At 46.9% G+C, this 72,089-nt stretch overlaps 1 protein-coding gene and 1 long non-coding RNA gene across 2 annotated transcripts; both read left to right on the forward strand.

Annotated features, from left to right (window-relative positions):
• The first annotated feature begins 2,027 nt into the window (after nt 1-2,027).
• LOC144102318 (uncharacterized) lies at nt 2,028-13,364 on the forward strand. The gene is made up of 5 exons (XM_077635620.1): nt 2,028-2,180; nt 3,135-3,886; nt 10,786-10,921; nt 12,110-12,858; nt 13,035-13,364. Coding segments are annotated over exons 1-5 (1,710 nt in total). The 5' UTR covers nt 2,028-2,108; the 3' UTR covers nt 13,036-13,364.
• Nucleotides 13,365-45,174: 31,810 nt separating this feature from the next.
• LOC144100217 (uncharacterized) lies at nt 45,175-47,262 on the forward strand. The gene is made up of 2 exons (XR_013307561.1): nt 45,175-45,731; nt 46,646-47,262. It is a non-coding gene; the product is annotated as an uncharacterized LOC144100217 (long non-coding RNA).
• Nucleotides 47,263-72,089: the final 24,827 nt, after the last annotated feature.

A 72,089-nucleotide genomic window follows, 5' to 3' on the forward strand; every position in this document is an offset into this window, starting at 1 on the left:
TTGCATTCCGCTGTAGAAATATTTAAAGGGGAAGAAATACAGCAGGAGGCCTCGACAGACGTCCAGGATGCCCGCGGCATGAGGAACTGAATGCAACCTTTCTGACCCAAGAAATAACTCGTCGCTTATCCAACCACACTGGAACCGGAAACTAGTCTGTCTCTTGATACTTAGTCAAGAATAAGAACCGTGCGTAACATATTGGCATTGCCTGTTATCGCTGCAGACGCTCATTCATAAAGGTACAAAAAGAAAACACACACCGTGAATAAAAAAAAACAATGTAAAAAGCTGACGCTAGGCTTTGCGGACGTGAGCATTTCATCTGATGTTTGTGTGAGCTTTCAGTGCATGCCTATGTGAAGTGCCTGGGACGGGAAAGTGACCGCTTGTGAATGCTCAGTATATATTAATGCATTTGAATTCCAACCCGTTGCCTTAGAGTTGAATTGAAGGCAACTGGTTTCGATTAAGGATGACGTTCGTATATATGGCATTTTGTAAGCGTGAAGACTAGGAACAAAATTTGAAACAAGCTTAAATTATATATACAAAACTTTGAAACAGCTTACACAGCATAAGTTGAGCACGGCCGTTCTTAGCATTGCCGTTCATATAAAGGTTGTAACCTTGCAATGCATCTTCAAAGGCATGCCGATACAGACGACGAGAGGATATCCTAGACAAATAATTTAATACGACCTTCCTCCTTAGAACCAGTTCGGGGTTGCACTACCCGTCTATATTCTGATTGAAATGAAGTGAAGGTTTGGCTAAGTCATCATCATCATCATCATCATCAGCCTGACTACGCACACTGCAGGACAAAGGCCTCTCCCATGTCTCTCCAGTTAACCCTCACCTGTGTCAGCTGCGGCCACCCTATCCTCGCAAACTTCTTAATCTCACCCGCCCACCTAACTTTCTGCCACCCCCTGCTACGCTTGCCTTCTCTTTGAAACCACTCCGTTACCCTTAAGGACCAGCGGTTAACTTGCCTTCGCACTACATGCCCTTCTCAAGCCCATTTCTTCCGCCCTATTAGTGAATGGGTGCAGACAAAGTGCGCAAAGATATCCAATTAAGAAATTTAAGTGGTGTCCATTAAAGAATATCAGGTATTTAAACTTGTTTAAACTTATCTGGAGCGCGTCGCCATGCTCTGACCTTCGGCTGCGTGTATATATGGCATGCAAAAATCCACTTGTCATCACAGGTAACACAACGAATGTTAAGAAAACCGAAGTGACAGCACGCGATCAGCGTATCAATCAAGCAAAAACCGCATCTGAACTGAAAGAGCCACTGAAGAAAAAATCCCCCGCACCCTTTAAGTCCAGGGTATGCACCAGGCGTATACTTAAAACGGAGAGCAATTAAAGTCAAGTAGACAAGTTTACGTACCACTGTCTTGAATCGTTTTCCGGCTTTACAAGCGCGCTGGTGGGCGTAAGCCATTCACGCCGAGATAACACAGGGCGCGCCAAGATAAAGAGCCACGACGGAGTTCCACTGTATACTAATCGCGGGCCCACAAAAGCGAGCACGCTTGCGCGCACATCCAGCGTCGTGCAGCAGCGGCTTGGCAGCGATTCACTGCCGCAACCTTGGAATGAACTGGTGAGCATGAGATTCAGGACGGACCCTGCTCCTCTCTCGGACGATCTCCTCCGAGGGTGAGGGTGATTGGGAGTTAGCTAGAGGGCGGCGCCAGTTTGTAGCAGTGGTTACATCAGCTTAAGAGCGATGGGCGAGGGCGAAGCAGTGGCTTCATCCCAGCGTGTGTCGTTTGAAGCCCGCTTGCGCGGACGCCTCGGCCCGCCCTTCTGGTCGGGGAGGAGAGGCACCGCGGAAGACGCGAGGAGGCACATCGGCCGGGGATTCCCCGGCAGGAGACGCTCTTCCGAGCATTCTCTGCCGGGCCGTTGCATAGTTTGCCATTCGCTTCACCCTCCTCCTTTCTCCGTTGAAAGTTTTCCTTGGAGGTATCCGCCGCGACCATTGGCTACCGGAGGCGCATTTGTTTCTTTAGTTTACTTTCTCGCGAGCTGTCGCTACTGTGGCAGTGTCAGGCTTTCGACTATAAAAGAGGCGGGCATCGGTAGAGCATGGTCACACACCGCCTTGGATCTTTCTTGGTCGCAGCAGAGATACCGAATGGTCTTGCCATGAATCCAGTCGTGAGTATATGGACTGCGCGCCATTTCGTTCGCTCGGATACGACGACTTGAGGCTGGTTTTAACTAGCCTAAGAGGGATCGTGTCTGACAGTGCCCCAGCTCACTTCCCGTAGTGTACCTCAGCCTATAACATGTGATTAGGTGCAAGTAGTGAAATGAGCTAATGTTTATTTGAATTCTTAGCGAAGGCTAATGTAATGCTCTGAGGAACACCTGTGCACCTGTGAGTAAATCGTATCTCAGGAAGAAACAAGAATAAAGCAGAAAAAAGAGCTAAAAATAATCTCGCTAATCATTTAGCGACGAAAGCCACCCTCAAAGATCTGTGACATACTAATTGCAGCCGTCTTCAGATATTTTTAATTTCAGCGTGCGCACTCCACTGATATTATGCATCCGCTTGTTAGGTGACCCAAGTTTTAGCGATCGATTTGCACTTACCAATTCTAGACTGGCCCTTGTGTGGCGTGCAGTACAGGTGACTCTGGACTAATTTCGCATGGGGTACTAGATTAGTGAGCACGAAAACTTCAGTACACAAGCAGCTTGTGTTTTCGGTCTATCGCAATGGTGGCCAACTGTGCCAGGAATCGAACTCGCGACCTTGTGCACACTAGCAGAGCTGCGCCGGCACTTAGCCACAGCTGCGGGTGGGTCGCCTGGTATTATAGTGCGACCGAACATGATAGGGTGCAGTCGCTTTTTCTTGTGGTCATTAGAAGAAATCTCCAATTTCTGTGCGTGAAAAGTGTGAAACTTCCCAAATGGGAGTTCATCTGACTATACACCACGAAAACTGCTTTGCTTTGCTGCTCGCAAACTGCGGTTAGGCCCTAACTTCGATGACCACTACCTAAACAATGTTTCGCTGTTGTAATGGAGCCCTCCGTACAACGTGATTGGCTTCACCCTGGCCAAATCGACGTCCGCGCTTTCCTATCTCGTCCCGCACAGCTCGCCACTGTTCTTCTTGGGCTCGTCTCCATTGCCTCCGCCGGCTTCCTCGGCGGCCACAGCGGCTATGGCGCTGGCGGTCTCGGCTACGGCGCTGGGCTCGGTGCTGGCTACGGTGCTGGCTACGGTGCCGGCTACGGTACCGGACTCACCGTCGCCGCCGCACCCGTCGCTGTCGCGGCCCCCGCTATCGCCAGGACCGTCTCCGTCCCAGCACGTGCCAGCACCTCTTACGGCACCACCACCACTTCCGTGACCACCCTTTACGGCGGAGCCGGACACGGTGGCGCCGGTCTCGGCTACGGGGGCGCCGGTCTTGGCTATGGTGGCGCTGGCCTGGTTTATGGAGGCGGCCTCGGTAGCTTCGGTGCTGGTCTCGGTGGTCTCGGAGGTGGCGTTGGTGTGGCCGTCGCTCGTCCCGCTGTCACCGTGGCTGCGGCTCCGGCTGTGGCTGTGGCTCGTCCTGTCACCGTGGCTGTGGCTCGGCCCGTGGCTGTGGCTCGGCCCGTGGCCATTGCAGCTCCGGCTGTGGCTGTCGCGGCTCCGGCTGTCGCTACCGTAGCTGCTGGTCCGGCCATCGCTGTCGGCGGTCTTGGCGGCTTTGGCGGCTTCGGTGGTCTCGGAGGTGGTTATGGAGGAGGCCTGGGTGCTGTCGGGGGTGGCTACGGTCTCGGCTATGGTCTCGGACACGGCCTCGGATACGGTGGTCTTGGCAAGCTCGGCGTGACATACGGCTACGGAGCTAAGTGGTGGTAAGTTTGCACAATGCCGGAGGCCGGAAGATGTCGTTACTATTTAGACACAAGACTGCACACGAATGCAGTGTAAGACTGGGAAAGGAATTGGGCGCCAGATTTAGTTTTTATTGCTAGTTGCCTCCTTTTCATCTCATGTCTTCGTGTATTCTCGTCTCATCAGCGGATCTTCCATTGAAGTTTTCAGCCGAACCAAAAAGGCTTGTATAACTGTAACGGTAACTTTTTAACGAACAAAGTAATTTCTGAAAATGGGACAAAAGCATTTTTGGAAACATGTAATGAGATCAATAGAGCACAGGTGGTTAGCTAACGTTAGTCTTTCTGAAGCTCGGGTGACATCGCGAGTGACATTATAGTTCTTATGCTTGAAAAGCAATGTTACTGTACCCATACATAAGAGCGATGTGGCCCACAGCATTTCAGCGGTCATTGCTGAGTTTGTCAGCAAAGTACTCGGGTCACCTTAGCAACATACACCGCCCAAAGTTATGTATCATCTGCATAGTGCATGAAAGGTTGCATAAAATATATCTTTAAATGTATCTTTTAAGTTATTGTTTTCCTTGCTCTCTTGCGCAATGCTGGGGTGAAAAGTTTACCGTCTCAGAAATAGTAACATGTCCTCTGACTGCTGGAGATCACACTTCTCAGTGCACTTCGCCTCTTAGTTAGGGTTTGCTTGGATAATACGCAGCTGGCCGAAGATGAGGTTGCGTTGTAAAACCTTTGAGAACAAATATTTCACTCACACCCTAACAGCAAAAAGTGTTCTCTCGCTTAACGGAACGCCAAGATTTACATACGGAAGAACGCCTGATATTATAGTGGAAGGAACCTGTGAGGGAGGCATTATGTTTTTGTTTTCTACATGACAGTGATGCTGAGTAAGCTACCCATTGCTATAATTCCTAAGCAAGGTATTTTTCTTTGTTACAGAGCACGGAGGCTTCGGACTACACTTGGATACATCACATCGCCAAGTCAAAGCGCTCTATTCACACTAGCTGCCTGGGCTAAAAAGATTTATAATTTATTTTGACCTAAAACACCCTCAACAAGCTCACGATATGAATCAATGTTTTCATAGGCTTTCTTGTTGCGCTTTGACAGGGTCCAAAGATAAGGGTTTGAATGAAAACGGAAACTGTTTTTGTTAGCTGGGAGACAAGTCAAGTTGGGATGTTTGTTGCTCAATAAAAATCACTGCGTTTTTGTTATAACAGCGTGACGCGCTCCTCTATGCTGTGTCATGTGCTCCTGTGCTCCTGTTTACATCGTAACTGCTATGTCCGAAGCTCTTGCGCAAATTCACCGTCTGCTAAAATACAAACTTAGAGGTGATGGTCTCAAATTTAACGCGGACATTGATAAGTGATCAGTACCTCTGGCCACTGATGCGTGCACAAGTCTCTTCCGGCGACCGTTAGCAAAAGTTGCTGCAAGCAATGTTAATCTTTCGCGGCACACAAGCGAAAGAAACAACAGTGATTAAAATAATGGTAAAGAACAGGGAAATGTAACTTTTCTTTGGTGTCTTATTGGATGGGGTGATATAATAGTTGCGTGATCACCTAGATAGAAAATAGCTACACAGAAAGAAAAGACAGCCGCATGAAGGCGATGGGATTTGAGGACGCTACCTTCACATGTTGCCTGCTCAATTGGTGGAGCCGCAGCCCAGTTGGTAGAGTCATAGCTTAGCTGGTAGAGCTCAGTAGTAGGCAGAGCTGTAGCTCTGTTGGTATAGCACTTTATGGGGCATAGGGATGTCTCCCAAGTCTCCCACTTTCAACAGCCGTGCTGAATTGGCTCAACTGCTGAATTGCATTGTTGAAAGATTACCAACAAAGGTGGTTTCGAAAACTACGCTTAGTTTCTTCAGTCGGCCACTAGTGCAGCCAGCGATCAGTGATTATTCGGTTCCACCAGTGCAGATGCTGGCGCTGCAGTAGCTGTAAATTAGCATGCAGGACTAAGTGACAACGCTTCAGGCGAAATCGAGTGCTGCCTTATTGAGAATTTTAACAGTCTTCATATTCTACCCCAGAAGGACGTGCCTGTTGTCCTTGATAATTACTTATTCTGATAAGTGCTATTTATAACCGACCCTTAGAAAGCCTCCGTCAGTAAACTTACGGAGCCAGAGCACGAAAAGCTTTTATGCGATGGCACCTCTCCTATACATGCGGTTCTAACACTATGAACTGGCGTCAGGATAAGAAAACCTAGCTGCAAGAAATGTTAGTTTTGGCAGTGGCGGCAACACGTACAGCATTTTCAGAAATATACAGCTTAAGCCGTGTAGAGGGGCTCTGAGCTTCCTGAGCTTTAGTGATGTAATGGCGAAAGCTGGTGTCTCATGCCAGAGATATGAAACTCTGACGACGGAAAACAAGCCACGGTGTCTGTGGCCTCTGTATCTTTGAAAACACTCCACGTTCATTTTCCCGATGTGCGGCACAGTTTTCAGTTCGACTCAGTTTATTCAAGCCCTGACAATACTAAACATCATAATCATGGCGGTGAAGCCAAGTGAGAGGAGTGATGTCGTGACCTTCTTCAACAGTTGTAAACTGTTTATAGACAGTCTATAGACAATGGTCTACTAAAGGTTTTGTAGGCAAAGGTTTATAGACTGTCTATAGACAAAGGTCTACAGAATCACCAGCTAGCCACTTAACTTTGTAATGTATATAGACAATCTATACACCTATGTCTACTGGACCAGTGTACTTTTGTCTATAGAGGTCTATAGACAGAAATCTACAGGAAGTGTATGGTCATAAGTCTACAGATCATCTATAGACTGCCTATAGACCTGTGTCTATTATCAGTAGACATTTGTCTATAGACGGTCTATAGACAGAAATCTATAGGAAGTGTATGGCCATAAATTTACAAATAGTCTATATACTGTCTATGAACCTGTGTCTATAGGCATTCTATAAACCTATCTACTTTCAGTAGACATTTGTCTATGGACTATCTATAGATAAAAGTCTACTAAAAGTGTATGGCCATAAATCTATAGATTGTCTATAGACTGGTCTATAGGATTTGTCTATAGAATCTCTATAGACTTCATAGGCTAAAGTCCATAGACAGTCTATGGACTGTCTAAAGAAATTTTTGTAAGGGATGGGCCCTGGCTACACTCCTGGCGCTGCACTGCCGTTAGAACGCGAGCAAGGGTACAATAATAATCACTCCTTATAACGTGACAATAAATAAAAAAACAGCAGGGCAACAACTGTATCTTCAGACAAAACAATAAAGAACACAATAAAGAGCACCAATTGGAGTTGAGTGTGCTGAATTCAGCACACACAACTCCAATTAGGCACACGAAGGGAGCGATAACAAGACATGTGCAACAAGAATAAGTCCACCATGAATGAAATGCTTCTTTTTATTTTAGGAATGTTGAACCAGCTTCTCTCGACTCGAAAAGACAGACCTTCAGAAAAAAGTACCGAATTTTCAACATGCGCAGTGGCATTGCGTCTGCTTCTTTCGGCCGCTGCTGTGGCAGAATCGCGGCAATTTCTTTCAAAGTATTTGGCGCTGATGCATGCGAGCTAAGCACGCGGTTTGTGGGCGAAGAAAATGAGGCAACGCGGTTGGATGCGTCGGGTTGCGCTTCGCTTCGCGGCGGCTGAAAAACAACAACACCAGCAGGCGACGTACCCGTACGTCGGGTACCGCATAGCTGGACGAATATGCTCGTCAAGACGACAGGGAGGTAAATCGCAACGTATCCAGCTGTAAATACTCTCAAGGTCAGCATCGAGTTCTTGGCAGGTAACATGGAAGCGGTAGAACTATGTAATTCTTATTACTAAAGTCCAACGTTCATATATTGTTTTTGATGTTCTTTTTCTTTCAGGTGTTCATGAAAAGTTGCAAATACATGTTGGAGGAGTGGTTTCGAAACTTCAGTTAAGCATTTAGACAACACATGTGCAAGTTTCGCTGTACCTCTATAGTAATTAAAGAGGGTCAGACCAGTCCCCTGTGAGAGTTCACAGCTTCAATCCGCTCTGCGCAAGGGGGAGCAGACACGAGCAAAAGGGAAACAATATTGCACTATAATACAGTGCAACGAAAACATGCAACTCATACACTTACCTTCAAATAGACACCAGGGGCTCATGCCTTTATAGCCAGTCATGGAGGGTGTCTTACAAGTCGTCGTCTGAATGAGTGAAGCTGTGTAACAAAATTTCGGTGCTACAGACGGAAACTATGGCGTGCACAATTCTAGGATTTGCTGCGAAATTCTAATAACTGAAGAACATCATTACTGCATAAACAATGCAGAAAGTTCTAGGACTTAACGCTTGAAATACATTCGTAATGCTATTCCACAATTACGATTTTTTTAAAGCGAAATTTATTGCCCCACCACTGATCCACTGATTTATTCACCACTGATTTATTGCCCCACATGCTCCACCAGCTTCTATTACAGTTACGATTAAAATGCCTTGCTTCGAACTTTAAACTACTGTTCACAGGATACAGCATTAGAGTCATTTGTAAATTTTTAACCTTACGGCAGCATTTCAATGAAACACGCGTTGTTACCGAAACTTAAATATCCCCTAAAATTATTCTAATGCTACCTGGGGTCTTGAAGTTGTATCTGAAGCGGTCGTCACACAGGTGGTAATCCCATGAACCCTATTGGAGGGCACTTGGGATCAAAAACTGAAGCCCTATCAGGTGGCGCGTGCTGCCGGAAGGCTATATTCCTCGTGGTGTGCATTTCGCCGTCGAGGAGACAGCTGACCCAGTAACGCAAACACTACCTCTCACCGAAAAACGTTGGCGAAGCAGGTGGCATCAGACTTGGCAGTTCTGTCTGGTAAGGTGCTGCGATACCAACCGTAGTACAACACAGGCACGTCGCTATGTTCTAGTCTCAAACAGACGAGCGTTTAAGCCAGCATTAAACTGTCGTCACAAGTTTCTAGTGGCACAGTATAAGCCTGATTTCGTCGGCGAACATACCACAACCTCGTACAGAGAGAGGGAAATTTGGAGCAGTGCAACGCGTTAATCTTCCTCTCGTGTCCCTCCGTGCAGGCTAGCTGAGCGATTAAGAGGCACCGTAATGACAAATAAGACGCTTAATGTTAGCTTGCGAAGTTTTTCGTGGCTGCTTGTGCCCTTGTGCGTGAAGGTGGTGCAGCTTAGTTGCACCGGGGGCCGTCATTACACTTAATCAATCTTGGTGCGTCGCTGACTGAGCTGATCTTCGTGAGCACCTTTCAGGGTCCTTGGGCGTTCGTGTGCGTTCATTTGCATGAGCTCATTCAGGCGAGGAACGAAAGGACGCCCTGGAATCACGCGTCGCCAATCGCATTTCCTAATGACTCGTATGCAACGCTTCACTGCTGCCTGCAATAATATTTTCTTACAACATATCGGTCAGATACTCTCACTACGGTTTCGAGATGAGTTTGACATTATTTTTTGATGCTCACGAATGTGCCTATAATTTCGTATACGTTAACTCACTGGCCTCTTACTATCGACCACTGGATGGCTTTCAAATGAATGTTTGTTTTACTGTTCTCAGACATTGTTTTGTGGAAAATGAAGATCTTGTGTACAAAAATATCCTTAATTAAGACTGTGCTCAGCTTCAGAATCCATCTGAGCAACAAAACTTCCTACAGAAGTGGAGATGATCTCACCTCCATTGACACGCGGAAACTGCAGATTGGTGTAAAGAGGGATCGATTAATGGGTCCCATAATGGCGGTCTTTGTCCGTTTTTGGGCATCTCAAACGCCAAACATAGGTCTTAGTATTGCTATTTGTGTTACGTCGAGTGGTGTTACATGTATGGGAAGTCATTTTTAATCTCATAGGTGACGCCTTCACTGCTGATCTGTACCAACAGTTGCTGCAATACCAGAAAACTCAAAACTTGAAACAAATTCTTCCCGAGTCCTTCAAGGAAGAATATAAGTACAAGAGATCTGCGAACAGTATTCACAAAAGAAAAAAAAGAACATTAAGACCCCCGGGGCATGCAGCGACAGAATATTATTCGTTGCAGTATGAGTCTTATCTAAAACCCTTCGCGAAGAGCCGAAGCCTCTTCCGGTCCGCTAACCCCGTCCATCGTTAAAGGGATGTTCAGTATCTGCAATTACGATTGAAAGCGAGATAACGCGCCAAAGAGGCCTGCGAGAGGCTCCATCAACCCGACACGCAGGCGCGGCTTGCGAGATAAGACGAGACCAGCATAACGAAACCGAGCCGCCGTTTAAACCAGCGCTCGCACACAAAGTGAATTTGGGCTGCCGCCGCGGTTACGCTATACCCCCAAAGCGCTCATCACGTTCCGTGGGTTCCGTCCTGGTCTGGCAGCGATTCAACTCCTCAACCTTGGGTGCTGCTCTCGCTTGCTGTGCGATGGATTCAGGACGGTCCTGAGAGCTCCCCCCCCCCTCCCCCCCCTTTCGAACGGTCAAGTTAAGGGTGAGAGGAATGTGAGTCGGAGGGCGGCGCCTCTGGTTACATCGGGTTAAGCGATGCGGAGGACGTGGCGCCGTGTTGTTTTTTTTACTCTGTACTTAGTTGTGCCTATTTGTTTTTCATCCGGGACCCTGAACAGACTCTTCGGCCCGCCCTACTAAAAGCTGGGGGAGGAGGAACTAGGAGGCGCCCCGGACGAAACCAGGGAGAGGACTCAGGGAGGGGAATCCCCGTGAGCTTCGTTCGAAACGGTCACTCACTGAACGGTGTGTAAGTTTCGCGCGTATACACTTTTCTCCTCCCCCCTCCTCCCCTCTTCTCCTAACGCTCGCTTTCGAAGCGACGTCCTCCGCGATCATTGGCTGCTTCCCCTGCTATTTCTTTTTTAAAAGCCTTTGAAGGGCTGCCACCCATCCCTGCACAGTGCGGGTTAGAGTATATAAACTGCCCGCATTTACCGACGAGTCTCACATCGCTCTGGTTACTCGGATCTTTACAACGTCAGTGGATCTAACCAGCATCGACATGAACGCTGTTGTGAGTATGGTAGCTCTGGGGGGTATCCGTCCGAAACCTTCGTTCTGATTGCGGTCCACTGCGTATGTCTCTTAGCATTGCAGTACAACAGTGAAGGGAAATTGGTTGGTAGCTGAAGATTGCCCGACTGGCATTAAATTTGTGTTCGTACGCAGCTGTGCCAGCTATACGTATCTTAGTCGGCATCTGAGGCTTTTGTGGGGCTCAATACGCGAAGAGCGATCATGACGAGGCTATAGGGCTTTGAAAGTAATTGAATTGCCGTAATCAACGTCGCGGAGGAAGTTGGGCGAATGAAGTCAGGAAGTTTGTGGCAGAAAGGTGGCCGCAGCTGGCACAGGATTAAGTTATTTGGAAGTACATATGGGAGAGGCCTTTGTGCTGCGGAGCGCGTAGTGAGGCTGGTGATAATGAATCAACGTTGCTTGAAAAATGCGATGCAGAAAACTTGTGCCTGTAGTCTTGAAAAGGACGGTCGTTAACAAAAATTTGAAGAAGAAATTTCGGCATTATGGCCCAGCTACTTTTCGAGACGAGGCTCATTCACTGTGTTACTGACGAATTGCTGCTCTTGATGCGGTGTACCAGGGCAAGCGAAGCTATTAGGACTAGGTAGAACACTTCTGCAGCGTTTTTCAAACCCTTTTAGAGGAACGTTGTTCCTGAAACGCGTGCCTTTGCCATTTATCCCGGTTATATCAGTGTCACTGCGCACTGTTAGATAAGAGCGGTGCTTTCAGCAATCCTCTCAAAAGACGTCTTGTCTATGCATCTTGGTGTCGTTGTGGTCCTCAATGTTGCAATTGCACGCTACAAACTGAACATCCCGCCGTAACGGACTGGGGAATGAGGATGTCAGCTACATTTGACTGGGGCCATGAGAGCAGGGTGAAGCGCGATATATAGAATGTGCTGTTTGGGGCCATGCGACGCTGGCGACCCGGTGTTCAGAGGGGCTGAGGAGCAGGGGTTAGGCACAGAAAACGTTGCTACTTCTTTGGGCAGGAAAATCTAGATGAACACCTAAAATCTACCTAGGCGTCCTGTCTCGTCGTTACTCCCGAGCGACATATTTCTGAAAAGTTTACACACATAGAGCGACGCGCATTTCTGCTTACACAACACGTGTATAGAAGTCGGTCGCCCTCTGACAGTTCACCCTTCTCACGTTTCTATCACGTCCCGTAGCTTGCCGTCACTCTCCTTGGATTCGTCTCCGCCGCTTCGGCCGGTTTCATTGGTGGCTACAGCGGCTACGGAACTGGATTTGGGGCCGGTGGTGGAGCTGGATTTGGTGCTGGAGGCGGCGCTGGATTTGGTGGCGGCTACGGCCACGGCGCTGGAGCAGGCGCCGGAGGTGGCGCTGGCCTTGCCGTCGTTGCCACCCCAGTGGCTGTAGCAGCTCCCGGTGTGGCCAGAGCTGCACCGGCCGCAAGCGTCTCTACCTCGTATGGTGTCAGCACCGGAAGCGTGTCCGGCCTGTACGGTGGAGCCGGACTTGGCCTCGGTGGAGGTCTGGGCGGCGCTGGTGGTGTCGGCCTGGGAGGTGGCCTCGGTGGCGGTGCCGGATACGGTGTCTTCGCTGCACCTGCCGTGGCCGTCGCTCGTCCGGCTGTCGCCGTGGCCCGTCCCGTGGTTGTGGCCCGTCCCGTTGTTGTGGCTCGTCCCGTGGCTGTCGCTGTCCCGACTGTCGCCGTTTCCGCTGTGCCCACCGTCGCAGTCGGCGGTGGTTTCGGCGGCGCTGGTGGTCTTGGTGGGGCTGGAGGCTATGGTGGCCTTGCTGGCGCCGGTGGCTACGGCGGTCTTGGTGGGGCTGGTGGTCATGGTGGCCATGGTGGGCTCGGTGGAGCCGGTGGCTTCGGTGGAGCGGGTGGATATGGCGGCCTCGGTGGTTTCGGTGGAGGCTACGGAACCGTCGTAAAAGTTCTCAAGTGGTGGTAAGTGATTGCGAGCAGTATCAATGCTCATAGGCTGAATTATAGGTGTTTGCGATCCTAATTATAGCGCAAGTTGGTATTCATCGGTTTCTCATTTGGGGTACTTGGCTGACGCAAATGTCGGTGCAAGTGTATTGAGTATTGAATAATTACTTCTGCTGCCCTTTCTTTTTCAGAAAAATTCTTCTTTCTTATCTGCACTAATACCATCACCTTATCTGCAAGTCAGCGCACTGGATGGATGAAAGTTGACTGCTACAAGAAGCTTTAATTTATGCCTCTTCAGAGACGTCTCCAACAATCTCTTGGGATTAAACACTTAATCAAATAAACGAACAGAAGCGCGAAGACATCGGGGATGAAGGCTTCAGTTCCGCTACTGGACGTTGTTAGCGTAAGCAGTGCTCAAAAGGAGATCGAATTCTACAAAAAAGCTTCCACTACCACCTTGAAGAGCTTGGTTGAGACTTCCCTTTGAATAAAAAGAAATGCATTATATGCTATTATATATGATTCATCACTTATTCCACTTTTTTACTGAAAATTATTTGATTTTATTGGTGAGGGGAGCTTGGCCAAAAGGGTACTAAGGGCAATTTGAATTGGTATGCTCGAGGTGGGTCAAAGAGGATTTCCAGGTACTTCATTCCAGAGAAGTGCAGCTCCAGACCATGGGAAAAGGTAGTGCCCATGGTAAAACCAGAGGTGCGCGGTCGCACTTGGGATCGAAACATGCAGCTCCGTGATATTACGCCGTTGTTTTTTGTTTAGGGGCATCTCGTTCAAGACGACAACCTTTGTACGTTAATCTGGATTCTCAGTCGCAGTTCTTGGGTATACGGCCCATCGCTTTGTAGCAGCACAACTTAAGCCGGAAGTCGCCTGGAGCTCTGTTGAGCAAGGGAATCAAGACCCTTTCTCTGCATGGGTGTCCGTTTTAGATGTCTTTCTTTGGTAACCTGGTGATTTGAATTCCGCTCCGCCTGCAGAGCGTACATACAGTTTCTGTCCCAGGTACATGTGTCCTGTAAAACGGGTCATCAAATTAAGCCTACTACTACACATTCCAGGGCAATGCAGCCTCGCCCTCTGAGTCTTAGTGTAGTTTTTATTCGCATTGTGCTCGCTAAAGTTCTGCCACTTTGCCCCTTCACATGTGGAGTGCTTCTATAGCTATATAAGTGCTTTCTTTCCAAAACTTGCTGACACTGGAACGGAACATACTGCAGGGGAGGGAGTACGACCTACCGGTGCAGCAATGTCATTCTGGCCCGGATAATCTTACGTTTATCTGAAAATGGTTTTAAGCAATCGGCCACCACATTATTTGCGTCACGCCCGTCATTACACTTAATTCGGGGTCGACACCTCGGCCAGTATGAAATGCGTGGCGGTAGCGCTGTGCTGCTAACCATGTTGTTGCTGTCCCTACTGATGCCATTATTTTCTGTGTGATGCTGCAAATGTCGCAACAGTGTTCACTAAGGTCGCCATTTGTGGATCACACAGTTTCCATGAATTTGCCGCTTGAACCACGTAGTGCTGCTCCATTTCTCCGAAGCAACAGGGCGCAACGTTTGCTAGAGGGTTCCAGGGATGTCAGCACAAATAGTGCTCGGGATGGTTTCAACGTAGCCCAAAGTCAACCTTTATTATTTCACATTTTGGCTTGTTGAAACTAGCATTTTTTATCTTATTGCAAACATTGCCTGCATTTCCAATGAATGAATGAATGAATGAATGAATGAATGAATGAATGAATGAATGAATGAATGAAGCTTTTATTGCAAGGAAGGGATGGTGGCTCTGAGCCGCTGTTGGGGAATTAGAAGGCTGCTCGTAAGCAGGTGGGCTTAATAAAACACACAATACCCCACGCCTCATCTTTTTGCCGAATCCGGCAGGTCAAAATCCCTACCGGAAACTGTTTAATGGATGCTGCCCCGACAGAGCACTTATGTACTACGCTAGCAGCAAAATAAAATCAGAGAGAAGGCGTCGGTTATTGGCCGGTGCTTGACACTAAGGGACAGCTCACTCGGCCACGAGAGATCTTCAATAAAGCTATGGCCAGTGAAGGACTTCCGTCGTCCGCGCCATATCAGTAGCAATCGTTTGCTGGACAGGTTATCAGTTCATATTGATCTAACGGGAAAGACAAGCGACCAGATTAAGTGATTAAGTGATACGATAGTTTTTTTTTGTGTCGACCCTGTACGGCGGCGAGAGCCAGTAACAGGTGTTGGTCTTGAAACATACGTACCGCTTTTAACGCGATAGCATTAAGGAGCCCGTTCAGCGGTAAACCCGGCGACGTCGGCGTTGGGTCGAGAAACTCACGACACTCGTGACGTCACACGTGGATGTTTGGAATGGAAATAATTGAAAAAAGTATCGATAACTTGTATTAAATGTCGGCGCATGTATCGAACGACTTACCATTATGCAACAATTCACTTTACGTAGTGGGAAAATTCCAGAAATATGAGTCGGGATTCGAACTCACGACCCTCGGGTCACCAGCTGGCACGCTGCTGTCCAGGCAACGTAGGCACGTTGACTTGCTTGAGGTATAAGGATGGGAGAGTGAACTATAGACGTGCTAATTATTGAATACTAATTAGAGTAACAGAGCCGCCGCGGTGGCTCAGTGGTTGTGGCCCTCGGCTGCTGGCCCGAAAGACGAAGGTTCGATCCCGGCCGCGACGGTCGAATTTCGATGGAGGGCAAATGCTAGAGGCCCCTGTGCTGTGCGATGTCAGTGCACGTTAAAGAACGCCAGGTGGTCGAAACTTCTGGAGCCCTTCACTACGGCGTCCCTCATAGCCTACCTAAGTGTCCCCTAATTTTTCATTGGCAGGACTGAAGGTGCCAGTCTCAAGCTAATCTGTTTCTCTAGTCGCTGCAGAGGAAAGCCTCGCTCCGGGGGTCAGGCAGAAACGGAAGCTTCATATATATACCACCACTATTTCATTTGCAGATAAGGATGTCGCATAGTATTTTTCAAGGCAAGGTTTCCTTTGGCTACGCGCCCCTTCTGTTGGTAAAGCAAGAGGACATCCGCACATAGTCGCTGAGCAGGGAACTCTTTTGCATCTTCAGCAGTCTCCTACATTTATGTTCATACACAAGATTCATAGCCAGGACATGCTCAAGGAACGAGCGGAAATGGCGCACACGAGCTAGCTCTACTGGCTGCTGCTACAATTACTCTCACTATATAATCGCGGTGCTAGACTGGAGACCTACCTCCTCAGGACATCACTGTTGGCGCAACCTTACCCGGCTTGGCTGACTCCTCCGATTGTCTCCATCACACCAATTCCGCTCGCTGCTGGCCATGTTCGACCGCCATGCATGTGCGACCAATTTGTTACCGTGTCATATTTGGGACTTGGACAGATTCCCTCCATACCTGTATAGATGTCGCGCTCCTCACGTAGTCTAATCAATGCCAGGGCCTCCATTACAGGGCCTCTTTCCCCCTTTGTTCTTTCGCTGACTCCTTTGTACCTTCCTTCGCGGCATGGTGTCCACTGAGAGTAAGCCAGTTGCTGTACCTTGAGCATCCGCATAATTAGTTTGCGCCATAGATAGGGCTGCGGTGGCATTTGTCTGCTAAGGTGCCCTGTGTAACACTTCTATCGCTCTGAGTGGAATTTAGCCTAACTGTAAGCCGTAGTTACGTTTCTACCTAGCCCTGAGGGCGTCACCATACTGGTCACTGTCCCACAGCATCAACCGTCCATACTTACTCCGGCTGCCAACGAGCTGTCTGCTCCTGTTGTGACTCAGCCTCCAAGGGCCTCTTGTTCCAAACCGTAAGGGCGACTGTCTGGACCCTAAATCTACTTAACAGCAATGGTCGCGGTCACACCAAGATGGCGGCAATCGAGGTGGTCGATCAGAGAGCACGGATGAGTATCACACCCACCCACTGCCCCTGACTAGTCTCACTCATCCTCTCATGGCCTTGAATGACCTCAAGGTCAAGCCGTCTTACCCTGAATTGCTCAAGGTCAGACGCCTTCGCTCCATTCGTTGAATCATCCTTGCTTTGCCCCGTTCTACAAAAGTAGAGTCCTCCCCCTCCTTCGCTTTTGAGGAATTAAAAAAATATTGTGTGAGGACAATGAAATGCCCTCCTGTTTATAGAAGCCTTATTCAGAATCTCTAGGAGCCTTTAAAAGCTACTTTTGTTGTTATACACTGACGTATATTATGAATGTAAATAAAGAACATTTAATGCTAACAGGTAAAGCGAGGAAACGCAGCCATTTCTGAAGTAAGGGTTCCTGTAAACTCTGCTACATCAAACGAACACGGTCTCCGTTAATAGAATCCCTCGAGACAATTTCATTCCATCTTTCGATCGTTACTAACGCGCTTAATTTAGAAACATTTCAACAGCGAGTTTGCATTTGTTTTTAAAACAACTTGGAAATAAAGGGGAAAAGGCGGATGTGAGACTCAAAGGATGTGCCCATCTATTAGAAACACCGTTAGAACAGTGTCCAACAGCACGATCCTCTGCGCGATTGACGTCTTCCATTTATACCTTAGCAGTTTGCATTCACGTGAAAAAGTGCTGCGACGCAACAATACAAAGACAGTATTTTTCGTTCCTTCCCTTATCTCTGCTACTTCGGAGCTCCTGACACTCTCATATCGCCCATACGAGTTCTCTGAACACGAACACATGCAGAAAAGACGTTATGCTATGCAACTTTTAATTATAATCGAAAAGTGTGCCACATACTGTTCGGTAGGAGATGCGGCGCGTATGGACAAAGCAGTAAGGTTTCGGTTTTGTTTTCGCTAAAACAATAGGGTTTCCAAAGAGCGAGTGGAGAGTTTAAGCTTGTTAACAAATTGCCCTTTGTGATCTTGGGTAAGAGATCCAAATACACACGGCAATAGTGCGAGCATTAAAGATACGACCGTGAAATGGGGTTTTGTTCGACGTTTTACAAATTTTACCGCGAGACGGCGGAAAATCATTCGGGCTGCAGGCAACTGTGTGCACGGATGTGTCGGTGTCGTTGGCGTGTTCTCTCACGGATTACGTTTTGATCGAAATCCAACTTAATCGTCTACTTACGGTAAGTCTAAACTATTTTTTTTTACTCATTCGGTCTCCTAAACCATTCTAAGCACGGCTGTGTGTGCAGAATAGATTATGTGCGCAGCGAAAAACTTCCTATCCTGGTTTGTAACTGGCGTTATAAGCAGCGGAAGCCATCGGGTTCTCTACTAATGCCGCTTATGTCTGTGCCGCTATGCCTTCCCTAACGCGCGGAAAGACAGTAGTTGCGAAACTCGTGATGGCAAGCCGCCGCTCGCGAGCTGTCTACGGTCTTTTTCGTGTTGCAAGGTAGATGCGTGGCCGCAAATATAAGTTAGCCCGTGAATGTCGGCCGAAATGGAACTATGCTTTGGTTAGCACCGTGTGAGTTCGATTTACTTGTCTCTTCCGGAAACGCACACTCACGTTCTGAGGCGGGTTACATTTATTTTTTAATCTTTGCATTATCGCCTGTCCGAAACATAGAGCGCTGTTCATTGAGAGGTGTGCATTGCTTGTTACGTGTAGACGCTCGCTCGGTGCGCATCGTAGACAGTGACGTTTCACCAAAAATGCTTTGTAACGCTATACTGGAGCACGGGACGTTTGTCAGAGTTGCACTCAAGCGGCGCTGGAGGAATGCTTGTGGTGTGATGGTTGAATGAATGTCGTTGCCGGCGCGAACGATTTGCGTGTACAAACATCGCGAAGAACCTACGAGCTGCATCCCGTCTCCAATTGCGTTGCACACGTATGGATTCGTCCATCCCTGTTATCCGAGCCGCTGACCGCCGCTGCTTGCCTGCGCGCACTTCAGTTTTGAAAGCTGAGTAAAGGTCACCTCGACAGGAGATGGCTTACATTTCGTACCGAGACGCTCGCTCATGAACCCCGCTTACGTGTGCACAAATTTCTCAAATAGCATTTGTGCGAGAGGCAGAATATACGTTTCTGATCTCAGACTACAACATTACAAAAACGACAATGTAACTCGCCGCTTACTTGCGACATGTATTCAATTCAGCTCGCGATGTGTTGTCATGACTGGGCCTGTTGATGAAGACGGTAATTGTGTCATTGAAATAGTTCCTACTTTGAACGCGTTCTTTGCTTTTGTTGATTTTCCTAGCAGCGATAGTTTGGGGTACTTGCACGCAAGAACCACCTCTTGAACTTGAATGGATCATCGCGAAATTGTTCGATATATCGGTAATTTTATCTATGTGAAATGGCATTAGATGAGCTTACCTTTAACCTAGAAGCAAGAATAATACATTGCACCAACTCTACACGTGTGCTCGTAGCACATCGCTTGCTAGGTGTTCCTACGCCTGACCTGCTTCGCATCAAAGCAGCAGCGCTAGGTTCTTTGGAACTAGTCGTTTCCTGTCAAAAAATGCTTAATCTTGCCACCAGCACACTAAAAGTACAATAATTGCTCATTAAAGTGAAGGTACAGACTGTTTCCGGAACACTCTCGGCAACGAAGCACGCCAGGCATGACCCGCCGTCGGCATCATCGCATGATAGCAGTGTGGCGTGAAAAATGAGTACAGTAGATAGAAGGCTACCATCAAGCGCCCCTCACGTTCACTTCGTCATGCGGTTTTCCACCGCCTGTGCTTTGAACACGCGCCCAAGGCCCAGCAGCTGACCGAATGCGGTTGGCGGAGGGTGATAAAAGAGTGCAGATAGGATAAGCGCACTGGCAGGGGCGCAGGGCGTAGTTCGATATAACGAACGACCAACGAAATTGGAGCATTGCGTATTGTGCGACTTTCTTATATGTTTACATAAGATCTTCAAGCGATGTGTTCGATAGAGCGAGTAGTTCGAAATATCGGGATTATATATGTTTTTTTTTCTTTATAGTGCAGGTAAAAACGAAGGACAAGAGAACAGGATGGGACAAGCGATAATCCAAAGTGGGCTTATTGAGAGAGATAATTGGTGAACAGCCCTTCTGCGTAGGCGTAGTCTGCGTCGACTGTCCCAACGTAATCGCCGAAGGCTGAATAAAAGAAGCAAATAATTTGCAAAAGTGCGGTCAATGAAATTATGCTTTATGTGATAATACAATGCGCGCCAGAGCCACCCAACGTTACCTGCACATAAACAGCAACTCTTTTCGAAGCACTGACACAGAATTTTCGCTCACGCACTTGTCACCCAAACCATAACCAAACGAAGCTTCTAGTATTTCTCTTTCAAGCTTTATTTTTTTTTCACGTCCTATTATTTATGTCTTGTGCAGTTCAGGGTTGCCGCCACGGCAGATCTTAGAATGAGATTCTTTTGGGAGTAGCGCTTGGCGCATACTGTTCTCTTGCCTTTCTTCACCTGCGCTTTCAAAGTACGGTATGCTACATCAACTTGTCAAGTGAAGGACGCAGGAAACAGCGCAAAAGACAAGGACGTGACTCAACAACACAGGCGCTGAACTAACAAGCTGATAGTATCTTATCAACTGAGAGTAGCCCGACTGCCGCTCTTTTGTTTCTGTTTACTGTGACCTATAAAATCCCCTTCTTGCCTTAGATTAAACCTCAGTTGTTAGTTCAACGCCTATATTGTCTTGTCACGCCCTTGAATTTTGCGCTGTTTCCTTCACTTGACTCAAGGGCCAACTAGCCCGCCAGAAAGCCCCATTACATCAACTAGCCCAGCAAGAACCTTGCTAAGCGATATATCCGGGCTCGGCTGCTGCCGGAGTTTGATTCGGAGTCACGTAAGTGGATTATGACTACTTGGAGATGAGAAGGCTTAGTCACATTATGTGGACCGCTATCCATGCAGGGGCTGTCGGGAGTTATTTGACTCATCGGCTTCCCAAAGACATCATAGGCCCGTTTCACATGCTGCGACTGGACCGAAAATATCCAGTGTAGTCGGTGAGGCCGCATTGCGATTTTCGGTCACTGCTTTCACATGCAACACCGACACAACGAATTCGGTAGGAGAAACAGGCAAGGTTGCTTGATGTTTTCATAGGCAACCCACTATTAAACGCGACAGAAACGTCACACGGAATGGGTTGATGATTTTATGACCAGCGTATTTTTAGATGCAAGGCATTATTCCGTATGTTTTCATTAGAATAAACAGTTCTGCTTGCACCGCGGTAACAGCTCCCACGTGACCTCACGTCGCACACCGTCTCGGCGCTCCCCATTGGTAAGTCGCAGAGCGAACACACCGACACTGCGACTGAATACCAACCGGACGGAACTCGATCGCAAGCCGTCTGCGACTAGATCGACGGCTCTCCCCAGTCGCAGACCGACAGAATTCGCAGTCTCGCAGGCGAAAATCGCATGCATGTGAAACGGGCCACAGCCGTATTTCGGCACTCCAGGAGGGTGGCTCGCCTGCGAGTGTCAATTCGCGGGTCTGTAGACGCACTATGGCTGGACATTAAACGCAGCCCTGGCATGACATGACATGACATGGCATGAAGTAGCGCTGTTTTCGCCGTAAATACACGCGGATTTCAAGTAAGCACCGAGTTCTCGATACTACAAAGTTTATTTGCCCACATATCCATTGTGTCGTGTCTTATACGGTTACTTCATAGTTTCAGATGGCAGTCGGCTTCCACTGAAATGACGGTGAAGGGTTCGTTACACTCCGAGCCAGATTTTTGCCCTTGTGCCATTGCTGATTGCCCTAAGGCAAATGAAATGTGGGAGAGGGCGAGGAGGAAGAGAAGCGCACTGGCGGGGGTGACAATGCGGTCGCTGTGTGCCCCCATTCCACTGCGAAGACAGCGGGGGAGGGGGATAAGTGATACGAACACCGTATGCACCTGCACTCTGTGTACCAATGAGCGAGCGCACAAGATTATGTCATATGGATGTACTACGTTTGAATGGAAAGCGCCAAAGAGTTTTCATGGACAGGTGCACAGGCGCTGGTGTATACACTGCATGAGCACAGCGGTGTGGATATGAAAGACTAGTGACGTCACAGCAAGGATATATGGAGCGGCGTGATGCATCGGACAGGCCAGGGAGCATTGTTCGCTAGTACTCTTTGTGTCAGGATTTCGCTCAGGTTAGCGATTGCGCAAACAGAGCTCAAGTTTTTCCCGCCAATCGATTCAAACTCGTTAGGTTGGTGATGGCGTTGGCGATGTGGCTGTCGTGAACTCCATGAGCTATTGCTGTATGAGGTTCACGGTGCGATTTAGCATAAGTGACCTGCGTATAAAAAATGTACCGACATAATCAGCGCTTGCCACTCTAAACGACAAGTGCCGGCTAAGCCTGTATTTCATTTTTTGTCTTCCTAGCTGATGAAAGCTCCGTTTTCATGAAAGTAGCCTCGTTTACATTAAAAGAATAAATTCATATTGGCTAACTTGTGTTTTTCCGCTGTGTTCCTGAATTTTCGACCGAAATCAAAGTTTTCCACTTTGTCCCCTTACAAATGGACTGAATTGATTGATTGTAAAACATTTTATTCGCCGGGAAGAGCTTGGCAAGAGGTCGCGTTAAGTGGTCGAGAGTACATAGCCCTCGACGACTTTGTCAGCCCACTCCACCGCCAAAACTTGCGTTCTGGGGTCAGAGCTAGCCAGCACGGTCTCCCACCGCTCGAGAGGAGGAGCTGTAACTAGATCACCCGGAGGTGGCTCTATTTTGCAGTCCCACAGGATGTGATCGTAGGTAGCACGTTGGCCACAGTGTTTGCAGTTTGGGTTGTAAAGATCTGGATAAATGTGCGCGAGGAGTGATGGGGTGCGTATCGATCTCGTCTGTAGACGACGCCACGTAACCTCTTGTTCTTTAGTAAGTCTTTTGTCTGGAGGGGGGAAGATTTTCCTCTCTAGTTTAAAATGATTGGTGAGATCATGATATGTGATCATTGAGTCCTTCGTGAAATTCAGGGAGCCAGACTCATCCACTGCCCGGTCGACGAAACCTCGGGCTTTATTGTGGGCTGCCTCGTTCCCCGGATTCCCCGAATGGGCTGGGACCCATATCAATTCGGAATAATTTGGTAAGAATTTGGTTGCGTTAAGGATTCTAAGGGAGGTGTTTGTAATTCGCCCTTTAGCGAAATTATTGATACCCATTTTGGAATCGCTGAGGATGATGCTCCCTTGGGTATGTGCTAGGGCGAGGGCTATAGCCGCCTCTTCTGCCGTTTCAGAGGATTTCGTTTTGATTGTCGCCGAGACGATGTGGTCACCATTCTCGTTCACAACCACAACTGCAAAGGCATTGGTATTTTTGTATTCTGCCGCATCTACATAAAGTGTTGCAGCGCACTGTCTGTATTTCTTATGTAAGGCTTTGGCTCGTGCTTGTCTTCTACCCTCATGGTGTAAGGGGTGCATGTTTTTGGGGAGTGGTTTGATTAGTAGGGCCGTCCTATAGGCACGGGGTAAGTCTACTTTAGCATCGTTATTCGTAGGTTGAAAGTTAATTCCGAGCCTGGTAAGAATACTCCTGCCAGTTCTGGAATTGGCTAATCGCGCTGTTTGAGCCATTAAATGGGCTTCTTTCAGTTCATTGTAGGTGTTATGTATTCCTAACCTCTTAAGCCTTTCGGTTGAGGCATTTAGTGGGAGTCCTAACGCAGCCTCATAGGCCTGCCGTATCATGCTATCCAATTTGTCCTTTTCTGCTTTCGAAAATTTCAGATAAGGGGTGGCATAGAGTATCCTGCTCAGCGCAAAGGCCTGCACTAGGCGGCATAAATCTTTTTCCCTCACCCCTTGTCTGCGGTTAGCTATGCGGCGGAGTAATCGCGCCGTCGCTTCTACCGTGCGTTTTAGCTTAGTGAGTGTGTCAGTATTTTTTCCATTTGTTTGTAAATACAACCCCAGTATTCTCATGGTCTGTACCTCTTTGACAGATCGTCCATTAACATAGACGTTTATTTGCGGGGGGGATGTCGTGGTACGCCTACCTCTTTGTTTACGAAGGATCACGAAGAGTTCAGATTTTTGCTCAGAACAGGTGAGGCCGGAATCCCATGCGCATGCCTCGATGATGTCCACTGCTGCTTGGAGTGTGTCTTCTATGTAGCCTTCGCATCCTTTGGTTACCCAAAGTGTGATGTCATCTGCATAGAACGTGTGATGTAGGTCTGGTATTTGTGCCAGTTTGGGGGGAATTTTGATGAGGGAGAGGTTAAAAAGGAAAGGGGACAGGACGGAGCCCTGTGGCGTTCCTTTACTTCCTAGTTTGATTGGGGCAGACTCTATTGTTCCGACCGTTATCACTGCTGTTCTGTTAGTGAGGAAGGATCGGATGTAGTTGTACGTCCTTTCTCCGGGATTGATTTCTGACAAGTTTGTCAAGATGGCTTTGTGGGTGACGTTGTCGAAAGCTTTAACAAGGTCTAAACCCAATATTGCTTTCGTTCCTGTTCCCTCGTCAGCTTCAATTATGTCCTTGTTAAGCTGCAAGAGAATGTCCTGGGTAGATAGTTGGGCCCTGAATCCTAACATTGTTTCAGGTAGGAGGTTCATGTCCTCCGCATAGTTTTGGAGCCTATTGAGGATGACATGCTCCATGAGTTTGCCTAGGCATGATGTTAATGAAATTGGGCGTTGATTCTCAGTGCTGAGTTTCTTACCCGCTTTAGGAATAAAAGTGATTTTCGCGTGTTTCCACTCTGGTGGTATGTTGCCTGCATGCCAGTATTTGTTTCTAAGGTCTGTAACCGCCGCGATCGACGTTGCGTCTAAGTTCCTGAGAGTCTTATTTGTTACTTTGTCTGGTCCTGCCGCAGATGTTGTCCGCAGTTTTCCAATTGCGTACCAGACCTCTGCGTCTGGGATGTCTGCGTCTAAATTTGGATTAGGAGTCCCCCGGTAGTCTGGTTGTGTGGTACTATCATCCATGTTTAGATAACGTTCTGCTAGCTCTTTGATTAGGTCTTCAGTTGTACCCTCATATTTATGTATGAGTCTGTACAGTTGACTTTGTTGCACGGGACGTGTTTGTTCTGGATCGAGCAGGTGTCTTAGAAGATGCCATGTCTTCTTATTTCCGAGCTGTCCATTGACGCTTTCACATATTTGGTTCCATTGTTGTGTTTGGAGAGTAAGTGTATGTTCCTCGATTCGCCTCTCGATTTCAGCGATCTTTTTGCGTAGTCGCTTGTTGTGTTTTTGCTGCTTCCAGCGTTTTTGGAGGCCTTTTTGTGCCTGCCACAGGTGTAACAGTTTTGAGTCTGCAATCTGCTCCTCCTTCTCAACTGGCACCACAACGCTAGTGGAGCTGACATCCTCATTCAGGGAGATAACCCAGTCGCTAAGGTTAGAGATCTCCTTTGGAGCTGTTTTGTCGCGAAGTTGCCTGAACTTGTCCCAATCCGTGGTTCGTATTTCTTTTGCTTTGTTTTTAAGTTTTGTCGTGGGGAAGGTGATGCTAAGGATGAAGTGATCACTACCAAGGTTTTGCCCGGTGTTGACCCACTTTGCGTCCTTGACGTTTTTAGAGAGGGATAAGTCTGGAGATGTGTCTACACATACACTGTTACCCATGCGTGTGTGGTCGCTCGGGTTGTTTAGCGTTGTGAGCCCTAGTGACTGTATGATTTGCCAGAGCAGGTTCCCTTTCGGAGTTGCTTTGGTATATCCCCATGCTGGGTGTTGAGCGTTGAAGTCTCCCACAATTAATAGTTGAGCCCTAGCAGCCAGCTTTACTGTGTTTATCAACAAGTGTGGGAGTCCATTGCCTTTGTTTCTGGGAGGGTTGTATACATTAAGGATGAAGAGATTTGAGCCTCCTTTTTGCCTTGGTACTATTTCAAGTAGGGTGTAATCTTCTTCCGAATCATTTATAAAATGTTGAATTGCGGTGATATTCCTATGCACCAGAGTGGCTGTGAAGGAGCCGGCTGCGTTGCTAGTATCATAATGAGGTGGCAGATATGCTTTATAGCCTGGCAGTGTAGCCCTGCCGCTAGCTTCTTGCAATGCAATCACGTCTGGGGTGGGAACAGACGGTGCTTGTTGGATGTGGAGCTGCAAGTGGGCGCGCTTGCGGCGGAAGCCTCTGCAGTTCCATTGCCAAATTTCAAATTTTTGGCGTGGTGCCATGTTGGGTTATAGATGGTTGTGGCGTCGTGGACAGATCCAAGGTGGGGGGTAGGCGGGCCTCGATAGTTGTAAGCCTATCCATTATTTGCTGCATGCAGGTGGCTATTTGGGATACCTGTCCCTCTAGTGTTGCAAAGCGAATATCTATCTCTGCAAATTTGGTAGTAACGAGGCCTTGGAAGCTTGCTTGTTCTGTTGATATAGCGCTAGTTCTCTCTGACAGAGTATTGATGTCTGCCCTGAGTTTGGTAGGCGCTTTCGACGGCTGCGGGGTGTCGGCTTCCGAAGCCTCGGCCTTTCTTTTGGATTCCTCGCCTTCTTTTGTAGGATGCGGTCTTTTAGTTGCTATTCTGGCGTCTGTGTCCGTCGCGTTATGGGCTAAAGACTGGGACGCGTTGGAGGGAGTGTGGCAAATAGCGTCTGTTTCCATCGCATTATTGGTCGAATCCTGGGACGCGGTGGGTGGCATTCTAGCCGCAGTGGCATTCTGTACCTGATGCGCTTGTAACAGGCGTTTAATGTCAGCCAACTCTTTTTTAAGGCTGGCAATTTCTCTGTCTCGGGATTGTAGTTGGATCTGAAACTCCTTCTCTCGAGCGTCAATAGATTGGGAGGCCTCTGCTGGCCAGCTCACCTTTTTATTGGAGCGGCTATCGCTGCGTCCACGGCTTGAGCTTCTCTTGTCGTTCCCTGCAGGGTTCCCCAGGGGCGGGAAGGAGCTGGAGTTGTTCCGGCTGTGGCTTCCTCCTTTTCCGGTAGCACCGTGTTCCTTCTTCCTGGGCCTAGACTGGTGTCCGTGTAGTGATGAGTCGTTGTCCCCTTGCTTGGGTGTCTGGTTGCCATGGGGCGTTCCTTGTTTGTTCTTGTTGATCAGCCGGAATTTGCAGTTCCGGCTGCCTGTGTTGTGGCCCCCGTTGCAGACGATGCATACGGGTTGGCAGGTTGGCTGTTCTCCCTCAGGTGGAGGCGAGTGATTTTCTCCGCAGCGGCGGCAAAGGTTCGTTGTAGGTTTGTAGCAGACATCGGCCCGGTGTCCTACTCTCCTGCAGTTGTAGCATACCTCATGTTGCTCCCTGAAGGGGTGGACCCGAAAGACGCCGCACTGATAGATTACTTGGCTGGGTAGCTTCTTTCCAAAAAAGGTGATTTGTATTGTTCTGGATTTCCCGATCCTTCGGGCATCCACAACTTCTATTCCTTCGTTTCGGTTTCCGAAGCCTTGGCGAACCGCTTCGGGCGAGTCTCCCGCGTAGGCGTTGTAAATGACCCCTTTTACCGAGTCTTCGGGCGCCGCCACGTACGACGTTACGTTGTAGGTTTGACCTTGGAGGTTCAGTTTTTCAATATTGGCGTATGCAGTCGCCCGTTGACGATCGGGCGTGCATAGCGTAAAGGTGTTGTTGGCCGTATTGACTCTGATAATGTCTTCATTCTTCACCGTATCATACGGCAGCCTGGCCACCTCGCAGGCGCAGAAGAGTAGTAGTCCGGGCGCAAAGTCCCTCAGATTCCAACCTTGTGGTCGGCAGACGATTTTGTAGTCGTCGGTCGGTAAGCGCGGGAGAAGGGCTTTCTTGCTGAGTGCAAGTAGCTTCTTCCCGTTCTTTCGCGATGGAAAATTGGAATTAGACTTGCCTTGGCCGTGCCCCTGCGCAGGCTCGTCGTCGGTTGATGCGGGCCCTTTATTCTTCAGGCCTCGTTGTCGGTCGCTGTAACGAAGAATGGTTTCCCATTTTCCGGCCTCGAGCTCCGACGGTGATATTTTCTCGCCTTCCACGGCGTACTCCATCTGTGCGGGTCCCTGGGCGCTCAGTTCCCGGCGGAGAGGTGACGAGCTAGGTCGAGCTTGATGGCTAGGCCGGCAGTCAGCCGGCAATATGCCTAGGTGTCCGTAGATTGGCAAAATCCGGCTGCAGCAGGCACTGGACAATGGCCCGGATGTCGTCCAAAATATTCGAGCCCGAAGGCTGACTCTTTCTGCCGAAAAGTGGCTTCGAGGCGGGAGCCCATGCGAGACACGTCAGCACAGCACGACCGCTTCTTCTTCTGAATAAAACAACTCTGGACTGAATAAAACAACTCTGCAAAGAAGAAGACGACGACGCGTGGCACTCGCTCACGCTTTTGATTTAAAAACATTCATGAGGAATAATCATCCGGTGTTTCATTCCCGCGTGCTTTTCATTTTAATTACTAAGTACGGGTGAATAGCCACTCGATTCTTGGCCGATCCCCCAGTGTGGGTATGTGCCATCTTTTGATAGGCTAACAACAACATTCAGCCTGAGGACATCATCACCACCACCATCGTCATCGTCATCATCATTCAGGTTGTGGACTCTCGCGTCCTCTGACTTCGGCGAAGAAGTTGCGTGGTGCATCTTCTTTGCATGCACACGTCCTTCTGTCAGCCGCAAAGTCAACGGCCAAGACGGGGGTTGTGTCTTGGCTCGACGTGGATGACGTCCCTCCTGATTCTGCAGCGGCGGGCCAGCTGCAGCCGGCCATAAGAGTGAGGTTCAAAGGCTCTTGGCGTGAGTGGCCGTTGCGTCCGTTACGCGTTGTTTCATGTTGAGTGAACGTGAGTGTGGTTGACGGAGAGGTTTAGAATATGAGATCTAAAAATTACGAGACCTTCACTGAGTGTGCTACAGCCGCACATGTTCTACAAGAGGATTCAATTGCGTCTACATAACACTGTGTAGTACAAGCGCCCGGTGGTTTAGCTTAGTTTAATAGTACCTCGGTTTTAGCAAATCTTTTGTTGGAACTCAAAACATTTTCTTGAATATGCCTGCATTCGCAGATAATAGCAATGACATAATAATTTACAAGACACCCGCAGTGGCATAGCGGCTATGGCATTCTTCTGCTGAACCTAGGGTCGTGCGGTGGAATAACGGCCATATCTCGATGGAGGCAAATGCAATAGACGCCCACGTGCTGTGCGATGTCAGAGCATGGTATACTGTCAGCGCATGTTAAGTCGAGGTGGTCAAAATCAATGCGGAACCCGCTATAGCGCCATCCTTCTAATTCAATGTGTGCCTTGTGGGAATCCGGGCTTCCCGCCGTTGCTTTTGCGCTGCTGTCGCCGGCATCCCGCGTTGTTCTCCTTCCCGGTGCGCGGGCGTCCAAGCGGAGACCGGAGGGAGACTACTCCGAGACAGCGTAAGGTGCGTACGCTACTGTCTGTCAGGGCCGGCCTTTGCCGTTCGGACCAGTGCATACTCGAGCTCGCCAGCACGGGTCCTCGACCTGCAGCGGCTCGAGCCTGTCCAGGGGTCCAGCGACCTCCGACAGGCGCACCTTGCGTTGACTGCCCACTCTGTCTCGCCAACGGCCCAACGGTCGACGCGAGAGAGATCACAGCACTGCCGTGGGGACAATCTGCAGCGGCGTGCTAGTGGCGTGCATTGATTGCTCTTGTCGCTCTGAGCGCGCAGCGGAGCCTTGCTCCTCGCGCGCCACGGGACGGGGTGACTGTTGAGTCGGTGTACCGCTGGAGGACGGCGTGAATAAACGTCTCCTTCGTGAACTTGGAGGTCTCTGTCTTTGCGGCGAGTCGCTCTTCTCTCTGCAGAGGTTGAGTGCCCCGCAGCGGTTCCCCAGGGTGCGTGTGGTGACGGCTGATCGGGGCCCTTGGCTCGCGCGAAGCCCGAACCCGCGGTGGTTAGTGGCCTGTGCCCACTGAGAAACCCATAACCTTCAGGTTGTCAAGCTGTACAAACCAGGAAACTATCAATATTGTTTATAAGAAACAATCTCCAGTATACGCTAAAAGATGGCGCTCAAGTTACAGCAGTGGTGCCGCCGTTTATATATAATTATAATTGGTTTTTGGGGGGAAAGGAAATGGCGCAGTATCTGTCTCATATATCGTTGGACTCCTGAACCGCGCCGTAAGAGAAGGGATAAAGGAGGGAGTGAAAGAAGAAAGGAAGAAAAGGTGCCGTAGTGGAGGGCTCCGGAATAATTTCGACCACCTGGGGATCTTTAACGTGCACTGACATCGCACAGCACACGGGCGCCTCAGCGTTTTTCCTCCATAAAAACGAACCCGCCGCGGTCGGGTTCGAACCCGGGAACTCCGGATCAGTAGTCGAGCGCCCTAACCACTGAGCCACCGCGGCGGGGCACATTTCTGTTTTCCGTCATGTACTACGTAGCCCACTTAAAACTTAGTCACGGTTCTTTAGGCGTCATAATTGTTCAGGTTCAGGTTCTTAAGCTCTGAAACGGCATCTTCTTGAGATTTTGAGCACCGAAAACGGTGCAGTGTAAAAATAAAAAATTGGAAGGGACACATAAGCTTCGCCTTAAGACTATGACGCGATAGCGTCAATGGATAGTGCCCATATATGCGGAATTTGTACTTCTCGACTTCATATTCATAAACCACTGGGAGTCCTCATACCACTCCTGACGCGGTGGGGCAGCGGTTAAACGATGCGCTGGTTGTGTCGTCCTTCTCTTTTTTTGTGTTATTTCAACGAGTACGCTGTTTTTGTCATGGTGAAGCAACTGCCCTGCTATGGCATGTGCTGCCACCGGACGGGCTTTTGCGACCCAGGTTTCTCTTTCCGAGCTACCTCTCGTGGCGAATCGTTAACCACCTGCCACGATGACCGGTTCGCTCATAATCGTGTGGTCAGGCTGTGATGGCGCCACAAGATGACGCCACCTAAGTGGCCCATCTAGATTGCTTCTCGGGGGATTTGCAAGGGAGGAGGGTTTCCTTTCTTCCTCTCTCCCTCAAGGCGCCACATTGCATCTGCATGCTCCGGCCGCTCCGGCTGCGGGACTTCAAACGGTCGCCAAAGCCGATACCGACGCCGGACAATTTTTATTTTTTCCGACGTGGGTGTACTAAAGTTCGTGTTAAAAAAAAAATTTCACAAGCGAAAGCTGTAGTGGGGACAACACTGGTCAATGCTCAGAACCATCAGGAGTTTTTTTTTTCTTTTTGCTGCTAGAACACGGGTACGGAAACGAAAAATTGGTTTGAAAATTGGTTTCCGAGGAATTGAATTGACGCAGTATCTGTCTCACATATCTCTGTGGACAACCGAACTGCGCTGTAATTGAATGGCTAAAGGATTTATTTATTTATTGATTTAAAACATATTTATTTACCGAATATTCATGAACACGTGGGTGGGCCGCCTAGTCCGGCAGTCCACTGGTTATGGCTGCTGCGCTGGCCCTCCCCACCAGCCAGTGCTGACGGTCAGGATCATCGCTGAGCATGAAGAATATCCCCCTACTCCTCCTCTGAGGGGTTTGGAATGGGGTCAACTATGGGTTAAATTGGCAGGCCCACACCATGTGGTAGAGGTTAGCTACATCTCCACAGTGTGGGCACTGCGGGGAGTATAGTGTAGGGTACCACTGGTGTAACTTAGCTGGCGTTGGGTATGTATTGGTTTGTAGTTTCCTGAGGGTGTTCTCTTCTAAATTATTGAGGGATTTCTGTGGTGTTGGGTTCTCCCTCCTGGCAGTTCTGTATGGCGTGAGATTGCCAGCATACCCTGCTAAAGCAGTTAGGTCGCAGCACCCTTCATGGTCATCAGGGGGAGACGCCCGGTATAGAAGAGCTCGGGCATGCCTGTGATCGGCTTCGTTTCCTTCTGGTAGTTCCAGGTGACCAGGAAACCGGATGACTGAAGCTTGGCTGGGTGGATGCTTAATCAGCAATGACAACCCTGACCTGTGAATTAATCTGTTCTAAGGATCTACTCAGTGTCGTGTTGATGACCCTCACTATGAGCTTCCCCAAACACGAGGTCAGCGATAACGGTCTTAGATTATCCAGTTTAAGGGGTTTGTTCGGCTTCGTAATGAACCGAACCTCGGCCGTCTTCCAGGATATTGGCCACGTTCCTGTACCCCAATGCTGCTCGTTCAAGCATTCCACCAGCGAGGTGATGGTGTCATCGCTGAGGTTAAATAAGAGCTTCGCTGTTCTTTGATCTGGACCTGGAGCTGCATTTTTTCTCATGGCCGCGATTTATGCTTTGATTTCTTCTTTCGTTAGTGGGATGTCCAGCTTGGGGATTCGGCAGCCCAGGATAGTCTGGTTGTTCTACGACTTGGGCCGTACACAGATGCCTGGTCTTGCGCTTTTCCGTCAACTCTATGTCCGTACCCGGTGGGGGGGGGGGGGGGGGGGGGGGTGGAGGGGGGTGTACAATCTTCGTGAGGTTGTCTTTAGTGGCCGATTTGCAGCTGCTGGGGTCGATTAGGACACGCAGGAGCTTCCAAGTCTTTGACACACCTAGCTTCCCCTGAATACCATCGCAGAGCGTATTCCAGTTCTGTCTGGCCAAGAGTACGGCGTAGGATTCTGCCCTTTTGTTTATCTCCTCTGTTTTCTTCTTGAGCTTGCGGTTAAGCCATTGTATTCGCGATGGCTTCGTCAATGAGCGTCTTGCTTTCCATAAATGTAGAAACTGCGTATCGACCGCTGGGCAATCTTCTGTCGTGCAGACCTCTTTCGTAAACGCTTTCAAAGTTGGCACCTCATCCTTTACCCGTTCCTCTAGGTCTGTAATAGGGTTTCCACTAGATGCCTGGGCCTTTCTCCACCTATCCCAGTTCGTATTTCTTGCGATACCTATTTTGCGCTTGCACGCGTTTGTGCTTATCTCGAGAGAGAGGATGAAGTGATCGCTTCCCGGGTGCTGTTCGGTATTCTTCCAAATGGCGCGGTGTATGTTCTTGGTGAACGTCAGTTCCGGACACGTATAACTACTAACACTGTTTCCCAGCCTCGTAGGGTAAGTGAGATCGGTGAGGATCGATAAACCTTGCGTCACTACTTGCAGTTTTCTGCCTTTTGGTGCCGCCACCGGGTAGCCCCATGAAAGGTGCGGTGCGTTGAGGTCACCCCCAATCACGCAGGGGGCATGGCTCGCTAAGCTCAGAAATTTCTTTATGAGGAACCCAATCTTGCGTACCTGTCTTTAGGAGGGCTGTAGACATTCAATACATGCGTGCTTGTCGCGCTTCTTTGCGGAGGAAGAATAATATAGCAGTGCGCAATATCCGGCTCGAAGGGGTCGTGCAGTATGGCAGTGTATAATTTGCGCACTAACGTGGCAGTTAATTGGTCGTGCTGATAAGTCACATAGACTTGAAGTTTAATAGGTATTAGGTGGGGTTCTTGAATTAGGTCAACTGCCGGTGGGTCAGATTCCTGAGATAGGAGATTAAGAGTCGCCTGCTTTCTCCTGTATCCCCGGCAGTTCCACTGCCAGATATTTACTCTAGGTTTGACTGGCATGTTGAATCCGTAACGGAGGGCTCGTCCACTTGCATTGTAAGAGCGAATTTTGACTTGTCTTTTATCCGCTTGTTCTTTCCGAAGTGCATAAATTGCCGTCTCCGTGTATCGTCTGTTGTTTGCAATCTGCTCTCGAATTTCTTGGAATTGGGCGTTTACGTAAATTGGAAGGACTCGAATCTCCTGCTTGAAGGATCGGAGTTCTTGGATAATTTGTTGGTAGACGTCGCCTAAGGCAGCCTGGGAGCTAGGTACTACCTGCTGTGTTTGGTTTTGAGGAGTCGGCTTAGTTAACGGCGTTATTGCATTAGTAGGGTCTCGCTTAACTCTTGATTTCGGATCGTTAGAGCGCTGACTTGCTTTTAAGACTGAAAGAAGAAAGGAAGAAAGAGGTGCCGTAGGGGTTGTCTCCGGAGTAATTTCGACCACCTGCGGATCTTTTACGTGCACTGACATCGCACACCACACGGGCGGTTTTTGCGTTTCGCCTCTATCGAAACGCAGTTGCAAGATTTATGTCTCGTAATTGCTATGCTCATTTCTTGATGCTGTGGGCATGCACCTCACACATTCCTAATGTCTTTGTGTGCCAGCGGCACGTGCCACAATTCTCTCCCTTTGCTTTCTCGATCCTCCCTCTGACCTCGAGCAGACCAGTGTGCAGTTTTCCGCTTGCGGCTGTGTTCATAATCGGAAAATGCAGGCTTTGAATGAAGACTTTCCCAAAAGAATGGTCAAATAATTTAACCATGACGATTGGTCCCGGTGTCGTTTTCAGTGCACATTCAAAGCCCGTATCTGCAGCGTCTCCTTCCATATTGTGGGCGGAGTGGGGACTGCACACTTTGCATTATTCCAGCGTACACAGTTTGCACTTCGCTCCGTGTTCCCGACAAACTCCGTCTGATCAGATATCAGATATGGCTTATATGGCTATTGCTAACTACTGGTTAGAAGTCTCTAATTGCAACTAAGGCCTAACTATAATAGTTAAAAAGTTAGTTACTAAAATTAGTTAACCGGCTTACCACTTCACATTATTCACTGGTTTTCTGGTGTGCGCCAACACTGGTAGTATTATGCTGAAAAGGGCTATATTGTTACCTTGACAAACCTTTTTTGGAGGATTACCTAAAGTCTTCCCTGAAAGATCTGGTATACGATCATATATCAACCCCCGCCACTGCCTCCGATTAATTTCTGTCACTTCGATGAGCTGGCTTCTTGCTTCCGGATGTCTTGAACACAGGTCTGATTGACATATTCACACAACGCTGTTCCCGACACTTCCGTTATAGTGTGTCATGATCTATTGGTCGGTTACTTGCTAATAAGGCACTGCCTACGTGCCTTTTCTCTCCCCATACAGGTCGCCACTGATCTTGCCCGATTCTACCTTGGCACCGGATACCGGTTTCATCGCTCCCTCCGTCGGCTACTATGCTGCCCTGAGCGCTGGAATTGGCTGTCAATTAGAAGACAGCGATGACGCTGAACACTGCGAGAGCCAACCAATGTCTCGCCACCTCTACCGTCGCTAGAGCTCCGCAGTCGCCGTCTACGTACCCTCGGACGTCTTCACCTTGTACGGAAGCCGCGCCAGCATAGCTGGACCGACTCAGCCTCGGCTTCCGGGGTAATCGCTGCCTCACAGCAAGTCTCGGGTTCCACGCTACAACTGCGCCTGGCATAGCCATCGCTTTGCCTTCCTTTGTAAACGACTGCTGTGGTGGCCTTTGAGTTGGACAATGGATTACCTGGTGCTATTGACGGCCCTGGTGTACATTGTGATGCCACTGGTAAGATTTGTTGAGGTTGTGTCCGTGGTCTCAGAGTTTGCGAGGGTGCTGCTTACCATGTTGCTTCTGGCCCTCCCCGTGCCGTTTGATGCCGTGGACGCTACTGTGGACGCGGCGGTGGTCTGGACCATTGTCGCCCCTTCACTGGCCGTAGTGGTGGCGGCGGCTGCACTCTGCGTTGTGCTAATGAGGATAGTGGTCGTCGTAACGCTAATTCCTTCCTTGTTCATGTACTACTTGCTCACGGATGTGGACGGGTAAAAAAGCTCGTCTTTCAGGCGCTTAGCTTCAATACTCATCACATTGAGATGTCGGATTGAACTTTGTGGACGTCACGCATTTGTTCAATAAGGCCTACAATTTCAGCATCAAAGGTGTGTTACACAACAGGCAGCGAATATTCTACAACAGCACCAACGATACTGCCCTGTGTAAAAACCTAAATAGCGCTCGTTCCTAGTTCATGTATCGTTGTTTCTTACCGTTTGGCCCTTTTATAAACCATTTTGCCCCACCGGACAACGTGCGCAGGACCGATGATCAGAGTTCAGCAGATGAAGACTAGCCTCGACTGTTGCAGAAGCCATCAGGAAATTGCAGAAGACACCTGTAGCGGGTATAATACTTGAATCAGTCTCCAATGCCGAACGCGTTCCGCAGCTTACGCGTTGGAAGCGCCTTGGTGGCGAAATATTCCTCTTGGTGCCGGTCGTCTGCATCTTCATAAATGTACAAGAAAGCTGCAGGGAAGCGGGATGCGCATCTCGCTTGCGCAAGGCCTTGAGCGGTGTACTTGTGAATCTAAGCATGCACGTCATATTCTCAACGTGAACGTTTTTGAAGGATGTGTTCTTTTTAGTGTACAGAAGCTGGTATACCTCAATCTGAAATGATAGAGTCAACACAAGTGCGAGCTTTTTAGTTGCGTAAAATCGCAGACTGTACGTGCAGTGTGCCCGCGGCGACAGGATTGGTTGTTAACCAGTATCGTTCATTGGTACTGGTTGTTAACTAGTTACCAGCATACTGGTAGTTCACCAGTATCGTTCATTGGATAGAACAGAACGTTTACCGTAAGAAAATGCGCTCTTTTTTTCGCGTCTTATGGCAGCTCCAATGAATGAACAACCGATGTGATGCACTACGCAGGGGAATGTGGATGCAGGCAAAATAGTAACAATGGGTTTCGTGTACTATCTGCACCTCTACTTCAGTGCCTCAATATTCACTTTTCTCATTTTGTGGCTCAGAAGCAATAGTTGCGATCTCGATGGATAAAACTCTTCACTGGTCTCTAATAAACTATTATAGAGCCAGGATGGGTGGACCTCCTAGTCCAGCAGTCTACTGGCCTTCAGCACATGCAACCTGCAGAAAGGATGCACCGGGCTGTCCACTTCTAGGGTGAACACAAGAGTGAGTGATGTCAAATCACAGCTCCGCAAAGCATCACACGGCTGTAATGTCCACATTATTCCACACGTGATGAAAGCGCTGGTTAAGTAACCGTTCTTCGTGTTGCTTCTGCCTACCTGTTAACCTCATAAGTAGAAGAGCCTCTACATTATATACATTTTAAACTAACCCGCAGTTCACTTGAGCTTCCACGTCGCTGATCAAAGTTCCTCGATTGCAGTATTGCGGACGCCAATATGTTCAATCTTAGTTCGTCGAAATGATTTGGTTCGATGCCGGATCCTGCCCCAAAAGCCTCGGGAACCATATTTCGCCTGTACATATGACACAGTACGTATGCCTCAATTACAGTTAAGAATTTTCCACGATGTGAATGACAGAAAAGAAGGATTGATTATGGCGATCATTTTTGCTGCATGTGGCAAGTTTGTTTTTTGTGCAAAAAAAGTTTGGGAATCTCGTAGCGTGGGTTGAGATGAGGTGTTGACCGATAAGGCCCTCCCCGACAACAAACGCAGCTGCACTGATAATGACGCACCTACCAAGAAGTAATACACGACAAAAGCACTGAACTCTTAAGGTGGGATGAAAGAGGGTTTTAACATCGAAACACTATGGTTTTGGATGAGGTTTGAGTCGCCTAACCAGATCGATGGGCCTAAAAGGGGGAAATTTAATTTGTTACAAATTTAGCGGCGTGTTTTTACGACGACATAAAATTTTTACGAATCGAAATTGTTTGGTTTTGCGTTTATTTCGCTTTTCACCGCCTTTAAAAATCTTCTTTTGCTTATGCGCCACGGTATAAAGCGGTACTGTTTATTTGCGCAACTGTTTGCTTTTCAAATTTGCGTATATACTTGTGTTTTCATTCTCCTTGACCTTTCCACATCGTCAGTTTGTTTATTTGCCCCTGTGAATGTGTTCCTAAATCGATATTTTGTACGTAAAATTTATTTGCCTCTATTCTTTGCAGTTCCTTGTCGTGAGTTAGCTTGCCTTCGTATGCCCCTCCGGTTTAAAGCTCTTATAGGGCTTTCAATGTATCATAAGCACATAAATAAAACAGCTCTTTTACATGGACTACACTAGCCTTCATTCCTTAGATCACGTTCCGTTCCCTCACCTTTGTGACTCGTGAAAATTGGGTATCGGGGACGGCCAGCAGAGTAATATGCCATTTCGCGAATTAAAATCTATATAACATAAAGATTACTCAGTGAATCAATTCATGGCACTCTAGCTGTCTTGCTGTAACACCAGGACTCGTTTGCAGTGTTCCTATAGTGTTTGCTAACGTGCAGATGTCATGGTTAGCTAGCCTCTCAGCCGCGACATTTTTCTTTATTTTGGTGTTGTTTTATAACAGTATTACGTGTGACGCGGGGAAATACATTTAATTAAAGATAAACAGCATTCTTCGTGTTTCACTCCTGGAACCGCATGTAGATTCTTGCAGCTACTCGTTGTAATACGAACTCGCTTAGCCATATCATGCATAGTTCCTCCTTAATAGGGAAGATTAGGTAACCCAAGGCTTCGCCTTCGTCAGACGCCATGGAGAAACTGAAATCGACAAGTTAGCCCGTCCGAAACATCCCTGAATGAGCAAAAGGTATGCGTAGGACATGCTGACTTTTTAAGACTGTTGGTTGAATAGCTGTTGGGTGTTAGGTGTCGTTGACAGTTCGCAAGCGCAACTGGTCCACTAGTATAAACTGTTCTCGCAGCTTGTAGCGCGAGAGTCGCCTTAGAGAAATTAGGCGGAAATTAAGCTGCACATTTTGAACATTTATACTGGCCTGAAGGTGTAGCTGCCAATTAATGCGTTGAGATTTGATTGGAGGTAAAGTACAGTTCGGGATGTCCCACTGACACACTCGGGAATGGCCGTATTTTTCTCTTCATTACGAGGAATTTCGGATTTCATAATGCGCCCAGGAACAAAGGAGCCGTATAATTTCACTACAGCAACGGATGAAAGAAAAATGGACAACCGAACAGATTAGGAGACAATATCAGCTACCGCATTGCTTTATAGATGCTATAGTCAAGATGAAGTTGTCTAAGCAAAGAATATAACGGTCGTACCTGCTCTGAGCAGTACTTGTTGTTGGGCTGGTTGGTTACAATCCATGCTAGCAGCGCACTATATATAAGGACGAGACACAAGAGCAAGAAGTACGACAGGACGAGGCGCTAACCGTCATACTTCTTGTTCTTGTGCCTCATCCTTAGTGTGCTGCTAGCATGGACTTGCTCTGGGTCGTGTTCCCATGAAAAATAGACCTAACATACTCAGATTGATTCGCGTCGTTTGAAATCTCAATTAAGTATTGAAAACGCACTGAGAACTCCATCCAGTTTTTCTTTTCGAAACAGGGAGTGTCATAAGCAGCTGCTCTCTTCCTCTACCCGGTCTTGTGTACTTTTTTTTCCCCTTCTAACTTTAACATGTCTGAAGAATTACACCAACTAGACCGATAACATGTCCTATTGAGCTATGCAACCGGTTAGCGTCGAAAGAACAGGCGTAGACTTCATTCTGAAGAAGTGCCTCGGGCCGTCGCTTTCGTCTCCAAATCCAACAGAGTATTTTGGTTTTGAGCCAGTTCTTCATAAGAATCGGCTGAGTTACTCTTTATTGCTATACTGATCTTTGTTCGACAGCTAACGACACATTTGTTGCTGACAAAATCGGATATGATAATTGAGCAGTTTTTTTTTGCGCAACTTGACTTAAACTTGTGACGTGAAAACCGAGAAGAGATCCGTGATTACCAACTGGAAGTGGATGGCAGAGTACGAAATATGCAATTTTGTTTCGACAAGTTTTGCTGCAACCACAAAAACGCAGTTTTCTTGCGACAACGGCGATCACTGATGACGTATGTATTTCATTTCTTGGCCTTTTCTTTTCTATAAAAGCTGCGTTTTCAGTTATGGTAGCACCTGTAACTAGAACGTTCTAATCTTCCCATACAAGATAACTTGAATTTGTTGTCAGTGTCCCTTTATATAAAGCGTCAGGCTTTAGCGGAGCCGTTGCGATTGAGAAGAAATGAGAGAAAGGGAAACTGTGGCACGTATTTTGTTAGTACACAGCATAGCGAGAATATCAGAGCCCTGTGCCAGTGTGCAAATATATCAATATAGTTGGACGGGCAAACCTTGAAACCGACTCCTTTCATTTGACCTGTACTGCAGGGATCGCAGGACTGCTACGTGTTGTACAATGGCTCTTCCTTCATCGATGGCAGAAATCAGAGGTGTCTTGAAGAGTACAAAACTTGATTAGTTGACGCAAACGTGAACAGTAGCCACAAAAAAAACACACAAAAACGTGGACAAAAGGCGTAGAAAAACGCTGGACGAAGGCCAGACCAACAACTGCGGTTTATTTCCGGAAGTTACCGCTCATTTAAACCGTACCTGACATTGTATGGTGTTTATCCAAAGAAACAAATGCCCTAGATGCGATGTGACGCAGGAAATAGCGCAGAAAGCCATCATATAATGCCCCCAACCTGCCCCCGACACGTAGCCACCGACTCGTGGTTCACACAGTCCGGAATGGCGCCAACCGAGACACCTGGGATGACAATCATGTTGCTAGACACAACTATGAAGGTGGTGTAGACGACGAAGCAACGTCTCGAGGACAGGTAGAAGACCTTCTAGCTAGAGCTTCTATTGTTTTCGGACTATAGCAGATCAATCCGCCTCACTGGATGGAGAGCTCTGAGGGTATTTTCTTTTAAATTATATGTCCTTTCGTTTCCACTAAAATTTTTTCTCTTCAAGAACTAGCCTTGCACTGTGGGTTCCCCGAATAGAAAGCAGGATGGCCGCATCAACATCAATATCAGTAACTACTAGGAATTCGCCCAAATCCAAATCCGTCTTGGCTGCTGCGGTGCAGAATGCTTCGGCCTTGGAGCTGGCTTAGGCCTTGCAGCCGGTCTGAACAGCCACGTAGCTTCAAGCCTGCCTGCACTTATTCCTCTAACGCCATGGCTTCACTGCGACCAGGGCTATTTCCGTAGTAGGCGTCCATCCCGTGCCTTCAACCGCAGCCGTTTCCGCCTCAGCTGCAGGGCGCGCCCCGCCTGGACACATCTATTTCTCTCCGCCTGGACCCACAGTGTCTAGTGGGCCATCGTTCGCCGCCCACAATGGACGTCGTGTTTCTCTTGGAGCCAGTGCTTACGAAGGCACGACTGACGATGTTTGTACTGCAAGCGTTTTCGGTGCTAGCAGTGGTGCTCGGAACCCTTTTTCTTCTTTTGCTGCCAGTCTTATTGCTAAGCATGGCCCTGCTGGTGGCGACGGTCGGGGTGTTGGCGGCCGCGACATCGCTGGTTCTGCTCAGTTCCTTCACACCCACCCTGATGGCACTGTGGCTTGTGGGTACCGGTGTCTCTTCGGTAAGTACTGGGTGCTACCGGCGTGCATGGCCTCATGCCCAGCAATTCGGGACAAAGGCATTTTAGGGCGGGAAACCATTTGTGAATGCAGGTTTTTCCTATAATGTCAGATTTCACTACAACAATCAACATACCCGCAGATCAACTGACGGCAATCTTGTGTTTTTTTTTTTCTGTGAACGTTTTTGCAGTCTTCAGAAGCATTCCCCTTTGGTTTTCAATGGTAGTCTTAACTGTTTGATGCGCTCGATGCAAACACTTTGAAAGAGAGATCTTGCTACATGTGAGGAGAATGAACCATCACTTTCATTATTTCCGTAGCAGTGTCCTACATTTTTCTAATTTTCAAAATTTTTACCCGAGAATGCTGGACATGACACCTAGCGAGAGGAGCGTAACATGTCTGCGTATAAGGTCAGGTGTGGAAAAGTGCAAAAAAGTAGTTATTTTTCAAAACACGGTAATTCTTGAAGGGGCAGCGCTGCATGTACATCTATCTATGATGACAAGATCGAAGAAAATGATAGATGTAACGGTAAGAGACAAAGAGGTCAAAGTGGGCAAGGGATCAAACACGGCTTAATGAAATCCTAGTCGAAATCAAGAGGAAGATATGGGCTTGGGCAGGGCCTTAAGAGCAATAAACTGAATTTCAATGTTAGAAAGCGTAGAAGGGGTGGCGGAAAGCTTGGTGGGCGGATGTGAATAAGAAGTTTGCAGGCATAGGGTGGCCGCAGCTGGCACAGGACAAGGTTAATTGGAGAGATATGGCGGAGGCCTTTGTCCTGGAGTGGACGTAGACTGATGGTTGTGTATCACCAGGAACTAGTTGTGAGCCGTGACCGGGAGATATTTTAGATTTCTTCGTTTTCTACAACGCTGTATTAACTTGACTCTGTTGGAATCTTATCAGGATTCCAGACTTTTTCCCTCCTTATTCGTTGCTCATGCGAACCACTCGCGCAGATCAAATCGCAGTCTTAATGCAGGTGCCGCATGGAGTGCTGCTTCTTGTATAGTCCACAAGAGAAGTTTGTTAGATGCGTTTGCTCTTAAACAAATTTACTGTGGCGGTGCTTTGCTAACCGGTCTCCGAGATTCGATATCACGGATGAACCATACGCTTTCCCATGTACAGCAGGTTTTTCAGACCATTGGCTTGCGAGATAATGCCGAAGTTATTTTGTTTAGTACGCGTACTCGCCCAATGCACCTTTATTTGTTACTGTGCGTCTCACAAAGCGCTGACGCTGGTGAATAATTCACTGAAAAAAACAGCCTCGCCGCAAAAGCTTGTATTGCTGCATTCGCTTTGCAGAGACAGTGCGTGAATTAAACGGCGCAAGAACAAATAAAAACAAGCTCACATTACCGCTACTCGCTACCTACAGCATAAAATTCGGCCCACTCTTAGCGGTAGCACGTCTCTGTAACTATATAGTGTCCCTGACATGGCCCTAGACCGTAATAGTTTTTCCGGCTTCAATGAAATTTGGTTTGTCGTGTGGGTTTCTAATTTTAAACGAAAAAGCGCTGTATGTGCTGGCTTTAACCTTTTTTTTTCTCATGGCGTTTTTACCAAGCTATTCCAGATAGCGGTGAAGCTGCTGACAAAAGGCATACGTGGGACAAGTGGCAGCTGCAGCCGGGTGCTTGTTCAAGTAGCACCGACGAAAGAAGCTTCCGTCGAGTACTTGCCATTCAGCTGTGATCACGAACGCACAGGAGAAAATTAAGACTGTTACTGTCGGACTGTTGAGTTCCCAACGTCCTTGCCTACTACCTTGAGCGCCCAAATTACATCTGCAGTCAAGGAAAGCGAGTTTGAGAAGAAGCCGTCACAAGAGACATTGTGTTGGGTGCAGTACAGACGGCTGCAATTCCCCAGCGCGTGCCTTGCAGCGTTGCTGAATCGTCGTAGGTACGAAAGGAGGCAAGCAAAAAAAAGTAAAGTGCAGTTTCACCTAAAAAGCAGTCAGATAAATACTTAGTGAAAATTGTTGCTCTGAGGGATGAACAGCGCACCCAAGTAGATTAATACCAGAAGTACACCAATGTTTCTCTATCCGTGGACAGTCAGCATTCTACTCCATCTGTCAACTTCTAGTGTTCGTGTGTGGTAAGCATGGGACAAGAGAGTAAGCAGGAACAAAATATTGCGGCTAGCTATAAAAAATATTCAAGCCCTTGTGTGTGCTGATGGAAGGGTGAATGAGTTGTTTACGTGTATGCGATGAATAAAATGTACTTGAGGCTTGACTTCGACACTGTATTGAAAAATAAGAACGCACTTTTGAAGCATGCATTGAATATTTCATTTGAACAGTTTCCTTGCCTTCGTTTCCAGTGACTTTGCTTTGACACTTAAGAGAGTTCTGTTCAGCGTGGCGCTTTTAGCTTGTGGGACATCTGCCCGGATGTCGAACGAATGTAATTTACCCTGTGGAGAGATGCCGTGATTGCTTGCCAATACGAACTCTGCCGTACACGAATGATGGAAAAGAAAGATTATCGAACACATTGAAACTGAGGCTTCTGGAACCACCGTAAACGTTACATACGAATACCAACAGACTTTGAACGACACGCCGCTTATATTCTCCAGTTACCGCAGATTTTGGCGGTCTGGTTGGGTTTACAGGAACCATGTACTTTGGAACCATGTGCTTTGTTCGACGCAAGGAGTGCGTGTCCTTTCTCTGTGCAGATGTCGGCCACAAATTTCTCTAACCAAACCCCAAGAGTTTGCGTGGAGGCAACTCCAAATGAACACCTTCTCCAACCCCGCGATATATGCCCGCATATACCTTGGGGTCTACTCTCCCTCCTGTCAACTATGTGGCCAACATGCCACTCTATCCCACATACTCTGGGGTTGCCCTCAGGACTCCCATCCACGATGTTTGCAGCTCTTGAATCCAGACCGGTGGGAGGCCGCATTGCTCAGTTCCGACTCGGACACACAGATCCGGGTTGTGACAAGAGCCCTAGAAGTCGCCGAACGCCATGGGCTCATGGCCACTTGATAGGGCTATAACCCGACACCATCTGCTGCTCTTGTGGACGAAAATAAGGTTTGTCCTCCTCCTCCTGGCATTGACTTGTAGCGTGTTCGTGTTTTTGTACCTTTGGGTGCGCGTTTATTTACCACCTAACGAATCGTGCACTGGCAACACGAATGACTTGTGTTGGCTTAAAATTATCGGGTGCTAGTAGATAACTGATTTTTTTAGTGCCCAAGAGTGAATGTAGTAAATATCTCAAAAGCAGTGAGCTTAGAATAGCATATTCTAAACTGTTTTGGGCACCGATTTTGACAGCAGTAATATTTTTTTCCCGCGTGTGCATCTTCGAAAAGAAAAAAAAAACATTTCGATCTCTCGATCCATGCGGTACTCGCCCGAGAAATCCTTCTCTTTGAGAGTTGAAATTCGCAACCATTGTGTTGCTTTGTGAAAAATTTTGAACATACGTGTAAAAAGATTGGTTTTCCGCGTTGCAGGCCTGAGTAATTGGCTTTCTTGACGACTTGACAGGCTGATTAGGCTACTTATGAGAAGAAATGGCAAGAAGCGCCTGAAAGGGCTTGAGATGTCAAAACTAGGCTTTATTTAGAGATACGATACCGAGCAAAACTCCAATTGAAATATTTCGCATCATGGCTTTTTGTTCGTGACCACGAATATTCAATCATTATTGGGTCGCTTTTTTTTCTGCTGCTTTTTCCCAGGCTGTCAGGTAGCTTAAATTCCCACTCTGCGATAGGCCGAGAATCGGTCAGCCCTAGGTGCAGCAGGGCTGTGGAGGCTGTGCAACAACACTTCATCTAAGACTTCAACCTGCGGCCGGCGCCCGCCAGATTACTGACAATACAAGCGACAGTAGCACCTACGGAGGAGCTTGGAATGGTACTCGGGTTACGAAACATTATCAGACACGACCACGAAGGTTGCGTAGACGACGAAGCATCGCTTTGAGGATAGATGAGGCAAAAGGCGGATGCAGCTGACAAAGGATAGGGTTAATTGGAGAGACATGGGAGAGGCCTTTGCCCTGCAGTGGGTGTAGTAAGGCTGATGATGATGATGATGAGGATAGACACACAGTTTTCGGACCAACAGATCGATCCGACGCAATTGTTAGACAACTCCTACGTCCTTTTCCTTATCATTTTTACTTTCATTGTCACTTGAAATTTTGCTCCTCTTCAAGCCATAATACAGTAGGGCATGATCCTCCGATACAAAGGCGGATGTCCGCATCAACATGAACATCAGCAACAATCGGACTCTGCCCAAATTCGTCCTGGCCGCTGCGGCCCAGGAGACCTCGGCCTTGGGGCTGCGCCCCGCCTTAGAAGTGATGTGGACTTTCACGCCACTCCAAGACTACCGCATACTCATCCTCTAACACCACGGCCTCACAGCAGCCATGGCACGTCCCGTAACGAGCGTCCATACCAGGACTTGAACTTCAGCCGTTGCAGCCGATGTGGCCGCTGCAGTCCACTTCTCACCGTCTGGGTTCATCGCTTCTGGCGACCAATCATTCGTCCCCTGCGATGGAGATCACCATCTGCTTGTTATCGGTGCCAGTGTTTCCAGAAGGACAAGTGCCGATGTTTCTACTACAAGCACTCTTGGAGCTAGCACTGCTACTGGGAGCGTTCTTTTTTCTTACTCTGCTGTCAGCGTTCATCCTGTGTGCGGCCCTGCTTGTGGCGACCATTGCGGTGGTAGTCGTAGCGGCGCCATTGGCTCTGCTGAGTCCGTTCATACCCATCTTGGCGGCGGTCTGCCTTCTGGCTACCTTTACTTGACCGGTAGGTGTTGGAGGTTATCGGCCTACATACACGGAAGTGCACCAGTGGAAGGAGCCTAAATTGTTTGCATTTTTAGTCAGATATTGAAGATTGTTTAAAGACTTTTTTGTTTTCAAAGCAAGGTGGCTTCTTGGAGACAAAACGCTACAATGCTATAATGTAACACCCACCACCAACTGTGAGCCACGACCGAGAGGTACAGCTTCTTGGTGCATACACTCTAGGTGTATAGGTGTATACACTCTAAACAGAGAGGAGTAAAATAAGGGAGTAAGCTCTCGTCTAGTGCACTTTATGGAGTGGAGGACAACTTACTCTCTCTTTACTCCAAGATAGGTGTAATATTGCTCAGAGTGTAGCTGACAGCTGAATTATGCGGGATTCAGGTACTCGTAAACAAATTTATTGTAACGCTACACTTGTTAACCAGACTACGGGAACTGATATCAGCGGATGGGGCACACATTCCGTATGCACATCAAGGTTTTCAGGCGATCGTCTTGTGTTACGGTGCCGAAACAATTTTTTCCGCACACGCGCATCGCATTTGCTTTGTTGCTGTTGTACGTCGCAAAAAGTGTGGATGTTAGGGAATTAAGTGATTCAAGGAACAATTCCGACGCAAAAGCGTGATGTATTCCTTTTGCAGAAAGTACCGTCAGCGAAATTGGGTGCGTGCAGGGACGTTTTAAAATTGAAAACAGGTAGACATTATCGCCACTGGCATGAAAATTTCGCACACCTTTAGATTTAGCACGCCTCTGTAATTATCTTTCGTATGGTGCTAGCCCGTAATACTGTATCGGATCTAGTGGAAGCAATTTATTTTATATTTCTTGGTTTATTACACTGCAGGAAGAAAAAGTTCTATTTGCTGGAACTAATGTCTTTATTTTCGTGGCGCTTTCATCCAGCTATTCCAGATTGCGATGAAGCTGCTGACAGAAGGTAAGGACCAGACAAGGGGTAATCAGTGACGAACGAAATATCCTGCGCCTGTGTCGACTGTTAAGTATAGAACGTGCTTCTGTACTGAAACGAGAGCACTCTGCAAATGTTGCAGGCAGTGCGATCAAGTGTGACAAGCTTTCTCCAACGAACGTTCTATTCCGTGCAGTGATGACTGCGGAAATTCCTCGTGCCTTGAAACATCGCTGAGTTGTCGCGTCCACGAAAGAAGCCACATCGAACGCTGTAGTTAAAATGCGATACCACTAGAAAGAGCAAGGCCACTGCGAAGATGAATTCTCTAAGGGATGAACAGCGTGCCCAAGATGATGACTACACGCCAGTGCGTTTTTATATCCAGGGACAGTCGTCTTGTTGATTCTTTTGCACGCTTCTGGTATTCTTATGCGGCGTGCATGCACGGGGCAAGGAAATTCAGAGGTGAAATATTGCGGCTAGCCCGAGAAGAAGTGAACGCTTGTGTATGCTGACGGCAGGGATAATAGTAAGTGTGTGTGATGAATGAGATGTGCTGGTGGTACGGAGTTGACAATGTATTGAAGAATAAGAACATACATTCGAAGTATTCGCGTGATTTTCCATTCGAAAAGTGTGCTTGCCTTCACTTCGGGAGTCTACGCTTTGACATGTATGACTGTTCTGGTCTGCGTGGTATTATGTAGACACTTAAAAGGAAACTTCTGACTGTTGAGCGAACACGAATTGCACTACTGAGAGGCACCGAGAAGGCATTCTAATATGAATTCTACCGTACACGGATGGTGGAAAGCAATAAATATTATCGAAAATATTGTAATTTAGGCTTCTGAACACGCCGTCAACATTAAGAATGGGACCGAAGAGTATGTGAATGCCACGAAGCTGAAATTCACATGCTGGCTGTCTTATTGCGCTTGAAGGCGTCATTGGCTTTGCTGAGGGTGTGTTTCGAGACGATAAGTACCTGCATTTTACCAGTGCACATCTTGCCGTTGACATGGTGCGTGTTCCTGTTTTTCAACCTTTGTCTGTTCATTCACCAGCTAAAGAATCATGCAATGGCACACGACTAACTAGCGCCGGATTCTCAGTCCAGGAATCATTTCCTTATTTTCCAACGCGGTCCAGGAAATTTAGCGGGTCATTCGGCCAGAAGAGCGTGTTCCATGCAAGTACAAGAAGGGGACGGACTCTAGGCTTCTATTTAGCCATACCGTACGTAGCAGAACGCCAATATAAATATTTAGCAGCCTGGCTTTTTGTTCATAACCATGAATAACGCCGCCTGAGCAACCAACATTATCTCGTTCTTCTTTGTCACTGCTCTTAAATGGCAATCTGGGGGCTTATATTCGCGCTATGATACACGCCAAGAAGAAGACTACAGATGCTGCGCCAGTGAGGCTAGCTTTGAACACGTCTTCATCAAATACCACAAGCTGCGGCCCGTGGCCTCTGCTCTAATGTCCACTCAAGCGGCAATGTCCACTTAAGCGGGACACACCGAGATAGAAAGCAACCAAAGGGTCGATAGAGTCGCTCGCGAGTACACTAACCGAGCACTCTTGAACGAAGACCCGGAGGACTTCTTGAGGGCAATTCCGACGTACTCCGACATTCTAAATTATTACAGAGGGACGATACTAAACTATCCTCTTCCCCACAACAAATTAAATCAACGAGAAGAAGTTTACTGGCGGAAGTGGGAGAGTGTGCTCTCAAGCGGCAACCCAATTCTCTAAAGAGGATTGGTCATCCATGCCCAGCGAGCGGCCAAACTCAGCGGTGCCCTGGAATAGGGGCGCCGTCCTCTGCAAAACGGAGGGAGAGATCTGCTTGAAGATGAAGACCCCTGTCTGACCGAAAGACCTTGTTAGAGCAATAAATTGTATCCTATCCTATCCTATCAAACGGCAAAGGCGCCTACAGAGCCACTTGGAACGGCACTCGTGTTTCAAAACTCGATCATGGCGGAACAAAGAGGTTCTGAATGCCAAAAGCATTATCTGGCCGTTCAGCTAGAATCAGATTATGGCACTAAATATATGAGAGATAGAGACTTTCTTCTAACGGAGAAGAGTCCATCGCAATCAACCGCCTGCGATAAGCGTGCCCGTAGAAGCACATGCTAAGGAAGTGGGCTGTCCGGCGTCCAGGCCGGACATTCGGCGGCGCGCGATCTTCTGTTCTGCGCATGCGCGAGAATACGAAAGCATTTGTTGGAATGGGCGTGAGAACAGTTAATATCCGCCATCTCTGGGACATCACACACACATGGCGCAGTCGGCTATACCAACCGTACGATAGCCTTCTTGCTACGTTTGTGAAGACCGGCCAAGTATTTTCGCCTTCATACTATTAGCGAAAACAACCTGCCCATCGCCACACCATTGCCATGTTGTTTATCAGCTGGGACCATGCAATGGAACAGCCCTTCAGGATACCGGTGTCAATGAAAAGACAGCAGACCCGCCCTAATGTTCCGGATATTCACGAATGGAAGAGGCGAGATTAATCCTGCGTGAAGCACACATCGGCAAACAACTAAACTAAAAACAGTTGAACATCGTCCGACATCTCCTTCGGCAATATATAAAGCTCTTCGCCGCCATGCCAGTGACCTAGGCCTCTACAAGGAAGCAAAACATGCCATCTATCTTGCCCCTGGAATAGTGCCGTATAGCCAACAACCGTACTGTAATGCTTCTGATGATAAAGAATCGAATGAACATTAATTTATTGGCACCGTTCAGTACACTATGCATGGAGTCGAAAATCGATAAACTCCGAAAAAGAGTTATCGATTGGCCATCCTCAAAACCCCTGGGCCTTTTCTAGAGTAGTGATTTCAAGAAATATAATTTACAGCACAGCAGCTTTCTGGTGCCTCTTGACATGACGACTGCGCACAGACCCACGGGCTTGAGGATTGCACATAGATATTCTTTTTAAGAGATCGCTGCTTTGATGCTTTACGAAGCATTCATTGAATAGCAAACCGGTGAGCTCTTAATCCGTTTTTCCAATGCGCTTTTTACTGATGTTTCCTTCTCTTTTTTATCGAATAAAAAAAATCACGGAAGTCATTTTTCCTTTACCTCGGGGGGTATGTTTTCTGCTAGGTTTCAGTCGAAGATGCTTTTGAGTCCAAGTCACTTTTAAAACACTCATTCTAAACGAATTGGTCACCTGTGTTTTTTCCCGTAACAAAAAATTACCAGCACGCAAATAATTTACCATTCCCCATGGTAAGTATGTTACCTGTTAAGTTGCATTCTGAGATGTTTGGAGACAAATTCTGCGTTTAAAAAGCTTTTACAAAACACAAGATCGCGCGTCGGCGAATCCCAGATGGCGACAAGTAGCGGTGCTGCCATTGCATTCGCGCCATGCGTGAAGTGAGACTAAATGCCCGCACTTAGCCCAGCCGCCAGATAACCTGTCGTTTTTCTATTTAGGCAAAATCATGCAGGTGATGTAGACGATGAAGCAGCGCCGCAAAGACAGGTGGTTGCCCCTCCATTAAGAACACTTCTAGTTTTAGGAGTGCCAGATTAATCCGACGCACTGGTTAGAGAACTCCTAGGGTTTTTTAATGCGAAAGCATTTCTTGGCTCATGAGTGGCGTCACCGGAAGCTGTGGACAGAGTGTGTCAGCACGAACTGAATAAAAATAATGGAGTCTACTTAGGGAGCAGATAACTCAGAAACGTATCTTCGAGGTATTTACTGAGGCATACGTGAGTAATTATGGGCATCAAAATTACAGTTGTACAATAAAATTTGTTGCAAAATAAAACCAGCTGTTAGTAGCATTCGTCTTTGTCGTGTCTTCCTCCCGTGCTCGTCTCTTTTGCGCTACATCTTTTTTCAAGTACAGTTGTACGCTTCCGGTAAATTTCCTCCGTGTTTGGTGTGCAGTCGTAGCGCCATCATGCGGCACTCACGGAAACCCCCTCGCAATGTACGGCACTGATTCAACAGATGGCGCGCACGTAGGCGAGATGACGGATGCAAGATGGCGGATGCGCATGAAGGAGGAAGGACGCGCAGTAACAGAAATGCTTTGTCATTACTGCATCTAAGCAGACATAAGTGCATCCCTGTAATTTTTCTTTTCATCCTTTTCACTATCATTCTCCTCTTTTTCATTCCTTCAAATCTCCTCTTTTTCATTCCTTGGCCCGGTGCAATGCGATCCCTCTATAGAAAGGCTGATGGCCGCATCAGTATCAACATCAGGAACAACTGACTCAGACCAAAATCTGTTTTGACTACTGCGGTGCAGGAGGTCTCGGCCTCAGGGCTGGCCCCGTCCTTACAACCGATTTACATCCACGCCACTTCAATCCTGCCGCCACTCTTCCCTCCGACGACATGACCTCGCTGTGACCACGGCTCGTCCGGCGGCTGGAGCTCATCACGCCTATTGCGCCGCAGTGGTTCCCATTGAAGCTGCGGCTGCAGTCTTATACCCGGCTTCCTCCAGTGTGTCATGTGGGACATAGTTCGCAGCCTACAACAGGCATCGTAATCTCTTCACCGCTGGTGCCAGAGCTTTCGCAAGCAAGAACGGCGATGTTTGTACTAACGGCGCTCTCGACGCTAGCAACGTTGCTGGGCGCAGTCTTGATTCTTATTCTGCTGCCAGTGCTCTTGCTGTTTGTGATCCTGCTGGTAGCAGTCATTGTTGCGGCGGTGGCGACGGCGCCTCTGGTTGTAATCGGTCCGTTGATACCCATCTTGTTGGCACTCTGGATTCTGGCCATCCGTGCATGACCGGTATGTGTTTGTGGACAGTGTGCGTGCAGTGAAGCCCATCAAGCAAGTGGAACATAATGATGCTTGTGCGTTTGAAGTGGGACTTAGAAAACGGTACAAGATCAGCTTTTTTTAATATGCTATAGTTCTTGAAGATTTGAAGTGAAAACTACTAGTGTGTACCATTTGCGAACAGCAGCGAACCGTGATCATCAGATCTTATAGCCTGCTTAGTGGACTACCCCGTGGTACCACGATGGCAATGTTTGGGTGTAAAAATCGTTCCAGACATTGAACTAACTTCTATGGTCTTACGAGTTATCCGCTGTATAGAGAGTATGTGACCTTAATACAGGTGTCGCATTCATGCAGCGCTGATGTGGGTAGAGTCGAAAGCAGGAGTTTACGGGTCGACGCGGGCAGTCGTGAAGAAAATTATTGTAACGCTGTCTGGGTACGCAGTCTCCTGAAATTGATAACAGCGGATATCGCATACATTTTCACGTGTATTTAGAAGCATTTTTGGCGATCCGCGTGCGTGCGGCATCAAATTATACTCTTTTTATTCACGTTCACTTCCCGCAAAGTGTTGACGTTGGTGACTTAATTTATTCAAAAAACATTTCGGGCTAAAAATAAATTTTCTTTCAGCCTTGCAGAACGCGTGGTCATTAACTTTACGTGTGTGCTATGACGGGATAAGAATCAAGAGAAATTAACATTTTCTCTACTGTCAGCTTAACAGCTTTGCATACTCTTCGAATTAAGTCTGAGGAGTTAAATACGGTCTTGACACAGGTTGAAGCCGGAATATTTACTCGGCTTATTTTTGTTTCTTTCTACTGGGATTAATAAACAAAATGCATTTTTTTCTGGTGCTGGCAATGTTTACAGAGCAATTCCTTACTCTGTCGCTGAAATGGACACTGCGGACAAACTGAAATTGACCTATACTGAATGATTTATCATGATTATCAGCCTGGCTACACCCTCTGCAGGGCAAAGGCCGCCTCCCCTCTATCTCTCCAATTAACCCTGGTCAGTGCCAACGGCCGCCATCCTATCCCTGCAAACTTCTTATTCTCACCAGCCCATATAACTTTCTGCCGAATTTTCTACGAAGAACACAACGGTGCAAGATCACCAACTCCCCCCTTTTGAACCACTGGCAGCCTTGATTTGTCATCGCGATACTGTCAGAAGGGCAGCTTACTTGTACAATTGGTGTGGCCGTGTAGAGAAATAAATTGCTCTTTCAAACTTCGTGAGCCATCTATTAACCGTGGCGTTCTATTAACGTTCCTCAGTAATTCTAAATCTTCCTTCGTCTTGCAGAACTGCCACGCAAACATGGTCTTTTATCGGTGTCACACAAGGCGTCATCATTCCACGCTTTTCTCACGTCAAATAATAATGCCCTACAGTCTCGGAAAGCAATAACAATTTGTGACTGGCAGCGAGGTGCTGGCACTCGTAAGAAAACACGTCTGTTTAGGGCAGGTAGTGATCGCAGATGCATACCACAAGCGTAAGATAACTAGACGAATAAGAATTGGATGCAGCCGCATTTAGCATGTACTCTCATATCACGACAGGCAGTTTCCCAATAACCCTCAAGAGAAAACTATATAAAAGCTGTACCTTACGGGTACTAACCTCGGGGCAGAAATGTGGAGGCTAACGAAAGGCTTCAGCTTAAGTTAAGGAAAACGCAGCGAGCTCTGGAAAGGAAAATGATAGGCGTAACGTTAAGAGACCGGAAGCGGGCAGAGTGGGTGAGGGAACAAACGCGGGTCAATGACATCCTAGTCGACATCAAGAGGAAGAAATGGGCTTGGGCAGGGCATGTAATGCGAAGGCAAGATAACCGCTGGTCCTTGAGGGTAACGCAGTGGATTCCAATAGAAAGCAAGCGTAGTAGAGGGCGGCAGAAAGTCAGATGAGCGGATGAGATTGAATAGTTTGCGGGATAAGGTGGCCGTGGCCGGCACAGGACAGGGTTAATTGGAGAGACAAGGGAGAGACCTTTGTCCTGCAGTTTGCATAGTCAGGCTGACGATGACTGGTTCGTAAATTAGATTTCGGTTGACAGAGTTTGCCACTGTGTGGACTTCAGAGGCAAAACAATCTTCTTACCACAGGTTAGTTTTTGGACGAGGAGAAAGTTTTCTTCGCGTGAAATCTACATTTCTTCTACCTTCTGGAATTAGCGGAAACACTTAATTACAGACATGAAACAGCGTCGTTGTCAGAAAAGTGGAGGTGTCTATGTGAAGGACCTTATCTCTGGTGGCTGTTATGCCCAGTCGATATTTTCTCATATTTACTGCTTGGCCACGTCGTAAGCAGTCAGCGCAGTTTCCTGCCCAGACTAAAGAACGCTGCCAACGATTTGCTAAAACAAGCCTTATTTACGTTTTAAGCACATACATATAGGCGAAGCAGCGGTGGCTCAAGGTCGCTACTTCCAGGGTGTGGCTTCGACCCAGTTTTTCCGTCGACACTTTTTATTTTAGATGCGAGTGCCTATTTTCCATGTTCGCGACACGTTCCGCAGAAGGAGTCCGTCCTGCTTCGTTAACGAAGGGTGTAACTGTCTCGTACCTTGTGTGCATGTAATTTTGTAGAAGACTTGGAAGCCCAGTGCAGTCTTTCGCGGTCTCTTTGGATGTTCAACATCCTCAAAGTCCTTGAGCTTTTATTCTGGCGCGTCGTACTTAACTAAACATGAGCACGGCTTTTGAACAGTTTTAGCAGCAAAGGAAGATAGGCAGTAGTGTGCTTTGTAATCCTGGAGCCTTTGGCGGTCAGGGTGCGGCTAAGACTCAGACTGAAGGGTAACTGCGCTGGAGGAACAAGAAGAAATAACGGAAAAATACAAAGAACCGGACGTTCAGACGCGGTCACATAAGCACACCGAGACAATACGCAGTTACCCTGGTGGCCTGCGCAATTGCACAGGAAGGCGAGAGCGCCGTTGCTCAGATATGTGCTCGCTTCACGAGTTCGGTCGGTATGAAAGCAACGGCAAATATTTGCCATGTTTCCGCTGTCGACCTGACTGGGAGGCTGGGCACATCTTTCGCAAGCATAAAACGGCCATTAAAGTCCTTTCGCAGCATTCTCAAGTTGCGCAAAGACAGTACCCGAAGAAAAACGGAGAGGCAAAAACAATGTAGAGTTCGTTCGCACTGAAAGTACAACGCGATTCGTAAGAATAATGGACTTCTCGGAATGATGTGGGTTCGGTTATTTTACAACCACAGCTGTTAAAGGCCAGTTTCTGAGTTTCGCGTTCTGGCTGTAGTACTACTACTGGCAGAAGTACTAGTAACATTAGTATTAGTAGCAGTAGTAGTAGTACCAGTAGTATTAGTCGCAGTAGCATTAACAGCTTTAGTAGCTGAATAATAGCAGTAGTAGAAGCAAGCTGTACTATTAGTAGTAGTAGTAATAATAGTAGCAGTAGTACAAGTAGTAGTACCTCTAGTAGCAGTAGCAGATACAGCTGCAGTAGTAACAGCAGCAGCAGTAGTAGCAATAACGCCAACGTTAGTTATATTAATAGTAGCAGTTATAGTAGTAGTAGAAATAATAGTAGCAAGTGTAGTTGTTGTAATAGAATCAATAGTGGGGAGCAGTACTAGTCGTAGCAGTAGGAGTAATAGTAGTAATAGTAGTAGTAGTAGTAGTAGTAGCAGCAGTTGTGGTAGTAGCACTATCAGCAGTATTAGTAGTATTAGAAGTAGTAGTAGTAGCAGCAGCATCAGCAGTAGTAGTAGTATTAGTAGTAGCTGTAGCAGCAGTAGTAGTAGTAGTAGTAGCAGCAGTTGTAGTAGTAGTAGTAGTAGTAGTAGTAGTAGTAGTAGTAGTAGTAGTAGTAGTAGTAGTAGTAGTAGCAGTAGTAGTAGTAGTAGTAGTAGTAGTAGTAGTAGTAGTAGTAGTATTAACTACTGGAAGTGTGGTTACCGTGGAAGGAGAAAGGTATGACGAGTGCGGAGGAAAGCGTAATCGGTGGGTGGCTACTGCCGAAACCATCCTGAGGGCAGTTACCGCGTTTGCAGGACGGTATCGCCAGAGGTGAGGAATCTGCAACCGGAGGGTGGTTACTGTGGAAGAGGAGTGTATGGCGCGAGCGTAAGAAGACGCCACAGGTGGGTGGTTGCCGCGAGAACCTTCTGAGGGGTGGGTACCGCGGAAGAAGGGTGCCGAGAACGCGGAGGAATGCCAACCGGAAGATGGTAACCGTAGAAGGAGGAGGGTATGGTGATGGCATAGCAAATCGTAACCAAAAGGTGGTCGCCGAGGAAGTGGGCAAGTATGGCGACCGCGTAATGTGCAATAAAAGGGTGGTTGCCACGGGAACCACCCGGTTTATAGTTACCCTGGAAGGAGGATGGCATGAAGACAGTATATGAATGCGTAACTGGAGTGTGGATACCTCGGGAACTGTCCGGAAACTGGTTACTGTGGAAGGAAGGGATAGAGTATGACGTGAGCGGAGGAATGTAGCACGGTTCATTTGCGGCGGCCCATGCGAAAAGCGCCGCGCGGGGTAAGGGTCTTCGATGAAGGCCGCGCGACCAGAGTGGTGGTCTCGGAGAGGACAGCTAGTCGAAAAAGAGCATGTGCGGAAAGCTAGAAAGAGCACTGTCGTATTATACAGGCGTTAAGTTGCTCTCGTAATCCCTATCTCAAGATATTGTGGAAGAGCAATACTTTAATAACTGTCACCAAATCTCGCGTTACGCCGTGAAAACCGTCCTGTAACATTTTTTCCTAGTAAATGTTAGGGGTGCCAGTCATACCACCAAAGAAACAAAAGGTCACAGGCTATGTCCTCTAGATTTGTTTTCTTTTATCAAGCAATGAATGAGCGCAAATCTCAGGCCTATATTTTGAGAGGCTGATCACTTCATCAAATCAGCGATATTTATTAAAGAGTGCCTCAGGCCTGCTCAATTGTAGAAAAATGCCTTGCACAAATTGCAGATGTCCCCTTCTTGAAGCGTCTTCGAGTATACGAGAAGGAAGAGAATAAGAATATATATGAACCTCTTGAGATAAACCTGGATGAGTCTTCTCCTGTTTGGATCTGCACCAGGCCCTGGCCAATCCCCCACAGGGGGTATGTGCCATCGCTTTTAAAGCAACAACAAGAACAACGAAAGACGAAGTACCTCTTCTTCTACATGGACATCGGAACCTTGCAATGAGGAAATAATCAGAGGCACAAAGTTTGCAGACAGAAAAAAAAGACCACGTGCTCATAGCCTTGATACTCCGTGATCTTCTCGGAAAGGATGCTATGTCCGTGTCACTTCTTACGTATTGTCTCTGTTGGCGCTTCTTTTCTTAGTAACATGCACCAACTAGCCCAGCAAAAAGTTCTACTAGGATGCTATGTCATTGAGTATAATGGCGCAAAATTATCATGAATGAGTGTTACGAAATATAAAAATGACTTTCAAGCAGTGTAATGAAGCTAACATTTATGGATCCGAGGAAATTCCTTGTAGTGAACTACTTTATTAGGCAACAGAATTTGTTATTTTTGATCATTTCTTGAAGGATTTTGTTTTTGTTTTGATGCTCTTTTGGCCACTAGCATTAAAAATACCGCACGAGAAATTGTGTGGGCATGGGATAGGATAATTGCAATAATAATTCCTTTAGGTTCGATATTCTTTTTTCATGTGCTGGCCTGTTAAAACTGCCAGCCGGAGTAATGCACATCCCTGGTGAAACATTAGCTTCGGTGACTCCCACAATTGTGTATGGTTCACGTGGAACCCGCATAGAACACACAGAGTCTATACGAACTATACGCATGGTGGATACGGAAAAGTCGAATTACTTACGTACTCCATATGACGTCACAAGTGTTTTCAAAATCAATGGAGTTCAGGCTGCCAACCTCCAAAAGACTGTTGATGGATGTTTACAGACCGTGCTGTGAGCTCCTGAACTTTGCCGTGATCTTCCTACCGTGGGAAAAGCAGAGGCTGATAGCTAGAAGTCTTCAGGTGTGTTTGGACGTGCCGCAAGCAACTGCTGGCTCTCTGGTGATTGCAGAGGCACAGCAGTCTCCCCTGCAAGTCTTGAGAGAAATTGAGACTTGGCGAGAGATTTTTCGTCTAAAATCCCAACATGAAGTGAGAGACAGAGAGAGAGAGAAATAAACTTTATTTGGTCCATTAAGTGTTTAGCCTTCGGGCTTCGTCTGTATCGCTACAGACTCTTGACCTTCAAAGCAGGGTTGGGCCCCTAGTCCAAGGCTCCACTGAGTCGCGCTGCTTCGCTTGCGCGCGGCACCATTGCCCTTTGGGCGGCGAGCTCGAAGCTGGTGAGCCGGCTCTCCCACTGCTCCGCACTCGTGGTTTTGTGTTGGTGGAACGTGTAGTTTCGCTTGCACTCCCAGGTTATATGGTAAAGCGTGGGGGCAGGAGAATTAGATACTCACCGCCACATGAGGGCCTAACACAACAAGAAGCAGCTAGTTGGCGGAGGCTGCAAACGGGAACATTCTTCAACCTACATATACTTAGCAAGGTGTATCCTAAACAGTATAGGAACACATGCCCGTGGTGCGGGACAACCCGAACATGAAAAACACCATTTAGCTTCCGCGCTAAAGGATCGTGATGGAACCGAAATTCATCGCATGTTTCTAGAACCCCGGAAGCATCTTGTAAATTATGAGTGTTGGACGGGAGATATACCGTACCACCATGGCTCCTGTTGACCCCTAAAATTGATTTGTCTGTCGAAGGGATAATTAGAAGACGCGACATGATGGTACTCGCTGCTAACCGGTAAGCCAAGTACCAAATAAACATTCGGTATCCTGGACACATTCATGTCTATACTGATGGCTCATATCTTAAATATTCATCGACATCTGCATTGGTAATCCCAGAGCTGATTAAACGATGAGCAGTTAAACTTGCTCAGGGAACATGTCAGTGACACCTGAAATATATGCACTTTATTTGGCACTACATTTCAGAGTATCCGTAGGAAATCCACGTAGGTGGGTGATATTCAGTGACTCGCAGGCTGCATTAAAATCCCTCGACAGCCTGAGTTCTTCAACGTGAAAGAGTAGTTCGGTTTACGAAACGCTTACAGTACTCTCCAAGGCATCGGAGATGCAGCATTTAGTAGTCTTTCAACATATACTTGCGCATAGCTTTATCCAGGGAAAGACTGAAGCAGATGCAGCTGCCAAGCAAGCTCATGCTAACGCTTCATCTTCTGGCCTGTCATTATTCGAATGCCGGCATTAAAGGGACATGCGAGTCTGTATGAGCGAAAAATGTGGTTCCCGTGAAATTAAATAACTTCTTATCTTTTATCGAATTGACCCCAACTCATGATTTACAATCCCAACATCACAGAACAGAAGTCTAGAAACTGTCATCCATCGCTTACGACTGCGAACTGCCCACACGAATTATTTCCTATATAGGACTGGGCATGCACACAATCCACGATGTGCATGTGGTCATGGAGATGAGGATGCACATCATCTCCTACTGGGTTGCCCTGAGGATGTCAGTTTTTGAACACGACTGAAAACTTTCAGTCTTCAAAAGGTGCTAGGTTCATGGCCGACGCATGCACAGCAGAAACGGGCGATCATAGCACTGAAATCTTTACTCGAGTACAGTGGCATCCTCGGGAAGTATTGGATATTGCTGATGTAAATTCTGTGATTGTTCGCCTCGGCATGTGCTGTCCAATCATCATTTATATCCAATATAACTTTATATCATGTATATATCATGCCACATATCATTGCTGATATCTGATATCACGTATTATCTACATGTGTTTCTATCATCAGTGTGATGTATGGGATATCGTTATTATTGCTGTTAACTAATGTCCTGGTATTCATATCTATGTGTTTCTATTATGTAGTTGACCTCTCTGCCTTTCCGTTTGTCTTTCTCTCTCTCTTCTATTATGTATCTGATGTGAGAGATATCGTTATTGTTAGAGCTCATTGTTTCTTTCTCAATTCTTTAATTTGTGGTTCTTGTATCATTTATTGTGGTTACTAAGTATCATAGGTTATAGTAATCCTCATTTTATGTCACTAGGTAACATCATTACCTGTAGTTTATTTTTCTATTTTATGTTAGCTTTTCTGCCGGCTCCATTGTATTATTTGTCTCGTGGATTGTGTGTGTTGTAATTGTGCTTTGTTGAGTGTTATGTCGCCAGTTCAAGTGTTTTTTTTTTCAGTTATGTGCAAAGGAGTAACCGGCGTCATAATCAGGCACCAGCATATCTTTTTATATCCATGTTAATAAAAAATGCGCCTATTGTCTTTGTGGCAGCAAGGTTAACAGTGCGCTGTTTCTTCGTTTCTTATTTCTTTCATGACGTGTAGCACCTCTTGTCTATCGCCGCTGATAATATAAATCCGCGAGTGGTTGGACAACACTGATAGGTATCCGCAATAGTCGTGTCCGCTAGGATACGATGTACTGTAGGTCTAATGGAACTGATATTGTTTTGCAGATAAAAATAGGACGCAAGATGTAATTTGGAAAGAAAAAAAATGACGGATGATTTAGCTATGTTAAGACAGATGCAAATTAGGTCCGCTAGAATTTCGGTTTTCATTCTTCCCTTGGTCATTCTCTGCTTTAAATTATAGGTCTCCAGAAGTTCTCATACCACTCCTGGCGCATTGGTGTAGCCGGTTAAGCGGTGTACCACTGCCCTGGGATGGCAGGTGCTGCCACCGGTGGGACTTGTTAACCTCTGGCGATCAACCAACAATTCAACTTCCACCTACCTGGGTGGGCAGTTTGCTCACATTCTGGTGGACAGGCTGTGATGACGTCACAAGGTCACGTCATCTAGGTGGGCCAGCTCTTCAAGGTTGCAGAGGGACCGGACAAACACCATGAAATCAGTGAGCGGGGGCTCTGGTGTTAGTGCACTAAAATCCCCAGAAGAGCAACCTAGCTGGCGGGTGGTCCAACTAGGTTCCGTGACCTTGTGGTGTCATCACAACTTTCCCGCACATAGGGACCGCATAGACAATGGCTAAGCGACTGAGAGGAAGCTCTAGTGCTACAGCACGAAAAATTTGGTTCTTTCCTAGATACGAACTGTGGAAAGCTTAATGAATGCCGTTTATGAGGCTCTTTCCTAGAGTAGATCTGTACTTCGCTACGACTCAAGGCATCCACTGACATGAATGCCGGACATTGGGGATTGTGAACGAATGCGAAGCGCTGAAGTACCCCCCATGTAGATGCTCTTCTATAAGATAGGCGAACCCTACTCTCCGTGAATGCATTTCTGCTAGGAATTCTCAGGATGGGGTGTTGCTATGCTGTCTGAATCTTGTGTCCAGTAAGTTCCCGTTTCTAAATTTTACTGTCCACTCTACAAAGTGTATGTTGGGTTTCAGGCCGCGCTAATGAATTGCTGACAACGCAGCGAGCTATGGAAAGGAAAATGATAGGTGTAATGATAATAGACAGGAAGAGAACAGAGTGGGTTAGCGAACGAGCACTGGTTGTTAACATCCTGTACGAAATAAAGAAGAAATAGGCTTGGGAAGGGCATGTAATGCGAAGGTAAGATAGCCGAGGGTCGTAAAGAGTAACGGACTGGATACCAAGAGATGGCAATCGTAGCAGGGGTCGGCAGAAAGTTAGGTAGGCGGATGAGATTAAGAAGTTAGTGGGGACAAGGTAGCCGCTGCTGGCACAGAACAGGGTTAAAGGAGAGATGAGGGAAAGGCCCTAGTCCTGCAGTGCGCCTAGCCACGGTGCTGCTGATGATGATGATGAAGGCATTGCTGACTTTGCACAGATCTTTAAGTCCCATGAAAAACATTTTTTAAGGCTAGAAAACTAATATGACCTCTCATCTAATATCCGCAACAAGGTGTATGCTTGATTATTTTTGATGTTACTATCAAGATAAATACCTTGTTTTGTCTCATTAGCGGTATCGATTTAAATGCTGTTTCTCCTATCGTTTTCGTCATCACTGAGTATGGTCGCTGCGGAGAGATTGCCTTTCTCTTGCAGCACAACAACGGAGAAAACCGGGAACACATGCACTTTGTTCAGAACCCTCCTGCCTGCCTATAGATTACCGCTGATGGGATTACGCTACATGAAGCGGCTCGTTTCGGTAGCGTGGTGATGTTACGGTACACAGTCGCGAGGCGAAGAGGACGTCGCTCTGTCGCTGTGATGTTGATGACGACGAGGACGCTGCAGCTAAAAGCTGAGGTTGAGGTTGTTGCAGCTACTGGTGTGGTTAGTCCTGCAGATTCTTCCGGCAATTGCTTCACCGTAGCGACATTAAAATGCTGATTGTGGTCTACAAAGCAGGCACATACCTGACACCTGGCTTACCTGCATGACTATAAACACAATCACGTATAAGAGACGACAGTCAACTCCAGCTGTAACGTGCTTGCGTGACTTGGCTTTTGTGTGCCTTTTGACTGCGGCCTGTCGCACCTGCTGCAGAGCTAAGCCCCATATTAATATGGTCACGTAGCTGCACATGGGCTACAAGAGACACTGTAGTCATGGGCTTTTAACTAATTTCCACCACCTAAGCTTCTTTCTCATGTATTGGGTCCGCATAACATGCTTGTGGCTTTTGCGTATCGACTCCTTCGTCGAAATGCGGCCGTCCAGGCCGGGAGTCGATCGCACCACCTTTTTTGGGGTCAGCAACCGAACACCTCAGCCAGTAGGCCACCGCGGCGTGTCTCGCTTAAAATAGCCAAGACAATTCAACTCGATTCAATTCATTGATTTCACCATATGCATTTGGGCAGAAAAACTGCTTGAGACAGCTTGACTGGGCCACGAAACCGCAGCAATGTAGGACAACATGAAGATGCAAACACCAGGAAAAAAAACAAATATAGCGACGAAACTGGCATGTTCATACATGAGGACACGCAATATAAAGCAAGTAGCTAGACAACTAATTAGTATTGGAACCGTGCAATCAGTGATCAGTAAGCATGTCATTAGATGTTCAGTGTACATTACAGAGGCATGAGAGACACCCCTTGAAATTTCAATATTTCAACTGGGGTCCTTCAATAAGAGCCGCTCATCTCGTTAATTAGGGGCTTTTGAGTGCTTTCTTTATTTCGACGTGGAGAACGAAACGAAAGCTTGAGGGGACATTTAAGCTCCGCGTTTAGGGTATAGTACTATGACGTTAATGGGTTAATGCCAATACACGTGCAATTGGTGCTTCTATTCTTGGCATTCATAGATCGCAGGGAGTCTTCATAGCAGTCCTAATTCAGTAGTGCAGCCGTTAAGCGACGCGCCGCTGCTCCGGCAGGTGGCGGTTTCAAACACAGCCGTGGGTGGGGCATGTCATGCACAGCTTGCTCTTCCCCAGCAACCTTTCCCTACCAATCATATTAATTTAACTGCCAGCTGCCATGATGGGAAGTTTCCTCGCAATCCGGTGAGCAGGTTGTGATGAAGTCACAACCACGCCGCCGTCGCCGACAACGACGCCAGGTCTCCAGCTAAACGACACCCTTAACTCTCTCACGTTAAAATATCTCAGTGTGATTGCATCGCAGAATTTCCACGGCGCTCACATCGGGATTGGCCGCACGCAGTGTAAGTCCAAGGCTACAGAGCTCCTAATATTACCAGTGAACGTGTCCGGTATATCATTTATCAAAAGTATGACGTCTACATGGGCACAAAAGGAGCTGTGGTAAAACTCTGGTCCCTCTCTGGTCCCAAGTCTCTCACAGCGCTCATACATTTTAGGAGCTGTTTTTAAAGAGCAAAATCAGAAAAGAGTTTAGAACCTTAGCCATCTGCTGCGCAAGCCCCATCACATGGCCTGCAGCAATGTTTTCTTTTTATTTTGTGTTTTTGTTTACCTTTAGTGTCCATACGGATAGTACAGAGGGGTAAGGGAAGAAGACACAGTAAGAAGAATATCAATCCCTCATGACTGGGGCAAGACTGTAATAAAATATATACCCTGCCTAAACAAATTTCATCGAAGCTTCATTAAAAGGAAGAAAGGTTTGTTCCTATTATAAGGGAATCAGTTTAAAATAAATTTTCCGTCAAGCATGCATGGTGGTTCGGACTTTTCACAACGATAACACAGGGATTGGCACACTTACTGTTGGCGCCTAATTATCCTCCACACTGGAAATAGCTTTTCTTTCAAATGTTTTGCTTGAATTATTGAATGATGTAGTAATATATGTTATATTCTCAGTATGGTGCTTGCACTTACGCGCTATTTTTACAGCTCTCCCTTGGCAACACCTCAGCAAGCCGGTACTGGCTCTAATTTGCGTCATGAGTTCTAATCAACTCATTCATAATGATAAGGATTTCACTCAAAGCGCACTTCCCACTGCGCACGTTTCTGTTGAGTGCGTAGCTGACAAGGAACTCTGTACGATAGACAGACTGGTATACAGTTCACCTACGGCAGGCAAAACAATCAGTGGGACATACTGAGACAATGTTGACGCTAAACGTCGGAAAACGCGAGTCAATATCACCAGAAGTCAGATGGAGCAAGGAACATAGGCAATTTTCTGGAATAAGTTCACAGTGGGAGCAAGGCAGGAATAATCTGGTGTGATGCAAGAGGCCTTTGTCGGACTGGGGCCCATATCGAGCGCTGTGATGATGGTGATGAAGTATGGTGCGCCGAAAGTGAGAAAGCGTGTTTGTCTGCTTCTGAAAACAGGAGCAACTTTATTATTGACAGCTTGGTGACTTTAAAGACACGCCGTAGCGCAATTAGCCTTCATGGCTATGCCAAGCTACGTAGTAAAGAAAGTGAAATTTAATTCACGCATCATTTATGAGTGTGATGAGATAAGCCACCGCCAAAACGCTTGCAAGCTTGCACAACTTTTGCTCCTGCAATACCCAGCAGCGCTGTTACTTTTGTAGCCTTTTTGCCGAAAGCGAGAATAAACAACAATGCGGCGTAAAATGGCATCTGTATAGAAAGTGGCAAATGTAAAGATTTTTCACGTCTGCTTGACTCATTTTCGTTCCGTTTTCTCAGCGGAAAGCAATAATCCCGGTATCTGGTTCGGAGTTGGTATCGGCTATGTAGCTAACGTTGGAAAAATATTCAGACAAGGATATGTGACTGCCTTCGAGAAGAGTTCTGGTCTCTCCTATGGTCCTGCTGTCGGCTACGGGACTAGCCTTGGTAAAGGCTCCAGTCTGGGCTATAGATTTAACGCCGGTAAGACGTCTGGTATCGGGTATGAGGCTGGTACTGGCAAGTATTCCGGACTTGGCTACGGTGATAACTTCGTCAAGGCTTCGAGCCTTGGCTATGGTTCTACACTCCGATATGATGCTGGCCTCGGAAAAGTCTCCGGTTTTAGCTATGGAACTAGCATCGACGAGTCTTCCGGATTCGGCTATAGTGGCAACTTCGGCCTTAGTTGCGCTGCGGATCTTAGATACACTGCAGGCTTTGGCAACGCTTCTGGTCTCGGCTGTGGTGCTGACTTCAGCAAGGGTTGTGACCTTGGTTATGACGCTAATTTCGGCTACGGGGCTGGCCTCGGCAAGACCTCAGGTCTATGGTATGGACTTAAGGTGGAGAAGACGTCTGGGCTTGGCTACGGGGCTGGGTTTGGCAAGACTTCTGGCTTCAATTATGGAGGTAGCTTCTGCACGGCTTTTGGACTTGGTTATGACACTTATTTAAGATATGGGGCTGGCTCTGCCAAGGCTTCTGGCCCACGGTATGGCTCTGCCCTCGGAAAGACTTCCGGCTTTGGTTCTAGTCTTGGACTGGGGCTCAGTGGCGGCATTTGCCAAGGCTACAGGACCCAGTTACAGCAGTGTTCTTGGTTACAGTGCCGGCTTAAGCAAAACTTGTCACCTTATTTATGGCATTGGCCCGAGCAAGATGGCTGGCTTTGGCTACGTGTTCGGCATCGACCAGAGTTCCGGCTTGGGATATGGTGCTGGTCAATGTTACGGGAATAGTCTCGGGAACCCATCAGGTCTTGGCTTCGGATATGGCTTTGGCAAGGCCTCCAGCGTAGGTTATGACACTGGCATCTACGCCGCCAATGCTGGCTATTACCCTGGGTCTGGTTTCGGCTAAGTAGTCTCTGCAGGATTCAGAAAGTTCGGCTGTGGTGCCAAGCGATGGTGTGTAACTGTTATGGCTAAGCTGCCAACATGGTCAAGGCTCTCGATGTCAATGTTGGTTTAGTGGTAGTTTAAAATAAGAAAGTAAGTGCCGAAAATTGTAAGGGCGTGGCACCTTGAAAAAAGGAGGGTACGCACCGTGCTCGTGGCTCTTGTGCTTTCAACTAATTGTATTTTATGAGATTAATAATAAATCAATGCACGCCAGCTACTCCAGTACGGTTCGCCAGGGGTGAAAATAATAGCACTACGGCTGCATACGTAAAAATTACACAGCACACTTAAGACTACCTACGTGCTATGAATGCGAAAGCATGCACGCGTGGTGCTCGGCTGCGGCGATGGCGAGCTCCATTAATGCAGTGGCAAGCGAAGCTGATGTGTTCGCGCCGCCCGAATGGAAGTTGATGAAGACGGTGATATGCAACTCAGCGCGAGAGGCTGGCAATTTAGTATGCGCGGTCTTGTGCAGTAGCAATAAAGAGAACAAATGCGGTGATAGCGCACTGCTGGGATGAAGTGGCCACGAAGTTGATCTGTTCGCGTCGACCTGGGTTCGTAACCCACTTTGGAGAGAAGTTTGATTTAAGAACTGTATATTTATTTCTTTTCTGATGTCGTCACATGGGTTCTCGGACCGTCTGGCGTGGACAGGGCCGGATTTTCCGCCTCATTATTTTTATAATTATTTCGCATCAACAAGCGGCCATAGAAAATATTTCTTCTTGTCCCATCGCATCTCCCAAAGTTTTTTTATTGTTACAGCATTGGGAATTCAAAAGTGAAACAAAGACAAGAACTGAAGTGATCCAATTTGGTTTTAAGAAATTTTGTTTTGGCTATGCGAGCCAGTCTTCCAAAACAAAGCATGATAACATACTGTTCTCGTTGCTGCAGATTTCGCGCATAAATATGTTGACATTCTTGGCATAGTGATCATTTCTTTCTTAATTTATTTTTTCAGAAAACACGCAATGGCTAGCCTGCGTAGATTCGTACCAGCTTATCTCTCAGCCAGCAGAAAAAAGCAATGAGTGCAAATCTGTTTCATTACCAAAGCAACACACTTAAGTAAAATATTTATGTGCTTAATGAGCGAATGTTTTTCTTTGAGAAAAAATGCTCTTTTTAAAATTTCGGACTGGCAATGTCACGTAATTTGTGCCAGAATCATTTCATCGGTGCCAAGTTTGTCTATCATGCTGGTATATTTCGAAATAAAAGCCGACTGCATCTCATTGCGTCCTGTGAATATTTGTAGACTTAGCTAGAGTTTTCAATGTGCGGAGAGTTACAGCTCTGAATGAAAGCCAGAGAACATCTCAGACTGTGACTGTTTCCAGCAGAATCCCCTCTTCAAACGCAATCATTTGTGTTTGCTATGTGCACCCAGCGGCACCTAACGCAATCATCTATGAGTCAAATGAAAAAAAGTTCAATATTAAGTTCTTGAGTAGCGGAGTTACTCAGCTGGCCAGAAAAAAAATGTCATTGTAGAGTTGTCCATGATCTAGAATGAAACGATATCCACGAATACCGGGCAAGTTACCTTCAGATGTTTGTTCATTGCCAGCACATTTATTTTAAACCTCTGTGTCAACGTTCTAGGTCAAAATTTTTGAATAACAGAAAACTGCAAGGTCCTTGTATATAAAGAAATTAATGGTCCATTCTTCCTATATGTAGTAAAATCTTCCTATTACAGTGCTTCCATCGCTCGCATTGAGACTGCCATAGAAAACCAATGGGAACCCTGTTGAAGATTGCAAAAACGTTAATAGCAAAACAATACAAGTCTGCCGACGGGAGATCTGCTGATATATTGATTGTTATAGTGAAATATTGCGTAATATGAAAAAATTGCGTTCGTAAACTCTTCCCTGTTGACAAATGCTTTAGTCCATAGCTTTTGGAAGCCATCTTGGAGGCTTATTCAATGTAATGACGCGATACATGGGACTGGAGCAAATTGAAAGAGTTCTCATAAGAAATATTCATCTCAGCATCGTGCAGGAACTGAAGGGGCTAATCGAGGTGAGATCTGGCGGTTATAAGATACTGGAGTAACAAACTGGCCTAGATCTCGACCGACAGCGGACAGAACTTTTGTAGGAGCGAGGGAACGAGTCAGTAGTATTTGTAAATTCGCTGTAAAGAAGGATTTCGCTTCAAATGACATGCTTCGCTTTAACCGATGAAGGCGTGAATGGTATCCGGACGATGAATGACAGCTTTAGCAATAAAGTCGATTAATGTAAACGGCATGCTGGGTTTAACGTACCGAAGCGACTCATGGTCTATGAGGGACGCTGCAGTGGCGGCCGCGAGATTAATTTAGATAGCTTGTGGCTTTAAACGTGCGCTCACATCGCACTGTACAAAGGCGCTTTTGCATTTGGCCTCCATCTATATGCGGCCACCGTGGCCGGGATTCGATCGCGTGGCCTTGGGTCAGCAGCCGAACGCCAACGCTACTGAGCCACTGCGCCTTTTAATAACTTAATGTGCATTTGAAGTTGCTGGAACAGCAGCAGCCAGGCAGTATAAGTTGCAAGCTCCTGCAAAAACAAAACTTATTGTTAATAAACACCAGAGGGTGAAATTCCCTAACCACACAGAAAATGCAAAATGGGCAAAACTGTCATTACTTACCGATAAATGTGCGGTAACCGAAACAAAAAGTCATAATATGAAGAATATTGAGCAAGCACTGTAGCGCGGAGAAACCCTCATGTCCAACATTCTTGGACAAAAATTTTGAATATTAGTGAACTCTAAGGTACTGTTATAGAAATATATATTCTTCCGATAGGTTCCAAAATCTCCTTTTTTTCGCTCGCATGGAGCAGTTAAGACTCCTATAGAAAACCAATGGGGAACGCTTTCGACGGTAGCAAAGGTGTTAATAGCAATAAAGTTGAAACCTGCCGACGGAAGATCTGCGGATATATTGATTGTTATAGTAAAATCTTACAATATACGAAAAAAAATTGTCCTCATAAACTCTTTCCCATTCAAACATGTTTTTGTCCAGAATTGTTGGGAATGCAGAAAAGAGAAAGACGCGGTTGCGAGCAAGACATACCTAGTATAGCATGAAAACACTGAGAGCTCTCTGTATTAGGCGAAGAATTTATACCGTAGCCAAAATAACCATGCCATGGTTGGAAACGTGGCTGTGACGTTATAAAGATCTGGAGTATAATTAAAGAGTAAATAAGAAAAGCTTTACATAGAATGTAGAGAGCGAACAGTGGCAGGGGAGATAGAGTAGCTGCTGGTCTTTCGAAGGACGGCGGGTACATTGTCCTAGGAACACTGTGCGCAGATATTGCGTTCGTGGCCTAGTATGCTAATACGATGTGGCATCGAGCGCACCAGAAGCATGGAAGACGAATGAGGTAGTATTATTCCACAAGGATTGTTATGACAAGTGTGAACCGAGCGCCTCAGTAAATCAGGTTGTACATGTCTAGGAACCTAAAGTTTTGAAATAATAAAGCACGCGTGCCTTTTTTGCTGTCGGGCTCAGGACGAAACAGAGGTGATGGTTTATTCAACACAGTGCTTATAACGGCTGCTTGGAAGCCTAGTAGGGGTGTAGGCCGCCTAATGATTGTGACGACGGTAATGTTGAAAAGTTTAAAAAAAGAGAGCGGTCAACTTACTGTCACGTAACGCCGATAGTTGGGCGAGTTGATTGAAGTTCATATTTAAAAAAAACTCAAACAACTGTCGTTTCTTCCTGTGTTTTCCCCGTCAGTTGTTTGCGCATTTTCAAATATTAACTTACTATCCTTTTAGTGCAAGAGCTTTACGACCTGAAGTGTTGATACGACTTTAGAAACATCAGACATCAATTTGTCATAACATCATCAGTAATGCAGGCATTCTTTATCGAGCTGTGGATGAAGTATTCGTAAATATGGCAGTAAGATCTGCCAAAACTATTCAGTGAGTTTTTGTTTTCATGATGGAAGTAAAAATTATCAGTTAAAATGGTTAAGCGACACAATATCTCTCCTCTTGTTCAGGGAATGTTAACCACAGGTGCTCAGAAGATAAGACTCGGAGGAACAATATGTCACAGCACTTTGAAAGCGTTTTTGTTTTGCGTCGAAATTGTTTTGCCGTATATCTCGTAGAAGGATTTGGATTGTAGGATTCAAGCCTTTAATGGGAAAGACGAACCGATTTTAATAAATCAAACAGGAAGATAGCGCAAGTAAACTAGAATGCCTAATAAGGAAAAACAATCTACCTTATTTAGTGAGAAAATCATAGTAAGGAAGAAGATTCTATAATCAGATTTTTTCTATACGAAGTATTGACAGCAGAGCTGGGATATGAAAAAGAAACTGGCACGAGATAAGGACTAGGTAGGCATGCACATTGCAAGTGCTGCCATGTTTTTAGAAAACGTTACCCAATATGTCTGGAAAAAATGTATAGTAGATAATCGAGATAAGCCAATATACTCACCCTGGGGCCCATGCTTGGATGCTATGCATTGAAAAAAGAAATATATATATATATATATATATATATATATATATATATATATATATATATATATATATATGCAATCATTTGAGAGTCTCTGAGGCAAAGAACTGGACGGGAGAAGCCGGAACATCCTCGCACACCCCTGGATTCCGCTCACTGAACCCTTGAATGGGTGATACCACAGAATAGGGCGGGTTCCCAAAGATTCCTCGTTCCCCAACCACCATTGTAGGCACCGGTCAACACATTTCGATCACATTAACATATTGGTTAGTGAGTTTATCGGCATTCGAATAAATCTTTAAAATTGAAAAGCACTTGCCGGTACATATTTTTTTCCTTATTTTAGTTTACTCGAAAAGTTCCTCTGTTATGGTAATTATTGCCTCGGAATAGCAGCGACTGTCTTCTGGCATTCGGGGAAATTTTGTCGCAAATATCTTAGTTAACGACACCTTGCGACAAGCTTTACGACAAAGGGCGAAAGGATGGCTTAAAAAGTATCACACCTTGCCTTCTAGCGTCGCCTCCTCCCCAAACAGGCTCAAGGTCGGTCACATTTACGTCCAGTGACATCTGACTTCCAATAAAAAAAAACTACTGCCACGGATTTTTCGTCAGGGACTAATCTGTTGCTGGACCGTTTGCCAGAAGACGTCTTTGCATGACAGCTTAAGAAACCAGAATGCCAGAGAGAGATGTGTCGAAGAGGTGGTGCATTTGCTACTCCTCGGCATTACTACCATACCTGTACTCTGGCTATGAAGCGGGGCAATACTGCGGAATGAAATATTACGAGGGAACTAAACTAGTGTACCAGCCTGCCGTATTAATACCAAGTGCAAGTAATAAAACCGAAGAATAATGTGGAACAGTCTCAACCCCTGGAGACTTAGGAGGTGTCGTTTCCTCTGACGGTGTTGTGCACGGGTACATCACGATTTTTTCCCGTGGCCTTTCCGATGTTCTTCGACTTGAAAAGAATGTGATAGGATGTGATCTTGGATACAAAAGATAAAAAACACACTTTAGTAGATTGCATCAAGTTATAGAAAGGCAAGAAATGCGTTGGCCGCTTGTTGGGTATTTTTTTTAGCGGCACAACATATTTGCTCTTCAGTAGACCATAGCTTCGAACTTCATCATCATCATCATCATCATCACCACCACCAGCCTTACTACACCCACTGCAGGGCAAAAGCCTCTCCCATGCCTCTCCAATTGACCCTGTCCCTTGCCAGCTGCATCCACCCTTTGCCTGCAAACTTCTTAATCTCGTCCGCCCGCCTAACCTTCTGCCGCCCCCTGCTACGCTTACTTTCTCTTGGAATCCACTCACTCCGTTACCCTTAAGGACCAGAGGTTATCTTGCCTTCACATTACATGCCCTGGCCAAGCCCATTTCTTTCTCTTGATTTCTACCAGGATGCCATTAACCCGCATTTGTTCCCTCATCCACTCTGCCCGCTTCTGGTCTCTTAACGTTACACCTATCATTTTTCTTACCTAACTTAAAGGCGAATTAATGAAACCCGAGAAGCTCCAAACATACCGCATCACAGGAAATCAAGGTTTTGTTCGCCCTCGTATTTCTGAAAAATGCAACAAAAACAATAATTGCACCCAATATCGCAGTCCAAAATTTTCAGAAAAAAAACACTCTCACCAGGCAAACACTTATAGGTGATGCATTTTTGACAGTGTCTAGGGATTTGGCAACGTTCATCTGCACTGAAACGTTTAGAGAGCGCAATATTGGCAAAAACACTGCAATCTCATCGCCGCCTAAGGACGCAGAAAGGAATAGGTGTTCCGAATAATTCTGGAAGTGAGATTTACACAGTATGCGATTAAATTTCAAGCACTCTTCTCTGGCTACAAGGACAATACATTTATTCACCAATGTCCTGTCCTGTTTTATCAACTCTGAACGGCGAATGTACATAGGCCTTAT

Source organism: Amblyomma americanum, chromosome 8 (assembly GCF_052857255.1).
Source record: "Amblyomma americanum isolate KBUSLIRL-KWMA chromosome 8, ASM5285725v1, whole genome shotgun sequence".
NCBI classification, from domain to species: Eukaryota; Metazoa; Arthropoda; class Arachnida; order Ixodida; family Ixodidae; genus Amblyomma; species Amblyomma americanum.

Bases quoted from the DNA above. Each gene is read 5' to 3' on its own strand.
- LOC144102318 (XM_077635620.1), top strand. From the start codon at position 2,109: ATGGTCACACACCGCCTTGGATCTTTCTTGGTCGCAGCAGAGATACCG. The intron at 2,181-3,134 runs GTGAGTATATGG...CGTCCCGCACAG, and splicing joins GTCTTGCCATGAATCCAGTC to CTCGCCACTGTTCTTCTTGG. The intron at 3,887-10,785 runs GTAAGTTTGCAC...AAGCCTTTGAAG, and splicing joins GGCTACGGAGCTAAGTGGTG to GGCTGCCACCCATCCCTGCA.